The 72,089-nt window shown below is 39.6% G+C and overlaps 1 protein-coding gene and 1 pseudogene across 1 annotated transcript; both read left to right on the forward strand.

The window, feature by feature from the left end:
• The first annotated feature begins 22,867 nt into the window (after nt 1-22,867).
• On the forward strand, nt 22,868-24,590 carry LOC104433788 (anthocyanidin 3-O-glucosyltransferase 2). Its single transcript, XM_010046657.2, has one exon. It carries the CDS (start codon nt 22,975-22,977, stop codon nt 24,394-24,396), a length of 1,422 nt encoding a protein of 473 aa, XP_010044959.2. The 5' UTR covers nt 22,868-22,974; the 3' UTR covers nt 24,397-24,590.
• A 28,506-nt stretch (nt 24,591-53,096) lies between these two features.
• Nucleotides 53,097-54,558, forward strand: LOC120285974 (annotated as a pseudogene).
• Nucleotides 54,559-72,089: the final 17,531 nt, after the last annotated feature.

The following is a 72,089-nucleotide window of genomic DNA, read 5'->3' on the forward strand; positions in this document are numbered from 1 at the left end:
TAACCAAGTCCCCGTACCCATAGTCTCTGGTTCGTAGGAGTAAAGTGAAACTCCCGTTACTTTACTTGGGTTTCTAATCGACCCACCAAAAAATAGATTAGTGGCGACTCCTGATTAAAAAATCAATTGCATGTTAAGAACTTAAACTTAAGTCGCGAATTGGTATGGGCTTGGGAGAGCCCGAATTAAGTCTAGGCTTAATAATCCATTAGCCAAATTTTAGGTGGTTCACCCGAAATTTTGGTCGCGACAGCTTGGCGACTCCGCTGGGACTTGTGTTAAAACACTTAGTGGACTTAGGCCAATTTTCTTCTTTTTGAAAAATGATTTTTGTTTGGCGAAGGGATCCCAGTACGTCCCTAACATTTAAGGTGTTAAATGTTTTTGCAGATGAGGAGATATAAGGGGAGTAGTCTTTGCTAACCCTTGTCTTGTAGGTTGGAGTTGGAAATGAATGTTTTAAATTCAAGTTATTAAAGTGCTGCTTGATATAAACTACAGTGCATGCTTTGCATTTTTCACTACACTTTTGCACATACAACCCGCCGCCGGACCTGGGCCGCACTAGGATACATAGGATGGCATTAAGTTGGATACGACTTCGACCGCGAGGCCGCGTAGTAGAGGTTGCCCAACTCAATCCCGAAAGTTTTCTTGGTGTCAAGAATGTTTACCTTTGCCCGCGAGGCTGCGTCGCATGGGGTATCATTCTTGACGAGCCGGAGTTAGGAGGGCTTGGCTTAGTATGCGAGGCTGCAACTAAATCATCCCACCCTTTTAACTCCATTTTGCTAAGCCATCTAAATAGAAATTGAGCCTCACACTTCATGCGTGTGTCTATGTGACTATCATCCCTTCCCGGTAAAAGTAAGTTGTCCGAATTTTCACTTCACAATTTACTTACTTCATCGCAATTTTTGTCGGTCCCTAACAAGGTTTCGACATTAGTCTTGTTTTACATTAGGGAAAATCGGCGTACTGTTCACTTTTGAGGTTTAAGATGACGTCATATGGTCTCGGAAGAATGGGTCAAGACATTCGAAATCCCACTGAAGCCCCTCAGAGGTCCCATTCTGCTGGACCAAGACATCGTGGGAGTGGTGAAGAAAATTCTGGAGGACAAAGACAAGAAAGGCAAAACTTGTCACCTGACCAAGGGCAAGGGAGGCAAAACCCATTACCCCCAAGCATTCACGAGACATTCCCGATCCTCCAAGAATAATGCAGGATGAAGCGAAGTGATAGACACTGCAGGGCAGCCTAGTGGGAAATTCGATTACTTGGTGAAGTATTCAGCCCCTCTAAGCTTTTTATTGATCCTCGCGAGATAGTCCCGGATGGATGGGGTGGCATGGATGATCTGACACCCCTGGAGACTGATAACCCTGATGATGAGCTAGAAGGAGTTGCAAGCTTATTCGATGACCTCAGCATAGAAGTTATTGATGAAGGCCCCCCTGAAGAGATGGGCTTTGGCCCACAGGAGTAACTTTTTATTTATTTATTGCTTTTGCATATTCCCCTGCATGGGAATTTCTATTATTTTCTTAGAGATGTTTTCAGTGATTAAGTGTTGCATTTTTCCATTCAATAAATGTAATTAATTGATGAATTTCAATGAAATTACAAATTTTATTTTGAGGGCATGATGAGGTATACCAAACTAACCCGGTGATGATATCCGGCCAATAAAACAAAAGGGAAATCTAAGGAGAACTCTGAGGCCTGGGCTTCATCATGTTTTCTTATGTCCAAATGTTTTAAAAAAATGCTTTGGCAAAGCCTTTTCAAAGATTTTTTTTAAAGGTTTTTCAAAAAAAATAAAAAATACAGTTTACCCTGTTTGTCTTTTTTGATTCATCTACTTCATGTTTCAGAGACAATCTTGTAATAGGCAAATGTGTGGAAATGGCCTAATCCAATGCAACAAGTGCTAATAATGATGATCTCGAAGACTTGGTCAAAGACTCCATGGAGGTGCAGTATAGCTGGGAACAACACAAAAAGTCAAGGCTTTTACATCAGAGCAGATCGTCACTATTAATTTAAGTGACACTAAAGAAGCCAAGGAAATGAAGATTGGGGCAAATCTCCCCAAAAATCCTGAGCGCAAGTTCGCACCAAATTACAGTGACCCATATGTGGTGAAGAAAGTGCTCCCTGGAGGTGTCTTGATTCTGGCGGAAATGAATGGTAGTGAGTTTTCTAATCCTATTAACTCTAATGCTATCAAGAAGAATTATCCATGATAGAATTTGCCATGTCATGTTTCAAACTGCAAGCATTTCAATGATGAATAAATTGCTTCAATGAGTTCAATTGTTTAAATTTACAAATCTTGCATTTTTTCTCCCTTTATGAATTATGTGAGATAAATTGAATGTGTCAAATGGGATACTTTTGAATGATGAAAGGCAAGCCTTGTTCCATACACTGTTTCATACACTAACCCCTAGTGAGTTGTGTGAAAAATTCCATGTCCGCAAGGAAGAGGGCTATCTCGCAAAGGGTACGTCAACCAAGGTGATAAGAGGCATTCGTTTCTCTATCCCAAACACTACAGGTGATCCATTGCTTAAACCTTTTAAGCCCATACACTTATGGATATTCTTTTCGAATTACCCCTGTCAAGAATCACCCCACATTAGGGCAAATGGGAGATAAAATGACATCATGAGGTGAGAAAAATGAATTGAAATTTTCTTGCTCTCACTTGCATCAATCTTTAAGTCGTGCTATTGCATTGAATTCATGGGTTAACTTAAGTGCCTTAGGATGACGAAGAGCATTTCTTTCTCTATCCTACATACTTATACCCTTTGCATAGCCCACTTGAGCCTACAATTTTCATTTCTTTAAACCTAATTGGTGATCATCCCCCACACTGGAGCAAGGAAAGAAAAATCAAACCACTCAAATAGCATGATTTACAATGCTAATAAAAATGGAGACTTTGTCCAAAAAAAGAGTGCAAAAAAATGGGGCATGAAAAGCAGTGTGCTTGGTAAAAGCAAGGCCAATGCCCAAAGAAAAAAAATCAAACTCTTGGTATAGCAAATTGTATCCCTAACAAGGTGGTACCAAAAACTCTCAAATGTTGTTGCAATCAATGGAGTTGTGATAAAAAAAATCTTCGACAGTGGAGAAGGAAAGTAGTGGAAATGTCAAGATGATCACCAACTTTGACCCTCCCCTAAACACTTTTTGAGCCTAATGATCCTTTCATTTCTCAACCCATGAACCAAGCCTACGTTACGTCCCTTGCAAAGTCTCTTCTGATTAGGGCACTTGAATTAACCTAGGGATTCACATGTTTTAAGTATCGCTCGAAGAAGTGCGAGCAAGATTATTTCTTTCTCATTTTGCAGGTTCTTGACTTGTAAACCCAGAGATGATTATAGAATATCACTCTTTCTTTCAAAAGCCTTGACTCAAAGAGTCCCTTTTGTTAAGCCGTTGACCAGGCCCACATTACGGTCCTTGTTAAAGACCTCTTAGATTGGTAAGATCGTACCACTTGCGAGATTGCTCAGACCCTAGTTTGGGCATGATGATGGTGAGATAGAGTGATTGACAAAATCATGTATCAAAGGTCAGGATGAAATCGCCATTTTAATGAGGATGAGAGAAAAAGTCCTTTCAGACCAAATGATCCCTCATTTGACACATCCATGACACTCATGTGTTCAGATTGGAATTTTCTTTTGAGATACTTCCCAATGGAAATTAGGTGATGCAAGATTAATGGAAATCATCATAAATCTCCATTATATTGATGCATGTTTATGATTACAAATGCATGTTGCCTCTCCTATGACCATGTTTTGCAAGAGACGTATCTTCGAAGATCGGAGATGTTACCAGGTAAGTATATCTATATCCATACCTTGAATATTTGTCATTGCACAGGTATTCCCTTTTAAGCATACCGACACTCAATTGAGTTGTCCCCCAAAGATTTTTCATCAAGATTCAATCGATTAAGGCGGCGAAGAATGGTTCGGGTCTGGTCGGATGATTTATGTCGCAAGGCCGGGCGACCGAAGAATGGTTCGGGTCCTAGCCAAGCAAAACCTCGCCTAGGCGACCGTAGAATGGTACGGGTCCTAGACAACATTAAAGATTTTTCCTCCAGATTCAATCGATTAAGGCGGCGAAGAATGGTTCGGGTCCTGGTCGGATGATTTACGTCGCAAGGCTGAGCGACCGAAGAATGGTTCGGGTCCTAGCCAAGCAAAACCTCAGTCTAGGCGACCGTAGAATGGTACGGGTCCTAGACAACATTAAAGATTTTTCCTCCAGATTCAATCTGATAAAGGCGACCGAAGAATGGTTCGGGTCCTAGTCGGATGATTTTTGTCGCAAGGCCGGGCGACCGAAGAATGGTTCGGGTCCTAGCCAAGCAAAACCTCGCCTAGGCGACCGTAGAATGGTACGGGTCCTAGACAACATTAAAGATTTTTCCTCCAGATTCAATCTGATTAAGGCGACCGAAGAATGGTTCGGGTCCTGGTCGGATGATTTTTGTCGCAAGGCTGGGCGACCGAAGAATGGTTCGGGTCCTAGCCAAGCAAAACCTCGATCTAGGCGACCGTAGAATGGTACGGGTCCTAGACAACATTAAAGATTTTTCCTCCAGATTCAATCTGATTAAGGCGACCGAAGAATGGTTTGGGTCCTGGTCGGATGATTTTTGTCGCAAGGCTAGGCGACCGAAGAATGGTTCGGGTCCTAGCCAAGCAAAACCTCAGTCTAGGCGACCGTAGAATGGTACGGGTCCTAGACAACATTAAAGATTTTTCCTCCAGATTCAATCTGATTAAGGCGACCGAAGAATGGTTTGGGTCCTGGTTGGATGATTTTTGTCGCAAAGCTGGGTGACCGAAGAATGGTTCGGGTCCTAGCCAAGCAAAACCTCAGTCTAGGCGACCGTAGAATGGTATGAGTCCTAGACAGCATTCAGGCGACCGTAGAATAGTACGGGACCTAGACAACCTCAGTTCAGGCGACCGTAGAATGGTACGGGTCCTAGACAACCTCAGTTCAGGCGACCGTAGAATAGTACGGGTCCTGGAAATCAGATCTCCGTTTAGGCGACCGTAGAATGGTACGGGTCCTAGACAACCTCAGTTCAGGCGACCGTAGAATGGTACGGGTCATCGAAAATCTTTTTTCATTCAGGCGACCGTAGAATGGTACGGGTCCTGGAAAATCATTTTTTTCGTTTAGGCAACCGTAGAATGGTACGGGTCCTAGACACAACCAAACAATGCCATACTAGGTGACCGTAGAATGGTATGGGTCCTGGGAAAGCAATCACTTTGTGAAGCCATGTTACTATTCTGGGCGACCGTAAAATGGTACGGGTCCTGGACATGTAGCACTAATCTATCTTGAGTTACTCTACCATCCCCGAAGGTAAGTAATTCCGGGTAAGTTCCTTTATCATTTGCATTAGCATTTCCATGCATCATATAAATTGCATTTCAAAATGGGATTCATCTTCCCACCAAAAAAAAAAAAAAAAAAAAAGTCACTTAGTACATTTGCATGATTAACATTTAGGTCTCAACTTATCTTTGAAGGCAACCTCTACGAGCTCACCTTCAAAGAGGGGCAGCTGTTGACACCTAATTTTGGAAAAATAAAATTGCATTTTGAACAAATAAAAGGAAGAAAAAATAAAAATGGGGAAGATTTATTTGATTGATTATGTATGGAAGTTTGAAATTCTGATGAGTATTCAGATTTTGATAAATGTAGAAACAATTGAAAAATCGGCAAACAAAGGGCAAGAATTTTGCAAAATGGAAGAAATCTGAGTAGGATCGAGCTGATTGCGAAATCATGCTATGATTTACAGCTTTGATTTAATGCGACAGAAGATGGAGACTTGGAAAATACCATACAAAGTGGCCGTCTGGAATCACTATAAAAGAGAGCTACATTTTTCGTGACTGGGGGAGCGAATTCAGAAAAAATCTTCGGGGGAATTTTTCGAAAAAATTGAGAGTAGAAGTTCCAAAGAGAAGTTCATACCAAAAAAGGTTTTGAGAGAAAAAAAAAGTTAGCTTTTTCCTTCCGTGGAAAAAGCAGAAAAAAACGAGGAGGAGAATAAAAAATTGGAGAAAAAAATTCGTGCGAAAGGGCCCTTCTTCGTTTTTCTCTCAAGTCAAAAAAAATATAGAAGACCAAAGAGGGATTTGACTTCTGCGAGAAAAGGACACCAGCGAGACGGAGAGAAGACGTAGGAAGTGACGTGAGTGTGAGGGTAAAAAGAAGAAAAAAAGAAAAAGAAAAGAGGTTGCTGTTCATCTTCTTCGAAGGGCCACCGGCATTGCTGCGGACCACCTCTACAGTCCCCGTGCCGCCGCGCTTCCGTCCGGCGCAACCCGCAGCAGCCGCCTGCGCGTCCTCTCGCCATCGCTCAGCCCACCTCCACGGTCGCACGCGCCCCGCGACACCAGCAGCCGTGCCCAAGTCCTTCGCGACGCCCCCGCAGCACTCGAGCTTGCATCGGTCGTCATCTCCGTGAGCCTGCACCACCGGTCTCCGAGTAGCACCGCCGCCGTTCGCCTCCGTTCGGTGCCCGACAACCAGCCCCGCGCCCACGCCGCTGTTGCTCGCCTCATCCGCATCTGCATCGGAGCTCGACGCCGTGCCTCAGTCACCTCCGCGTCCCCCCCGCTCCCGACCTCGCCGCTCGCCTCAGCCCAGCACCCGGTGCCTTCGCCGCCCATCTCTGCTCACCAGACGCCGCGACCGCGAGCCCGACGCCGCCGCACCAGCCGCCCGAGGCCTCCTACCGTCCCCGCAGCACCCCACCGTTCGAAGCCCGCGACCCGACGACTTGCGGTCCGCGATCCGCGCTCCGGCCCCAGTCGTCGCCTAGCTTTGCCGGAGCTCCGACCGCGACGCCCTGCCGGACCTCCGATTAGCCACCCTTGGCCGGGTCCCACGGCTGTCAAGCCCATTTTTAAAAAATAAAAGAAGAAAAAAAGAAAAGAAAACACATTAGGTAGTTTCTTTAGTTTACTTTATTGACAGAAGTCGACTGGGAAGTGGAGAAAAGGTTTTTGTTACGTATTGATCCTTTTACAATTACACCGTATACATTTATAATGTAAGAGAGAACGAATGTGAAAAGGAAATAATATACAATGAATAATAAATTTCCTATTTGCTAAATAGATCCCACAAATTACTCTTTCTCCAATTCAATCAATCCTTGATTAGGATTACCGGCAGATCTGGATCTCGGAATCTTCGATACTATCTCCAACACTCCCCCTCAAGCTGGCGGCCCGTATATATCAAGGACACCTAGCTTGTTCAATAAGTATTTGTGTTGTCTTTGACATAGTGATTTAGTGAAGATATCTGCTGGTTGATTCATAGTCCCAATTCCTTTGGTGACAAGAATCCCTTCTCGATCTTATCTCGGGTAAAGTGGCAATCAACTTCTATATGTTTTGTTCTTTCATGAAAAACTGGATTTGCTGCTAATTTGAGTGCAGCATCATTATCACAAAACAAATAAGTTGGTCCACGACCTGTAATCCAAGATCTGAAAGTAATCCTCGTATCCGAGATCACTTCGCACGTAGTCTTTGCCATGGCTCGATACTCGATTCGGCTGATGACAATGACACGGTTGACTGTTTTCTTCGTTTTCCATGAGATTAATGACTCTCCCAATTTAATGCAAAATCCAGTAATAGATCTTCGGTCATTGGGCAAGTAGCATAATCTGTGTCGCAGAAAGCTATCATCTTCATGTTGCAATCACGAGATAGAAATATTCCAAGCCCCTGGACATCCCTTCAAATATTTCACAACCTTCAAAGCCGCATTCATATGTGACTGCTTTGGACTATGCATGAATTGACCGAGTATGTCTTGCATAACATATATCGGGCCTTGTCATGGTAAGGTATATTAATTTTCCAACAAGTCGCTGATATCCGGATGGATCCTTGAGCAAAGAATCTTCAACGAGACGAAGAAGAAGTCAAGTCATATTCACGAGAGGTTAGCTTGGTATTCTGTTCAATTGGTATGACAGCTGGTTTGCATCCAGATAATCCTACTCCAGAAATGATTTCTAGGATAAACTTCCTTTGGCTAAGGTTGATACCTTTCTCGGATCGTGCAATCTCAATACCAAGAAAATATTTGGGAGGTCCCAAATCCTTGATATGAAAAGAAGAATGCAGATATTCCTTGAATTTCGCAACATGAAGGTCGTTGTTTCCCATAACAAGTATATCATCAACATATATCAGCAAATAGATTGATGAATTACCTGAATTCCATGTAAACAGGGCATAGTCGTGCTTGGAATGACGAAATCCCGCACTAGTTAATGCAGCAGTGAATTTAGCATACCATTGCCTAGATGCTGTTTCAATCCATACGGGGACTTGCGTAGACGACACACCCGAGACTCCCCCATGCACGTAATCCTGTGGAAGTTCCATATAAATCTCTTCATCAAGATCACCATGAAGGAAAGCATTATGGACATCCATCTGATGTAGTGACCAGTTTCGAATAGCTGCAATTGAAAAGAATGAACGAACAGTGACTTCTTTAGCGACGGGAGAAAATGTCTCATGATAATCGAAACCTTCTCGTTGGGTGAATCCTTTAGCCACTAGTCGAGCTTTGTAGCGTTCAACCGAACCGTCTGCCTTAAATTTGATCTTATATACCCATTTACATCCGATTGGTTTCCGATGTGGAGGAAGCTGCACAATATCCCAAGTATGATTCTCCATCAATGCCTTGAGTTCTGATTCCATTGCGCGTTGCCATTGGGGATCACGTGACGCTTCATGGAATGAGGATGGTTCCTGCTCTTCTGAGAGACGACTGATGCAGCACATATGTCCCGGTGATAACTTAGTAAAGGAGACATATGAAGAGACAGGATACTGAGTACCTGGATATCGTGATGCAGAACAAATATAGTCCTTGGTCCATGTAGGAGGGCGAGTTTGCCGTCTAGGACGTTGAGATGGCTCAGCCACTATTTCTGTAGGCACTGGGAAAGATTCTGATGTAGTCATAGTGGGAGTCAAGACTGTAGAATCTTCATGTAATTCTGGAGATAATTCTGGTAGCTGTCTTTCAGGAGTTATTGTTTCCCGTGGAATAGTTGCACATGGTTCTGGAACAACAACTAGATATTGTGAAGGCATAGATAAATCTTCTTCACAAAGAAAAGGTCGGTTGCCTTCGATGAAGTCGATGCAGATATCATATTTTTGAATGGAAAGACATCTTCATGAAAGGTGACATCCAGCTTATAAAGAAATGCCTGTAGAAATCTCCATAACTCGATATCCTTTCTGGGCTGTAGGATAGCCCATGAAGACACATTGTGTGGCCCGAGGACCCATTTTATCCAAAGGGCCCACATTTGTTGCATAACATAAACAACCAAACACTCGAAGGTGATTATTCTCTGGTCGCTTCTTGTATAGCATTTCAAAAGGAGTTTTCCCATCTATTATCCGGCTAGGCATGCGGTTAATCAAATAAGCAGCCGTGACAACACAATCTCCCCAAAAAACTTCAGGAATGTAAGCTTGGTATTTTAATGCACGAGCTACTTCCAAAAGATGTCTATGCTTGCGTTCAACAATTCCATTCTGTTGTGGAGTGTATACGCAAGAACTTTCATGAATTATCCCATGAGAAGATAGGAATTCTGTGCAATCAGAAGTGAAAAATTCCCGCCCATTATCTGTACGAATTCGTTGCACAGATCTTTCGAATTGATTCTCAATCAAAGAGATAAACTTGGAAAGATGAGTGAATGTTTGACTTTTGGATTGCATAAGATAAACCCAAGTTCCCCGCGTAAAATCATCAACAATTGTTAGAAAATATTTGGACCCATCACGATGAAGAGTGTGATAAGGACCCCAAATGTCCATATGAAGTAGGGAAAAAGCTCTATGTGCTCGAGATGTACTTGTTGGGAAGGACGTTCGAGACGCTTAGCCGAGGACATATTGGACACTTAGAATGAGGGAAACATGCACTATGACCCAATCTTTGATGGAAAAGGAGATTTTTATTTCAACTAATAGCATTACAAGAAACGCCTTTATTTAATGATTCTAAATCTCCTTGGGAATCAATCCAGAAATACAGTCCTTGTGCAACACTACCCAAGCCCATCAGTTTCCCAGTCAAATGGTCCTGAAAGAGACAATTGTCCGAATTGAATATGGCACGACAAGAATTATCTAAGCAGACTTTGGAGACAGAGATTAGATTGAATTCAAAATTGGGAATGCATAGGACATTTCGAAGAACAAAATTTGGGCTAAGATGCACAGTTCCAATCTTTGTAACATGGGTGACATTTCCGTTTGGAAGTTGCACTGACAAGGGGGATTGTGATCCTTTGTCAATATGAGAAAATAAACGCTCATTGCATATTATATGATCACTAGCCCCTGAGTCGATTATCCATGTATTCACTGGAAAATTATTCTCCTTGTAAAGAAAAGTACCTGAAAATCCTGCACTTTTGTCTTCAATTTTCAGTTGATTCAGAATTTTCACAATATTCTGGTACTGATCCTGAGTAATTGCCTGTTGTGCTCCGTCCATCCTTTGAGCGGATACCCGATAAGCGATGATTCTTTTTCCCTTTTATTTTACTTTATCTTGTGTTTTTTTTAGTATAATTATTCTTTATTATATGATTGGAAATTCCAACATATCACCCGTTTCCGCGCCGGGATTTTTTTATTTCATCTATAAGGCCTTAGATGAAATAATTAATTAAGCGGGAATAAAATTGATATTTTGATCTTTAAGGCTTAAGATCAATTTATCATTTTTATCAGCGAAATGTTATCCCTTGATATGAATGATGTGTGATATCATTGTTTTGACTTGTCATGATCGCTTTGTTCATCTTGAAATGTATTTGGGTTATAATGTTGCATATTTTAGGGTTTACACATTTAGAATAGGAATCTTATTTCGAATTTTAAAATCAAAAATAAAAAAAAATCAAATCAATCAATTTAGGTTGCTAGATTTTTAATTTGGATTGCATGTTTAATTATTTGGCAATTATTAATTTCGAAAATTAATTAAAAAAAAACAATAAAAAATCATCATGCATATGTCATGTAGAATTAATGCATATTTTGTACGTCATTGCATATTAGGGTTAAATTGCACTTAGTTTAATTCTAGATAATATCTTTCTTAATTTATTATGAGTTTAGATATTTTGCATTTTAGGATTATCTAGGTTAAGATAATATTTTAGTTTAAATTAGGATTTGGCTTAATCTAATTCCTAATGCAAATTAAATAGAATCTTAATCTAGTTAAATAAATTTTCACATTTTTCCTAATTCCGAATTTTCATGAAAAAATACAAAAAAATGTCTTAGAATAAATTAGTTCTATTCCCTAGGATAGATTGCATTTTAGGAAAAACAAAAAATATCATTGCGTATCATTAAAAGTAGATTCATGCAATGCATGTCATTTAGATATTGTTATTAGGTCCATTTAATTAGAAATTGCATGACATTAGAATTAGGTCATTTAGTTAATACTGCATTGCATATTGCATGATTTTATTTAAGTAAAAAAAAAAAAAAAAGAAAAAGAAATTGCGTGTTAATTAGAAACCATATCCAGGATTGTTGATGTGGTTTTTAACTTAACATTGCAGATGCTTTCGTTGCTTTGAGGTAAGTTTTTGCAATTTATTTATTGTTTATCTGGGTGTTAAATTGGTGGATTGCGCACCCGCATGATCACCTCACATGTTAGGAAAATAGATTTAAAATCAATTTTAGCTGCCTGCAAAAACATTTTTTGAAAATAAAAGAATGGTACCGAAAGGGCATTAGAGAAATCTAATGTAACCAAGTCCCCGTACCCATAGTCTCTGGTTTGTAGGAGTAAAGTGAAACTCCCATTACTTTACTTGGGTTTCTAATCGACCCACCAAAAAATAGATTAGTGGTGACTCCTGATTAAAAAATCAATTGCATGTTAAGAACTTGAACTTAAGTCGCGAAATGGTATAGGCTTGGGAGAGCCCGAATTAAGTCTAGGCTTAATAATCTATTAGTCAAATTTTAGGTGGTTCACCCGAAATTTTGGTCATGACAGTATTTCCATCCTATGATTTTTTGGCGTGTGTTTCAGCGTATCTGGGACTCCAATCCATCCCGGACTGTTCTAGTGTCTTTTGTGACAATAAACCATGTTGATTCTTGTCGACCCTTTGGCGTGTTTTGAGTGGAACCGTGCAAAGGTAAAAGACAAGTTATAGAAAGTGTTCAAACAAAACAAATTGACCAGCAACCATCCCTCCTTGATCTCCAGGCACAGATGGATTCCATTTTGCTCTTGCTTCCACCTCCAGCGCTATTCTCATTCCTCCTCTTGAAAGTGTAGTGTGAAAAGCATTAGGGAATATAGCAAAATTGACCCTTCACTTGAGGAATGTAAATTTGGCTTGACCCCATATAATACGCCAAAGGATTTTCATTTTTATTTTTATTCTTTGCTTTCTGTTTATTACAAGAGGAAATCGGCGGCCTGCAGATTCATGGACCGAGTAAAAGAATAAGATGAGACAGTTTTGCAAGGAAGGTGCATTTAATGGTTGGTAGCTTGAATCCCATGTAGGCCAAAATATCGTGAGATAAATGGAACGCAATAGCGTTTAAGGAGATGACGTTTAAGAATGCACAAATAATTCAAAGAAACATAATCTCACGTAACATGATAAAGTTCATGCGGATACCAGTAGTTGTCAATTCGCAACCGTCTTATTCACAATATATATATATATATATATATATATATATCAATATTGACATATAAGTTTAATGTATGTAGTGATGTCACGTATTAATAATATTTTTATGCGTCATTCTCAATAGATCTAATTTGCATTTTAGTTAATTGATTTTAAAAATAAATATTGGTTCGTCAATGCGCATGGTGTTGTTTGGACTTTATAAAATGGGGGATAAATACTAGTACTTGGACATCAAGGAGGGATGATTGCGTTGCCGTGTTCAAAGTGGAGGAGTAGTTTTAATATGCTTGTGGCCGGCCAGGATCGGTCGGCAATCCTCGCTGGTCCTATGGGAAGGGGGGAAATTAAAAAGGAAAAGAAAAGAATATACAAATATACAAAAATTTGTGAAATACCGTCAATGCTAGTTGACAAAATTGGTTGGACCGACTAAACTAGCATAAATGGACAAGGTTTTGGGTTGAAGTGGTCAAAAATAAAATTTACTACAGAATTTGCACAATTACATTAAATTTAGAAGTTTTTTTGGTAATTCTCCCATTTATAAATGATGGCAATACATTTGCTCTAACGCCCACAGTAAGATTTTAGGTAATTTATAGAAAAATGAATCTTGGATTATGTGTTACCTCTACGTGGTTAGCCAAATGAAATATCAACTAAGGATTGCTTAGATGGAAAAGATCATAGTGACTATTTTTGTTCATTGAGTGAGAATTTGGACTATTTGTTTTGGAACATATGAAAAGTGGGGGTTAAATTTGTCCATGAACGATATAACTTCATTTCCCAATAACCTATCACTAGGAGTATAACTTGGATCCTTGGTGTCTTGTTACGAGGTAACCTCGTCAAGTTGCAAAGAGTTCGACCTCCCCTGTTGAGGCGGTCCGCTTGCCTAGTAATCCAAGTGGGCTAGCAAGACTGCATTTTTATTTATTTATTTTAACATCCTGTTGCCTACACGCCCAATACCTCCCCAATTGCTCTGCATGTATTTTTCTTCCTAGAGAGGAAGGAATACAGGAGGGTGCAGTGGGGAGTCCCACCCTTGAGAGTTCCTTCTTGTGTCATTTCTTCCTTAAGTCTTTTAAGGATTTGCTCAGGTCCGGGGTAGTCAAATTTTTCCGTGAGAAATATAACTTCATGATATTCTCTTTCGGAGATTTGGCCATTTATTAATACATCCTTTTGTATCAGCATATCTCAACTTAAATTTCCACCTTGTAATATACTTGTAACTATGCATAACTACCGCAATCAACTACCAACTTCAGACTACATTACTGTAACCTTATGCCAGCCTTTGCCCTTGCTCTAGTATTACCAGATCATTTGAAATGGCAAGTTTCACTTAAAACACATGTTGATTGTGAGATTTCTTTATTGAGATATTTTAAAAATATTAGAACCCATTGGGGCTCACTAATCAACAATAGCTCTAATACCATCCATTGAGAACATGCAACAAAAGTCCATTTCATTTCCCTAGTGAGATTGTCAACAGAGAGCCTAAATTTGAGTTTGTCATCATATCTAGGTGGATATACTTTCATTCAAGTTGATGCGTTATGAACCAATCATGATATTTATTGATGAATGCAATTTGTAAGGATTGGTGATCGATTCCATGGACCCACCCAAGAACTAGATCAGACAGGCAGTCCAATTTTTCAATGGATCTATGGAACCAATGGGCAGTTCCCGATTCCCAAAAATTAGAATCGATCTTTAGTGGGTGGTTCCCAATTCTAAAGTGAGAACGACCCACTCGAACCATGCTCACCCCTATGGGCATGGTGTTCTTTTGACTTTATAAAATGGGGAATAAATACTAGTACTTGTACATCAGGGAGGGATGATTGCGTTGCCATGTTCAAAGTGGAAGAGTAGTTTTAATATGCCTATGGCTGGCAAGGATCGAACGACATCCTCCCTGGCCCTAAGGGAAGGGGGAAAATTAAAGAAAAAAATGAATATACAAATATATACAAATTTATGAAATGCCGTCAACATTGCTGGCCAAAATTGGTAAGATGGACTAAATTGATACACATGCAAATTGTTTAAAATTGAATTAGTAAAAAAGAAGTTTATGATTGAACTAGAACAATAGGAATAGGTTTATAATTTTTTTTTTTTTGGGTAATTCTCTCATCTGTATAGGATGGCAATGCATTTGCTATAATGCCCACAGTAAGTTTTCTTGGTAATTTAGAGAAAAATGAATCTTGGATTATGGTGACTATTTTTGTTCATTGAGTGAGAGTTTATACTATTTTCTTTGGAACATACAAAAAGTTGGGGCAAAATTTGTTCACGAGAGATATAAATTCGTTTCCTGATAACTTGTAACTAGGAGTATAGCTCGGATCCTTGATTTTTGGTTACAGGGTAACCTCATTAAGTTGCGGAGAGTTCGATCTCCCAGGCGGAGGCCATTTTGCCTGCTTGGTAACTCAAGTGGACCAATAGAAGTGCATTTCTTATCTTAACATCTTGTTGCCCGCATGTCCCACACCTCTCTAATTGCTCTCCATATATTTTTCTTCCCAGGGAGGAGGGAATATGGGAGTGTGCAGTGGGGAGTACCACCCATCGGGGACTCTTCCCTTTGTCATTTCTCCTTTAAGCTTTTTAAAGATGCGCTCAGGTCCAAGGAGGTCAAATTTGTCCGTGGAAAATATAACTTCATGATACTCTCTTTTGGGGATTTGGCCCTTTATCTATGCATCCTTCTGTATCAGCATATCTTAACTGAAATTTTCATGTAGTATTGTACCCGTAACTATGCACAGCTACCACGATTAACGCGTTCCAAATGGTGGTGGAGCTTGGCCTCGCGGCAGAGATCAAGATGGATTATCGGAGAGATCTCGTCAGAGGTAGTGACGGCATCATGACGGCGGACGAGATAGAGGGAGGGATAAGAAGGGTAATGGAGGGCAAGTAGGCCAAGGAGAGGAGGAACGAGGTGAACGAGGTGAAGGAGGTGAGCGAGAAAAGCGGGAAGGCTTTCATGGAGGGTGTCTCTTCCTACCTGTCTTTGGGTCGATTCATCAAGGATGTATAGAGTCAGTGAGCGTCCATTTAGCTTTCATCAAGGATGTCTGGAGTCAGTGAGCGTCCATTTAGCTTAGGAGGCTATTGGTATTTCCATCCTATGATTTTTTGGCGTGTGTTTCAGCGTATCTGGGACTCCAATCCATCCCGGACTGTTCTAGTGTCTTTTGTGACAATAAACCATGTTGATTCTTGTCGACCCTTTGGTGTGTTTTGAGTGGAACCGTGCAAAGGGAAAAGACAAGTTATAGAAAGTGTTCAAACAAAACAAATTGACCGGCAACCATCCCTCCTTGATCTCCAGGCATAGATGGATTCCATTTTGCTCTTGCTTCCACCTCCAGCGCCATTCTCATTCCTGCTCTTGAAAGTGTAGTGTGAAAATCATTAGGGAATATAGCAAAATTGACCCTTCACTTGAGGAATGTAAATTTGGCTTGACCCCATATAATACGCCAAAGGATTTTCATTTTTATTTTTATTCTTTGCTTTCTGTTTATTACAAGAGGAAATCGGCGGCCTGCAGATTCATGGACCGAGTAAAAGAATAAGATGAGACAGTTTTGCAAGGAAGGTGCATTTAATGGTTGGTAGCTTGAATCCCATGTAGGCCAAAATATAGTGAGATAAATGGAACGCAATAGCGTTTAAGGAGAGGACGTTTAAGAATGCACAAATAATTCAAAGAAACATAATCTCACGTAACATGATAAAGTTCATGCGGATACCAGTAGTTGTTAATTCGCAACCGTCTTATTCACAATATATATATATATATCAATATTGACATATAAGTTTAATGTATGTAGTGATGTCACGTTTTAATAATATTTTTATGCGTCATTCTCAATAGATCTAATTTGCATTTTAGTTAATTGATTTTAAAAATAAATATTGGTTCGTCAATGCGCATGGTGTTGTTTGGACTTTATAAAATGGGGGATAAATACTAGTACTTGGACATCAAGGAGGGATGATTGCGTTGCCGTGTTCAAAGTGGAGGAGTAGTTTTAATATGCTTGTGGCCGGCCAGGATCGGTCGGCAATCCTCGCTGGTCCTTTGGGAAGGGGGAAAATTAAAAGGAAAAGAAAATAATATAAAAATATATAAAAATTTGTGAAATTCCATCAATGCTAGTTGACCAAATTGGTTGGACCGACTAAACTGGCATAAATGGACAAGGTTTTGGGTTGAAGTGGTCAAAAATAAACTTTACTACTGAATTGGCACAATTACATTAAATTTAGAACTTTTTTTTTTTTTTTTTGGTATTTCTACCATTTATAAATGATGGTAATACATTTGCTCTAACGCCCACCGTAAGATTTTAGGTAATTTATAGAAAAATGAATCTTGGATTATGTGTACCTCTACGTGGTTAGCCAAATGAAATATCAACTAAGGATTGCTTAGATGGAAAAGATCATAGTGACTATTTTTGTTCATTGAGTGAGAATTTGGACTATTTGCTTTGGAACATATGAAAAGTGGGGGTTAAATTTGTCCATGAAAGATATAACTTCATTTCCCGATAACCTATCACTAGGAGTATAGCTTGTATCCTTGGTGTCTTGTTATGAGGTAACCTCGTCAGGTTGCAAAGAGTTTGACCTCCCCTGTTGAGGCCGTCCGCTTGCCTAGTAATCCAAGTGGGCTAACAAGACTGTGTTTTTTTATTTTAACATCCTGTTGCCTACATGCCCAATACCTCCCCAATTGCTCTCCATGTATTTTTCTTGCTAGAGAGGAAGGAATACAGGAGTGTGCAGTGGGGAGTCCCACCCCTCGAGAGTTCCTTTTCGTGTCATTTCTTCCTTAAGTCTTTTAAGGATTTGCTCAGGCCAGGGTAGTCAAATTTGTCTGTGAAAAATATAACTTCATGATATTCTCTTTTGGAGATTTGGCCATTTATTAATACATCCTTTTGTATCAGCATATCTCAACTTAAATTTCCACCTTGTAATATACTTGTAACTATGCATAACTACCGCAATCAACTACCAACTTTAAACTACATTACTGTAACCTTATGCCAGCCTTTGCGCTTGCTCTAGTATCACCAGATGATTCGAAATGGCAATTTTCACTTAAAACACATGTTGATTGTGAGATTTCTTTATTGAGATATTTTAAAAATATTGGAACCCATTGGGGCTCACTAACCAACAATAGCTCTAATACTATCCATTGAGAACGTGCAGCAAAAGTCCAATTCATTTCCCTAGTGAGATTGTCAAGAGAGAGCCTAAATTTGAGTTTGTCATCATATCTAGGTGGATATACTTTCATTCAAGTTGATGCATGATGAACCGATCATGACATACCAACAACTCCAAATCACATCAAATCTCTCATATATAATTTCTCTTAACAAAATTCACACATGCTCCTACCGTGACCCTCTTGAAGTGAACTCCAAGGAAGTTTGATGGATTGCTAAGAGAGTGCAAAAACCTTCTTATGAGGTGGTGCTTACACTTCGCACAAACTCTCTGAAACTCTACCGATCACGGCTTGATTTTTCATTAATTATTTCATTTCATTTTTAATCAGATGTCGCCTCTTTCCTAATCTAAGACTGGTTAGGAGTCAAGTAAGATGCAGGAGACAACCCACTTTACTTTTGCAAGCCAAAGGTGAAAAATATCCTCTAAGATCCGGCTAAATAAAGACAAAGATCAAGAGGACTTGATTAAGGTAGATTTGTCTAATGCTTCTTGTTAATACCTTTTTCTCTTTTGTGAAAAAACAATTCATGTCATATTTCCAGTTTTATTCCCTAATATTCATCTAACAATCCATGCATAAATGCTCCAGTATTATAAATTAAGTCAATCAGTAATAATAACAGGTAAAGGGCCAGAAAATACCGGAGCCATTTCGGGTACCATTATGCATCGTCTTATTCTAGGACAGGACACCGTGAGATATAAATGAAAATAAACATGCATCAAATATATATTTCTTAATCTAAATGATGATGATGCATTCTAAAATTGACAAAAATGAAACTAATAATATAAAAAAGAAAACTAAAGCAATCCTGCTGTCCAGACTGAGACAACGGACGTTCAGCCCGTTCTTGTGCTCTAAAACGGGCCTAAACCATGCTACAAAAACCACAATAATCCTAGAACGTTTCTACATCAATTATGAAAGCGAGTACGAGTGAAAAATCATGTAAACCAATTCAAATTACAAAAGAAATGATGAACTAAATATCAACATTGAAATAAATTTAAACAGTGCGTGATGTGACATCAATTGCTAGATATTCATGAGAAAACATCAGACTAAGATCAAAGGCAATGAGAATTTGTTCAAATTAAACCATATTCAAGATAAGTTGCTCTGTGTTTTCGATTTGGATTGTGAGCACATCGAGGGATCAACACTCAGATCAAACCAAAGTAAAACATTAGTCGGCTCACACAATCAAATTAGTCGTAAGATGGAAACGGAAGTTTGGGGTCTTAACACGATAAACACCACGGATGCCAACCTGTTTCCATCAAATGCTCCGACGAACTCTAGCAAATGATGCGGCAATAAGAGTTTGTCGCTAGTCGTACACAAATGAACAAAGTGTGTGTGTGTGTGTGTGTGTGTGTGTGTGTGTGTGTGTGTGTGTGTGTTTGCCCTGGCCTATCATGCCTCAAATGGAATCTGATGTATCTGGCCCCAGCACATCCACACCTCACAGGAAGAGAGTCGAAGTCGCCAAAGAAAATTTGGAAAAGATCCAGCTTGCTTTTCTACAGCTAAAAAGGGCAAGACCTGTAGTGCTCTCTCGGGAACACAATGATGAAGATTTCACCTCATCATAAAGTAATATTGTGAATCTATAGTATAAGAAAGTTTAGGAGGGGAGTTTACCCCATGTCAATCCTAGGGCATACCAATGCTATTTGAACCTAGACATGATGGGTGCAGAGTTTGAATCTCGCCAGTTGAACCAACCAATCTTCGGTAACAAAAAATATTTTTCTATCGTTCGTGAAAATAATCAGACATAAATTATTGCCAATAATGAAAGCATTTCTTGTGAACTAATTATTTGAATTGATATAAATGATATTTTTAAAAAATTATTAATTTTTCGTGAAATAAAAGCAACATCAAACAAAGTCCAAATTCCACCGTTTCTTTAGTTCGGTGTACTTTTGTTTGCCCCTTGCTTGACAGATTCTTTTGCTTTTATTTTTTATTCTGTCTTGAGCGTGCGGCCTTTCCTTGCTCCATGCTTGCTTGTGTTTTATACTGCGAGTTCACCGTATTCTTCTTTGTTTTTTCTTCTGTTTTGTCTTCCTCAGGCCCGATGTATGCCCCTCGTAGTCAACCTTGAATATATCCCATATACCCAAGAATATCTTGCCGAATTTAACCGTGAAAAGCCACGTTCAAATCGAGAATCCTAGTCAAGTTTTTCCTCCGTTCCTTTCTGTTTTGGCCAGATTCGCATTTCCTGTATGGTACTAGCGCTAAATATTCTTATCTTGCCGTCGTTTTCTTTCCGAAATGTAACCAACCCCACATATGCATCGCACACGTACTCATCCGGCCAAGCAAGAATTTTGGATAGAGATCGAGCTCAACCGGGCTCGGTCCTGAAAATTTAAATGACCTCAAGGCCCCCTTCTTCTAAATTCCAGCTGATTTCGCATGTCAGGCCAATTTGAATACAATTTACAGTCGGATGCAGACATGTTATCCATAAGCAAAATGACTCTAGTATCTAAAATCTGGAAAAATGCAGTATAGAACATGACCTCAAAATTCTGCCATGTCAATCTTTTTTTAGGATATGTGCACTAAAAGTCTTAAAACTTGTCATGAAGTGTGCAATTAAATCATAAAACTTGTCAAATTGACAATCAAATCCTTATGTTAACTTTGTTCAATTTAGCTAACGAAAAATGCTGACGTATCTTATTTTATTACTTTCTTAGACACATGGCAATGACATGGTGCCCTCTAAGCACCACATCAGAAAAATTTAAAGAAATACAAACAAAAATAGATTAAAAAAATAAAAAGATGATAATAATAAATAAATAAATAAATAAACTCACCCACAGCTTGGTGAAGCCCTCACCAGTTGCCGCTACCATAGCCGTTGGAAAGGGCTGGCGGTGGTCGTCTAGGCCTTTCCAAAGTTCAGTGACCCTCATGGGCCCCGGGCGAGGGCCAATGGCCCTTGCTTAGATCTACAGGAAGGGTTGTACGCTCCCCAAACCTAGGCTAGCAGGCCCTTGTTGGGGGTTGCCAAAGGCTTGCTCAAGGAGGGTCGCCGAGCGATCTCCGTTGGCCCTTCCCGATGACGGTGGTGGCAGCCATCGACAAGGGCTTAGCCAAGCTATGGATGAGTTTGGTTTTTTTTTTTTTTTTTTTTTTTTTTTTTTTTTTAATTAGTTTTTTATTTGTTAATCTATTTTTTTTGTATTTTTTAATTTTTTTGGATGTGGTGTTTAGTGGGCACCATATATCTTAAGAAAGTAATAAAATAATATACGTCAATATTTTTCGTTAATTAAACTGGACGGAGTTAACATAATGACTCGATTGAATTAATTTGACAAATTTTGGGACTCAATTACACTTTTTATAAGTTCTTAGACACTTTTACGAGAGATCCTTAGGCGATAATTACAGGTCAACAGCTTCTGGCTGTCCTCAAACCTTTCCCACCTTTTCGAATTCGCAGTAAGTTTGCCCACATGAATGTACGAGCCCTTGTTCGGAATCTTAGAGATCACATCTTCAAGTAAAAAAATGTAGGATAAAGGCTATCTTTCCTACTCTATCCGCCAATCCTTACTGCCTTTATCTTATCCTATCTTCGTTTTACTATCAATATTGGTCTAAATAATCTAAAGATTATATAATAACTTCTTGATCTATCGTGATGAGCCGTTATATAAATCACTCTATTTTCAACGTGAAAATAGCTTCTCGAATGCATAAGATACATATGAGCTTAATACACTTCATCCTTTAAATCTTGTTTGTCTCACATTCAACCCACTAACATTATTTATGTTAAATTAATATCTCAAGTTTGAAATGTGCACAAGACACAACCTGATTGGATGATGTAAACTAGTCCATGTTAGATGAGTTGTCAATGAAAGAGTCCTAATTGGACTTTGATTTTTTTATTTATTTTTCCTTTCTTTGAAATAATAGTCTTGATTACTTGGGTAGTGAATTCAAATAAAGAAGTAACTTAAATAAGGAAAGATGTCGCCTACTTGTAGAGCAAGGGTTTGACCGATCAACGATTGACATCCTTCGTACAGTAAAAGAATATATACACACACAAACATACATAGAATGCTATGGTCAGAGGGCATGTGAGGTAAGAGAAAAATAAAAGGACGTGGATTTTGCTTTTATTTTCTCCTCCAGCGACAGCCGCACAGCTGACGCACAACGGGGGACTTCCTTGAGCCACCAAGCTCCGAACAGCGATTTTTGCAAAGTATTCTACACTCGAATTGTGACGTTTTCTTTGTAGAAACATAAATGTTTTGCTCAGTGAGGTAATTCTCTGAGTCTAAACACTGTGGATTTGGCCGTAATCTATATGTAAGTGATTATAACTCTAAAATTCTCTAATTAATTAGTGGAGTACTTGTCGTTCGTTCTACCCATGGAGTAAGTATCGATATTTGGATCAAACTAAGTAAATCTCAAATGTTCTTTAATTATTTTTCATTTATTTTTTAGCAATTTTCGCATTGACTTAATTGGATGCATCGGTTGACGTGAGCCGGGGTGGTTTTAGAATTTCTCGTGGAGTAAACCAACACCAAGCAATATCCAAACTTAAAATCCAACAAACGCAAGTCAAACTAGAGGGCGATTTCGACCAAGGAAAAGTGAACCAGGCAGTGACGCAGACCTCAACCAGCACGACGTCGTCACCTCTTCCTATAAATCAATCCCCATCTCCTTGGCTGCTTCCTTCATTCCCCCTAACTGAAGACTCACAAATTGAGATCTATAAGAGCCTCCACCTCGTTATCATCTTCGCAACCGAGTGAACTCAGTTAGGAAAAGAAGAATTTTCGAAGGCATTGACGTCATCATGAGTGCTAAATCCGAGCTCGTGTTCATCCCATTTGCGGGCCCTGGCCACCTGGTGTCGATGGTGGAGATGGCCAAGCTCCTCGTCGACCGTGATGATCGGCTCTCCATCACCGTCCTCATCATGAAGTTCCCCTTCGAATCGGAGATTGATTCCTACATCGAGTCGCTCACTGCCTCCGTGGCTGCCCACATCCGCTTCGTCCTCCTCCCTAGGCGAAGCCACTCCCTGAGAACGTCTCCCGTGGCCTTCATCTATCACTTTATGGAGAGCTACAAAGCCGACGTTCGAGAAGCCGTCGCTGAGCTCTCTGCCTGCGGCTCGCCACAGCTTGCTGGGCTTGTCCTCGACATGTTTTGCACCTCAATGATTGATGTGGCTGTTGAGTTCGGCGTCCCTTCCTACATTTTCTTCCCATCAGGCGCGGCGATCCTTGGAGTCATGTTGCACTTCCAGTCTCTCCAAGGCGAGCAACACATGGACCCGACCAGGCTCAAGGGCTCTGATGCCGAGCTGGACTTTCCGTGCTTAGCTAACCCGCTGCCTGCCGCCAAGTTCTTGCCCTTGGCAGTGTTTATGGAAGAAGACTGCCGGATATTCTTGGAGCTCCCCCTGAGGTATAGGGAAACCAAGGGAATTTTGGTAAATACGTTCGCTGAGCTCGAACCGCACGCTATGGAAGTCCTGGCCAGCCTAGGAGCACCCGTGGTGTACTCCGTGGGCCCCATACTAAACATCAAGGTTGAGAGCAAAAAGGGTTTCGAGATCCTGGACTGGCTCGACCAGCAGCCAGATGCGTCAGTGGTGTTCCTGTGCTTCGGGAGCGGGGGGTACTTCGACTTGCACCAGACAAAAGAGATTGCCCACGCGTTGGAGCGGAGCAGGTACCGCTTCCTGTGGTCCCTACGACAGCCTCCGGCGAAGGGCAAGCTGGAAGCCCTCCGGGACTACGCAGATCCCGCAAAGGTCCTGCCCGAGGGTTTTCTTAATAGGACAGCGGGGGTTGGGAGAGTGATCGGGTGGGCCCCACAGGTCGCAATCTTGGCCCACCCAGCCATCGGAGGGTTTGTGTCTCACTGCGGGTGGAACTCCGCCCTAGAAAGCATATGGTTTGGCATGCCGGTCGCCGCATGGCCCCAATATGCGGAGCAACATTTCAACGCATTCCACTTGGTGGTGGAGCTCGGTCTCGCGGCGGAGATCAAGATGGATTATCGAAGAGATCTGGTCAAAGGTAGTGACGATGTCGTGATGGCAAATGAAATAGAGAGAGGTATAAGGAAGTTAATGGAGGGCGAGGAGGCTAGGGAGAGGAGGAAGAAGGTGAAGGAAGTGAGCGAGAAGAGTAGGAAGGCTTTGATGGAGGGTGGCTCTTCTTACTTGTCTTTGGCTCGCTTCATCGAGGATGTTTGCAGTCAATGAGCCTTCATTTAGCTAGGAGAGAGGGTTGGCTGGTAGGTTGAAAATCATTAAATGTGTGGAAATCTTTGGTGAAAATCATGTTTTAAATTAAACAAGCCCTTAGGGCTCTACCTTAGAATCTTAATTGTTCTAAGAGACAAATGCCCTTGATTGCGTAATATTGATACATTAATTCTGGCCTTTTTTTTAGTCTAGTTAGGGGTAGCATTTATCTTTTCTTTAATGTTAAGTATTTCATATCCCATGCAATCTATTTAATGCTTTCTTTTGATGGATGATAATTATGTTAATGATTATGCACCTACATAATCGCCTCACATGTTAATTAATAGATATAAAATAAATCTAAACTTCCTAACAAAAAAAAGAAGGATCTCTTTCTTTAAATTGAACAAGTTTAGGTATCGAAAGGACACTAACTTGTTAATTAGTGTAATCAAGTCATTGATCCTAGATTTTCTAGTTGTATAGGAAGTGAGGTACACTCCCATACCTTACTTAATTTCTAGTCGATCTTAAAAAGTTAGTGGCGACTCATTTTTTATAAAATTTTCATACTCTCAATTTGAATATCCAAAATGGGCTTGGGAGAGCCTGTGCCTAATTATTGGCCAGAGACTTGTCCTTTAAGCAATACTCCTAAACCTATTCCCTTCCCCAAGGGTAGGTAGCGACATAATCCGTGTTGATTTTCATCAACCCTTGACGTGTTTTATGTTGAATCAGTCAATTTGGGTTTGGCCCATGAGCTATAATCACCTAAGGTAACGACGAATATAGAATGTGTTCATCATTGTTAAAATCCCATATGGTAGATTTTCGTGTCTCTTCCTGCCTGTGTTTGGGTCAATTCATTGAGGATGTCTGGAGTCAGTGAGTGTCCAATTAGCTTAGGAGGCTGTTGGTATTTTGATTCTATGATTACTTGGCGCGTGTTTCAGCGTATCTGGGACTCCAATCCATCCGGACTGTTCCAGTGTCTTTTGTGACTATAAACCATGTTGATTCTTGTCGACCCTTTGGCGTGTCTTGTGTGGGAACGGTGCAGAGTTAAAAGACAAGTTATAGAAACCGGCAACCATCCCTCCTTGATCTCCAAGTAAAGATGGATTCCACTTTGTTCTTGCTGTCACATCCAATGCTATTATCATTCCTGCTTTTGAAAGTCTAGTATGAAAATCATTAGGGAATATAGCAAAATTGAACCTTCACTTGAGGAATGTAAATTTTGTTTGACCTCATACGGAACGCCAAAGGATTTTCAATTTTTTTAAATTTGCTTTCTGTTTATTACAAGAGGAAACCGGCGACCTGCAGATTCATGAACCGAGTAAAATAATAAGATGAGACAGTTTTGCAAGGAGCGCTGCATTTAATGGTTGGTAGCTCGAATCCCATGTGGCCCAACATCTCGTGAGATAAATAGAATGCAATAGAGTTTAAGGAGATGACGTTTAAGACTGCACAAATAATTCATAGAACATAATCTCACGTAACATGATACAATTAAAGCGGATGCCAGTAGTTATTGCTTCTCGACCATCTTATTCACAAAAAATAAAAAATAAATAAATCAATATTGACATATAAGTTCAATGTATGTCGTGATGTGGCATATTAATAATATTTTTATGCATCATTCTCAATAGATCTAATTTTGTATTTTAGTAAATTCTTTTTAAAAATAAATATTGGTCCGTCAATGTACATGGTGTTTTTTTTTTACTTTATAAAACGGAGGATACATAATACCGGTACTTGGACATCAAGGAGGGACGGTTGCGTTGGGGTGTTCAAAGAGGAGTAGTTTTGAATGTTCCTGTGGCTAACAAGGATCAGCCGACAATCCCCACTAGCCCTATGGGAAGGGTGAAAATTAAAAAAAAGAAAAGAAAAATATATTAAAAATGTAATAAAAAATTGTGAAATGCCGTCAATGCTAGCTAGCCAAAATTAGCCGAATAAACTAAACTAGCATAAGTACAAAAGGTTTAAGATTGAAATGGTTAAAAAAATTATGACATAATTAGCACAATTATAATATATTTATAATTTTTTTTTTGTAATTCTCCCATTTATATACGATGGCAATACATTTGCTATAACTCCCACAATAAGATTTCTAGTAATTTAGAGAAAAATTAATCTTGGATAATGTGTCACCTCTATGTGGTTAGCCATATCGAATGTCACCTAAGGATTGATTAGATGGAAAAGATCACGGTGACTATTTTTGTTCATTGAGTGAGAGTTTGTACTATTTTCTTTGGAACATATGAAAAGTGGGGGTCAATTTTGTCCATCAGAGATATAACTTCATTTCCCGATAACCTATAACCAAGATTACAACTCAGATCCTTGATTTTTGATTACAAGGTAACCTCATCAAGTTGTAGAGAGTTTGACCTCCCATGTCGAGGTGGCCTTGCTTGCTTGATAATCCAAGTGGGTTAACAGGACTGCCTTCCTTATATTATCGTCTTGTTGCCCACATTCCCACCACCTATCCAATTGCTCTTAATATATTTTTCTTCTTGGAGAAGAGCGAATACGGGAGTGTGCAGCGGTCTCACCCTTGGGGGTTCTTGATATTGCTAGTATGAGTACCTAGAGGGGGGTGAATATGTATATAAAATATTTTTCTTCAATGATTGCACAATACTAGACAGTAGAAGGAAACGTTAATCAAAGTAAGACTGAGAGAAGAGAAAATTGAACACGCGGTTTATAGTGGTTCGGCTTATATCAAGCCTACGTCCACTCTTCTTCACTGACAGCCTATTGGTTGGATTCCACTATGAACAAAAGAGAAGTTACAGCACAGCTTTGCCTTGATTCCACAGTGTAGATGTTCTACCACACCTCCTCAAGATTTCTCACAAATATAGACTCTCTTTTGTATACAAGTATTCGCTCAAATGATTTGTCTAAACAAAAAGGAGCTTCAGACTTTGGAATTCTTCTATCGTGCACGCCTTGAACAACTAAGACAGTCTTCCTTATATACTCCTTTATGCCATCATACCCGTTGGCACTTACCAAAGGAATTCCTCCAATCTACCCATTGGACGGAATCAATTAGGAAGATTATTCAAGCTATTAAAGGAACGTATTGATAGCCCATCAATCCTGTTCGCCCATACAATCGGGATCTCGGTTTCCATAGCGAGAACCTTCCAATAATATTTAGGCAATCACCGGATCTTCAATTATCAAGTCAATCTTCGATCAATCAAAGGACTCTGTTATGTCTTCTCCAGCCACGAGATCTTCTCCAGTTGATAAGGTTAAATCCTTAACGAAACATCCAGTTCTGGATAACCTTTCTTCAATGGATTAGAGACTGTCAATGAGGATAGACTTTGAGTCTTGAGTCTGGCTGTCCGGAGGTCTTCAGACTTTAAACAGCAGAGTCTGCAAGTCTTCAGACTAGACTGATAGAAACGTTTTGTCAACTTCAAAACACTTTAAGAAGATTTCTCCAACAGTTCTTTCCCCTGTTATTTCTTTCTTAAGCCTTTTAAGGACTTGCTCATGTCCAAGGAGGTAAAATTTGTCTATGAGAGATATAACTTCATGATATTCTCTTTTGGGGATTTGGCCCTTTATCTATGCATCTTTTTATATCAACATATCTCAACTTAAATTTTCATGTTGTAATGTAATCGTAACTATGCACAACTACCGCGATCAACGCATTCCAACTGGTGGTGGAGCTAGGTCTCTCGGCAAAGATCGAGATGTATTAACGGAGAGATCTTGTCAAAGTAGTGACGCATTATATCTGGAGTCAACGCAGAGTTCAACACGTTCCAACTAATGGTGGAGGTTGGCCTCTCGGTAGAGATCAAGATGGATTGTTAAAGAGATCTCGTCAAAGGTAGTGATGGCATCATGAAGGCAGATGAGATAGAGGAAGGGATAAGAAGGTTAATGGAGGGCAAGGAGGCCGGGGAGAGGAGGAAGAAGGTGAAAGAGGTGAGCTAGAAGAGCGGTAAGGCTTTGATGGAGGGTGGCTCTTGCTACCTATCTTTGGGTCGTATCGCTGAGGATGTCTGGAGTTAGTGAGCATCCATTTAGCTTAGGAGGCTGTTGGTATTTTGATTATGTGATTACTTGGCATGTGTGTTTCAGCATATCTGGGACTACAATCCATCCGGACTGTTCTAGTATCTTTCGTGACTGTAAACCATGTTGATTCTTGTCGACCCTTTGGCGTGTTTTGTGTGGAACCGTGCAAAGGTAAAAGACAAGTTATAGGAAGTGTTCACACAAAATAAATTGACCAGCAACCATCCGTCCTTGATCTCCAAGTATAGATGGATTCCATTTTGCTCTTGCTTTCACCTCCAGTGCTATTCTCATTCCTGCTTTTGAAAGTCCAGTGTGAAAAGCATTAAGGAATATAGCAAGATTGAACCTTCACTTGAGGAATGTAAATTTGGTTTTACCCATATGGAACGCCAAAGGATTTTCAATTTTTCTTTTCATATTTTTGCTTTATGTTTATTACAAGAAGAAACCGGCGGCCTGCAGATTCATGGACCGAGTAAAATAATAAGATGAGACGGTTTTGCAAGGAAGATTCATTTAAAGGTTGGTAGCTCAATTACCCTGTGGGCCAACATCTCGTCAGATAAATGGAATGCAATAGAGTTTAAGGAGATGACGCTTAAGACTGCACAAATAATTCAAAGACCATAATCTCACGTAACAGGATACAACTCATGCGGATGCCACTGGTTGTTACTTCCTGACCGTCTTATTCACAAAATAAAATATCGATATCAACATATAAATTTAATGTATGTAGTGATGTGATATATTAATAATATTTTTATGCGTCATTCTCAATGGATCTAATTTTGTATTTCAGTAAATTCCTTTTAAAAATAAATGTTGGTTCGTCAATGTGCATGGTGCTCTTTTGACTTTATAAAATGGGGGATAGATACTAGTACTTGGACATCAAATTGGGATGATTGCGTTGCCGCATTCAAAGTGGAGGAGTAGTTTTAATACGCCTATGGCCGGCAAAGATCGGCTGACAATCCTCACTAGCCCTAAGGGAAAGGGGGAATTTAAAGAAACAAAAGAATTTTTAAAAGAAAAAATGCGAAATGCCATTGACGCTAGCAAATCAAAATTGGCTGAATCAGCACAAATGCAAAAAGTTTAGGATTAAATTTGGTCAAAAAAATGTTTATGACTGAATTGGCACAATTGTAATGATTTTAGAACTTTTTCCGTAATTGTCTCATTTACATACAATGGCATTGTATTTGGTATAACTCCCATAGTAAGATATTCTGGTAATTTAGAGAAAAATGAATCTTGGATTATGTGTTACCTCTACGTGGTTAGCCACATCAAATATCACCTAAGGATTGCTTAGATGGAAAAGATCACGGTGACTATTTTTGTTCATTGAGCGAGACTTTATATAATTTTCTTTGAAAAACATGATACGTGGGGGTTAAATTTGTTCATGAGAGATAAAACTTCATTTCCTGATAACTTGTAACTGGAAGTACAGCTTGGATCTTTAGTGTTTGGTTATAGGATAACCTCATAAAGTTGCAAAGAGTTTACCTCTTATGTTGAGGACACCCTGCCTAACTAGTAATCCAAGTAGGCTAACAAGACTACATTTCTTATTTTAACGTCCTATTACCCACACGTCCAACAACTCCCCAATTGCTCTCCATATATTTTTCTTCACAAAGAGGATGGAATATTGGAGTGTGTAGCAGGGAGTCCCACTCCTCGAGGGTTCTTCCCCTTGTCATTTCTCCCTTAAGCCTTATAAGGACTTGCTCAAGTCCAAGGAGATCAAATTTTTTCCATGAGAGACGACTTCATGATATTCTTTTTTGGGGATTTGGCCCTTTATCTATACATCCTTTCGTAGTAGCATATCTCAACTTAAATTTACACGTTATAATGTACCCATAACTATGCACAGCTACCACAATCAATTGCCAACTTCAAACTATGTTGCTATAACTAGGGGTGACCATGGTCCGGGTTGGGCTAGTCCACCCCCTAACCCTATGAGCAACTTGCTGATTCTTGATTTTTGGGACAGAAGACCGACCCTATTGAGCTTGAGACCGAGGACTGGACCCACCCAGTGGGTTCGATCTGGTTCCAAGGTCAACCTGGGACCAATTTGTACTTCTTAAAAAAAAACGATTGAGGATCGAACCGACCAAATGGGTTCGGTCTCTGTTTCAAGGTCAACCCGAGATCAATCAATAATTTTTTATTTCATTTTTTGTACTCCTTAAAAGGGCAATTGAGGACCGGATTGACCTAATGGGTTCGATGATGAGCGAGGTCAGCTAAGAAAGGCAAGCGGTGAGGGTTGAGTGGGGTCAGCATCGAATAGAGTAAGCATCGAGTGTCGAGCAAGGAGCAAGCCAAGTGAACATCAAGCAGTGAGTGGCAAGAGTAACCCAAAGTGAGCAAGGCGAGTGTTGAATGGCGAGTAGAGAAGTTGTTTATTTTGATTTTGGCAAATTGAAGACTAAGAGGGCAAATAAGATAGAAGAGAATGAGTACTAAGGAAGGATGCAATAAGGAGCTGTTTATGCCCTTTTGGATGCCATGAGGATTCCTCACAAAAACATTTTCCCCCTTCGTAAATTATGACTGTTAACACAATAAAAGATATTAAAAATCTAAGTTATTAAAGAGCAATGTAAAATTACTTAAACTCCTCACTAAAGAGTTGTTTAATGTTGTTGACACCATTTATTTTAAGGTTTTCTCTATATAAAAAAATTATAAATAATATATTAGATATAATATATATAAAATCAGGTTGATCTGTGTTGGACTGACCCTGAACTCCTAAGACTGATGACCAATCCGCACAATACTGGTCCAAAAATTCTAGGATCAAGGATCGACCCAATCTCCTTAGGAACCAGACCAAGACCGGCAGGGTTGGGCCAGTCCAGGGTCAGTCCAGGGTTGACCTAGACCGATGCTCACCCCTAGCCTATAATCTTATGCAAGCCTTTGCCCTTGGTCTAGTATTGCCAGATCATTCGAAATGGCAATTTTCACTTAAAACATGCATTGATCATGAGATTTCTTTATTGAGATATTCTAAAAATATTAGAACCCATTGGGGCTCACTAATCAATGTTAGCTCTAATACAATTTTGTTGAGAATGTATAGCAACAGTCCAATACCTTTTTCATGGTGAGATTGTCAAGAGAGAGTCTAAATCCGAGTTCACCATCATATTCAAGTGGATACACTTTCATTCAAGTTAATGCACTAAGAAACAACTATGATATATCAACAACTCGAAACCACAACAAATCTCTTATATATAATTTCTCTAACAAAATTCACACATGCTCCTATAGCGACCCTCTTGAAGTGAACTCCAAGGAAGTTTGATGGATTGCTAAGAGGGCACGAAAACCATTTTATGAGATGGTACTTACACTTCGCACAAATTCTCTAAAACTCTACCGATCATGGCTTGATTTTTCATTAATTATTTCAATTCATTTTTAATCAGATGTCGTCCCTCTCCTAATCTAAGATTGGTTAGGAGTCAAGTAAGATGCGGGAGCCAACCCACCTTACCTTTGCAAGCCAAAGGTGAAAAGTATCCTCTAAGATCGGGCTAAATAAAGAAAAAGGCCGATCCTCTTGAGGACTTGATTAAGGTAGATCTGTCTAATGCTTCTTGTTAATACCTTTTTCCCTTTTGTAAAAGAACAATTCATCTAATATTTCCAATTTAATTATTTAGTATTCATCTATTAATCCATGCATAAATGCTCCAATATTATATAAAAAGTCGATCAATAATAATAACAGATAAAGGACGAGAAAATACTAGTGCCATGTCGGGTACCATTATACATCGTCTTATTCTAAAACAGGACACCGTGAGGCATAAACGGAAATAAACGTGCATCAAATATAAATTTCTTAATTCAAGTGATGATGATACATTCTAAAATTGACAAAAATGAAACTAATAATATTAAAAAGAAGACTAAACTAATCCTGCTGTCCAGACTGAGACAACGGACGTTCGGCCCGTTCTTGTGCTCTAAAACGGGCCTAAACCATGCTACAGCAACCACGATAATTTTTCTACATCAATTATGAAAGCGAGTACGAATGAAAATCATGTAAACCAATCCAAATTACGAAAGAAATTATGAACTAACTATCAACAATGAAATAAATTTAAATGGCGCGTGTTATCACATTAATTGCTAGATATTCGTGAGAAAATATCAAACTAAAACCAAAGGCAATTAGAATTTGTTCAAACTAAACCAGATTGAAGACAAGTTGCTTCATGTTTCCGATTCGGATTGTGAGCACATCGAGGGATCAACACTCAGATGAAACCGAAGTAAAACATTAGTCGGCTCACTCAATCAAATTAGTCGAAAGATGGAAACGGAGGTTTGGGCTCTTAGCAAGATAAACACCACGGACGCCAACTGGTTACCATCGAATGCTCCAACGAACTCTAGCAAATGATGCGGCAATAAGAGTTTGTCGCTAGTCATACAAAAAATGAACAAACGATGTATATATGTGCGCGTGTTTGGCCCTGGCCCATCAGGCCTCAAATAAAATCCGATGTACCTGGCCCCTGCACATCCAGACCTCACAGGAAGAGAGTGGAAGTCACCGAAGAAAACTTGGAAAAGATCCAGCTTGTTTTACACCTAAAAAGAGCAAGACGTGTAATGCTCTCTCAGGAACACAATGATGAATATATCACCTCATCATAAAGTGATATTGTGAATCTAGTTTAGGAGGAGGGGAGGTAACCCATACCAATGCCGGGCATACCACTGTTGCTAGCGGGATTTGAACCTAGACATGATGTGTGGGGAGTTCGAATCATACCAGTTGAGCCAATCCATTTTGACAATAAAAAAAAAAATTTATCGTTCATGAAAATAATGAGACATAAATTATCGTCAATAATGAAAAAAAAAATTCGTGGACTAATTATTTGAATCAATATAAATGATCTTTTTTAAAATTATTATTTTTCGTTAAATAAAAGCAACCTCAAACAAAGTCCAAATTCCACCATTTCCTTAGTTTGGTGAACTTTTGTTTGACCTTGCTTGACCAAATTCTTTTGCTTTTATTTTTTATTCTATCTTGAGCGTGTTGCCTTCCCATGCTCCATGCTTGTGTCACGGGTTGACAGTTTCCTTGGCCGTGGAAGAGCCCGTGCGGCACCTGACGAACGGAATTTGCCAGGCCAGCCTTTCTTATATAGCTGTTCCATGAACAATACGGTGAATGCTTTTTCGTGCGAGATTCTACCACGCCTAACTTTGCTCGGGCGTCTAGTCCATCGAGTGAAACAGCATATCTCTTTAGGCTCATCAACTAGTTTTGGCCTGCCATGGCCTTGTCAGGAGAGCAGCATCAGCTCCCGACCAGTTTGTGCATAGGAGGCCAACCCCACCTTCAGAGCTCTTAAGTGATATAATCATTTTATCTTAGAAATCCTAGCACCAACCATCCTGACGCCACTCCCACGGACTAGTTGTGCTCATCCTTTTTGCCTCCTCACTCTTCACTCGATAACCCCAAGCACTACTGACAAGTGTCACGAGTACGCGAGTATTCACAGACTGTGACATTCTCCCCCACTCAAATTCGCAATGCCCTCATTGTGATTTGTTCTGTCACTTCCTTGTGTCCCTTAACCATTGATGCGCCACTTTTTAGGATTTCACATCGAATGGTCACACTCACCCAACAAAACAGGTTTTGCTCTATCAGTAGCCTCTTTTGATCTTAGCTGCTCGGCCATTCTCGGTCACCTACGCTTTCTTTGGCAAGTGTGGCATTCTTCGCCAACTGCTTAAACAACTTCTTTGACCCAAGCAGACCACATGGAGGTTATTTCCTTGTTGAAAACATGGCAGTAGACCTCTCATTCGAATTCACCGATCGATCCAGGAACGTTATCCCTATTTAGCAAGGGTTCGGTTCTTCTCCAACTCTCTATCAGCTCGGCAAGGAACTGACTCGTCCTAGTACCATTGCCATCCTAGGAGCTGAGAGCCCAGCTTCGTTTGAGCATCTTTTGCCTTGGCCATTTAGGCACTATTTGGTAACCATCCAAACAATGCCTAATTCTAATTTTTTGTTTTCAGAATCAGTTTGAGAACATAATCGCGTTTGGTAAAATTTTTGTTCTTCGAAACAAATTTGTTCTTGGGAACAGTTTTGGACAAGAATTGAGAAAAAAAAATGTGATTCTCAGTCTGGGAATCAAAAAAATCAAAACAAAGAAAGTCTCATTCTTCCCTTCGCCATTCTCGCGACACCCGTCCACCATCGCCCCGTTGTCCGCCGTCGCCTACCACCGTTTGCCGTTGGTCCGACGAGCTCACCAAAGGCTTGCCAGGCCAGGGCGAGGCTCGCCTAGCCCTGGCGAGGCCGGCTTGGCCATCGACGAGGGCTGGCGACACTTTGGTGAGGTTGCCGACCCTCATCTGGCCGGTCGCCGGTCTGGCGACCGGCCACAAGTAGAAGAAGAAGAATAGGAGCGAAAGGAAAAAAAGAAAAAGGAAAAAAGAAAAGTAAAAAAATATATTTAAAAATTAAAAAAAATTGATTTTTAATGGAATTAATAAGCATAGTACCGAACGCAATTCTATTCCAAAATCAGAAATTTTGGACAGTTACTAAACGCGCTCTTTTACTTAGAATCAGTTCCCGGAAACAGATAAAAAATAATAATTTATGGTCAAAATCTGTTCCTGGGAACAGAATCGTTACCAAACGCGCCCTCACTCTCCGCTCACTAGGACTGGATCGGGCACTTATTAGTTTGACCCGCACTAAAGCGAGAAGTTTGATTCTCCAACTCACCCACTTACTAGAGGGATTCCTGCTCTGATACCACTTGTCACAAGCTGATCGATTACTCTCAATCACTCGTAGGCTGACCTGTGCAGCCTTAGGATTTTATCCCTAAGCAGCCATTCAACACTTGACTCACAATGATCTTAGAGAGAGAAACTTTTAGAGAGAGAACCTCTGGTTTTGTATTTCACTTGTGAATGAGATGGATTACAATGAGGGGAGGAGACTCCTTTATATACAAATACAAGACAAACCGTATACGTAGATCTCTTCTTAATCTAACAGTGGAGATTGTATCTCCCTAATTACCAACTACCCGCATTTAATACATAACGGTATAATTACCATATCGCCCATCCCCAGGAGTATTCTAGAAAACTCAAGAAAACCCTAGCAGACAAGATACAAGCCGAGAGTCAGAAGTGTCTCGCCTGTCCCATAAAAGCCTCTTGGATGGGCTTTCTTTCGGGTCGTGACATGTTCATCACCGATGTCCAAGGATCGGTCAATAACTTGACCCAGATCGTGGACAAAGTTGACGCCGGAAAGGAGGAGCTCGTTGCTGAGGTGCAAGAGCTCAAAACCGGCATGGGAGAGCTCCGACACGAGTTGCTGGGGACCCTACGGGAAGAACTCGCGCAATGGTACGAACCCTTAGAGGCCACGGTGGCGGCCATGCGCGCGGAGATAATAGAGCTTAAGAGCAAGCTCACTAAATCGGAAGCCGCATGCATGAACGGGGTGATCACCGTGCAAGGACCATGAGTGGACACACCGAAGCCAAAGGAGTTCCAGGGCTCGTGGGTGGCCAAGGACGTAGACAACTTCCTGTGGTACATGGAGTAGTACTTTCAGGCCATGGGGATCAACGACGACCAAACACGAGTAGACACTGCATCGATGTATTTAGCTGATAGTGCATTGTTGTGGTGGCGTCGTCGGTCAGATGATAGGTTTGGGAATCCTATCACGACCTAGGGTAGATTTGTTGAGGAGTTTTGACGGAACTACTTTCCTGCTTATGCAAAGGAGGAAGCTTATGATGAGCTGAAGCGTCTCGAGCAAAAGGGTGGTGTACGCGAATACATCAAGCGGTTTTCAAAGTTGCTACTCCAAATCCCCTCGATGAATGAAGTTGAGGCGTATCACCAGTTCATGAGTGATCTCAAGCCATGGACCAAGCAAGAGCTGAAGTAGTTCAACGTGGGAGATCTCACGACGGCCATGATGGTAGTCGAATCGCTTGTGGAATACAAGGCCCCTTCCACATCCCGATCGGACTCGCGTTTGAGGGATAAAGCCACTGGTGGGGGAAATCGGGGGAGATACAACTGCCCAATCGGAGGTAAACCGCCGGCTAATCCTCACAAAGCTCATGCTGAGTCAAGTGGAGGAGGACAAAGGAAGGTACGATCTTATAAATGCTTCTTTTGTGATGGTCCACACATGGCGTGGGATTGCCCGAAAAGGCCAAGCTGGCCGCCCAGTGTAAGGAGGATGAGCCTAAGGAAGAATCGCAGTTGGGTTTGCTGCGACTCTTTAGCACCATCAAGTCCAAGAAGGCGAAGGAGCCTAAAGGCTTGATGTTCGCGGACTTGAAAATCATAGAGTCCACAATGAGTGCGCTCATGGACACGGGAGCATCCGACATCTTCATATTGGAGGAAGCCGCGAAGAAACTTAATCTACGAGTTGAGAAAGGAGCCGGGTGGCATAAGATGGTGAACTCAAAGGAAGTCCCTGCAATCGGTGTCGTGAGGGACGTGGAGCTACAACTCAGGGCATGGAAGAGTAAGGAGACTCTCGAGGTAATTCCCCTTGATGATTACGATATTGTCATTGGAATAAAATTCCTAGGTAGAATCCATGCGGTTGTAGTCCCATTTGCGGAGTGTATATGCGTGTTGGATAAGCATTGCTAATGCGTGATGATGGTCCATCGTGAATCGGACCGTGATCGGAAGATGATCTCGGCTATGCAACTCACCAAGGGAGCAAGGAATAGTGAGGTGACAATCCTTGCAGCCTTAAAGGTGGAGGACCAGAAGGGTGAAGGGGGTGAAACCCCGATGGAGGTGACCCATGTCCTCAACACGTTCAAGGACATGATGCCTTCGGAGTTGTTGAAGAAATTACCACCCAAGAGAGAGGTGGATCATCAAATCAAGTTGGTGCCTAACACTCAACCGCCTTCCATGGCGCCATACCGCATGGCACCCCCGAAATTGGAAGAACTAAGGAAGCAGCTGAAAGAGTTGCTCGACGCAGGTTACATTCGGCTATCCAAGGCTCCGTTCAGTGCGCCGGTCCTATTTCGAAAGAAGCACGATTGGTCACTCCGAACGTACATTGACTACCGAGTGCTGAACAAATTGACGGTGAAGAACAAGTACCTAATCCCGCTCATCACAGATCTCTTCAATCAACTTGGTGGAGCTCAGTGGTTTACCAAGTTGGATCTCCGATCGGGCTATTACCAAGTTCGGATCGCCGAAGGGGACGAACCAAAGATAGCCTGTGTGACGCGGTATGGATCCTATGAGTTTCTCGTCATGCCATTCGGCCTAACCAATGCTCCGGCTACATTCTGCACGCTAATGAACAAGATACTCCACCCATTCTTATATCGATTTGTTGTGGTTTACCTAGACGATATTGTGGTATATAGTTGGATGCTCGAGGAGCATGTCAAGCACTTAAGGCAGGTCTTCTAAGTCTTGCGTGAGAATGAGTTATATGTTAAGCGCAAGAAGTGTGCCTTCACCTAAGAGGAAGTTCCGTTCCTAGAGCACATTGTTGGGGGTGGACGAATACGGATGGACAAGGCAAAGATCCAGTTGGTCGTCGAATGTGAGTTGCCAATGAAAGTGATAGAGTTGAGGTTGTTCCTTGGCCTCACCAACTACTATTGGCGCTTCATTCGAAGCTACTTGAGCATCACCATGCTGCTCACAGACTTCTTGAAGAAGGAGAAGTCGTGGGAGTGGACGGATCGATGCCAAAGAGCATTCGATTGATTGAAGAAAGCCATGACGGAAGAGCCGATGTTGGTGTTGCCCGACCACACCAAACCTTATGAGTTAAAGACTGACGCATTGGATTTTGCTATTGGCGGCATCCTTATGCAGGCAGGACATCTGGTGGCATACGAGTCGCAAAAGTTGAAGGATACTGAGTGTTGGTACACCATTCAAGAGAAGGAGATGACCGCGGTGGTCCACTGCCTTTGGACGTGAAGGCATTATCTCTTGGGGTCCAAGTTCGTTGTGAGGACGGACAACATGGCCACAAGTTATTTCCAAACTCAAAAGAAGCCGAGTCTGAAGCAAGCTTGGTGGCAGGATTTTCTGGTGGAATTTAACTATGTGCTAGAGCACATGCTGGGGAAGGCCAACTCCGTGGTGGATGCATTGAGTCTGAGAATGGAGCTTGCAAACACGGTGAATCGACCGAGTTATTCTTGGGTCGACTGCATCAAGAAGTGGTTGAAGCATGATCTAAGAGCACAAGCCCTCATTAGATATGCAAAGGAAGGCAAGACCCGACAATTCTGGTGTGAGGACAAGCTCCTTTACACCAAGGGAAGGCGACTATACGTGCCCTTCCATGGGAAGCTAAGGAATGAGATCTTGCGCGAATGCCATGACTCGAAGTGGGCGAGTCATCCAGGGATCCACTGCATCTTGGCCCTCGTTGAAGATTGGTACTATTGGTCGCAAATGCGGGACTATGTGGAGGCTTATTTGAAGACTTGTTTGGTATACCAACAAGACAAGCTGGAGCAACATTCGTCGCTAGGCCTATTGGAGCCGCTTCCCGTTCCAACTTGTCCATGGGAGAGTATCTCCATGGACTTTATTGTCAACTTGCTAAAGTCCGAAGGGCGTCGGACTCTCATGGTCATGGTGGACAAGTTCTCCAAGTATGCGACCTTTGTACCTGCAACGAAGGATTGTTCGGCCGAGGAGCCAGCCAAGCTGTTCATGAAGCACGTGGTCAAGTACTGGAGTGTGCCGCAAATGATCGTGAGTGATCGTGATCCTCATTTCACGGGGCGTTTTTGGTATGAATTATTCAAGTTGTTGGGGTCAGAGCTAAATATGTCCAGGAGTTTGCATCCTCAAACCGACGGTCAGACGGAGCGGGTCAATGCACTCTTGGAGATTTACCTCCAACACTATGTGAGTACAACGCAAGTGAATTGGGCGAAGTTAATTGATGTAGCCCAGTTCTCTTACAATCTGTAGTGGAGTGAGTCAACCGGCCAGAGCCCGTTCGAGATTGTGACCAAGCAGCAACCAAATACCCCGAGTGCGATTGCATCGGGTTATTAGGGGATTAGTCTACCCGCTTACAAGTTCGCCAAGGATTTGCGAGAGCAGGCCGACTTGACAAGGGCGTGTCTACACAAGGCCTCCAAGCGCATGAAGAAGTGGGCCGACGAGAAGCAACGGCACGTGGAGTTCCAGGTCAGGGACCAAGTGTTGTCCAAGCTACACATGGTGCTTCGATACAAGGACGTGTACAAGGGGTTGATCCGTCAACTACAACGGGTCGGGAAGGTTGCATTCAAGCTGGAGTTACCACCAAAACTCAAGGTACATCCGATTTTCCAAGTTGGTGAGGAAGATTCGGATCGAGGAGTCTTAATAGGTGCCACTCGGGGCAAAAATCTCATATGATCGAGAAGTCGAGAGCATCATGGCGGATCGAGTCATATGGAAGCGGTATTGCGCGCTTAAGCAAGAATATTTTATCCGATGGAAGGGTCTTCTGGAGAGTGAAGCAAGTTGAGAGCCCGCGGAAAGTCTTTGGCAATTCAAGAAGGAGATCAAAGCCTTTCATGCCGGAGACGCGACGAGGGCATTGCCTGATTAGGTGGGGGAGAATGTCACGGCCCGAAAGAAAGCCCATCCAAGAGGTTCCTATGGGACGAGCATGACACTTCTGACCCTCGGCTTGTATCTCGTCTGCTAGGGTTTTCTTGAGTCTTCTAAAATACTCTTGGGGATGGGCAATATAGTAATTGTACCGTTATGTAATATATGCGGGTAGTTGGTAGTTGGGGAGATACAATTGTTGGAGAAATCTTCTTGAAGTGTTTTGAAGTTGACAAAACGTTTCCATCAGTCTAGTCGAAGGCTTGCGGACTCTGCTCTTTAAAGTCCCAAGACCTCCTGGACAGCCAGACTCAAGACTCAAAGTCTATCCTCATTGACATTCTCTAATCCGTTGAAGAAAGGTTATCCAGAACTGGATGTTTCGTTAATGATTTAACCTTATCAACTGGAGAAGATCTCGTGACTGGAAAAGACATAACGGAGTCCTTTGATTGATCGAAGATTGACTCGATAATTGAAGATCCGGTGATTGCTTAAATATTATTGGAAGGTTCTACTTATGGAAACCGAGATCCTGATTGTATGGGCGAACAAGATTGATGGGCTATCGACACGTTCCTTTAATAGCTTGAACAATCTTCCTAATTGATTCCCTCCAATGGGTAGATTGGAGGAATTCTTTTGGTAAGTGCCAACGGGTATGATGGCATAAAGGAGTATATAAGGAAGACGGTCTTAGTTGTTCAAGGTGTGCGCGATAGAAGAATTCCAAAGTCTGAAGCTCCTTTTTGTTTAGACAATTACTCTGAGCGAATACTTGTATACAAAAGAGAGTTTATATTTGTGAGAAATCTTGAGGAGGTGTGGTAGAACATCTACACTATGGAATCAAGGCAAAGCCGTGCTGTAACTTCTCTTTTGTTCATAGTGGAATCCAGCCAATAGGCTGTCGGTGAAGAAGAGTGGACGTAGGCTTGATATAAGCCGAACCACTATTAACCGCGTGTTCAATTCTCTCTTCTCTCGCCTTACTTTGATTATCGTTTGTCTCAAATCCATCAACCTGCCTAGTATTGTGCAATTATCGAAGAAAAATCTTTTATATACCTATTCACCCCCTCTAGGTACTTATACTAGCAATATCAATTGGTATCGAGCCTCATGTATTTACTTTATTTGAAGTGTTTTACTTCGTAGTAAAAGATCCATGGCTAGTATGCTAGCACCGGGGGCTGATGGAAGGGCAAAGCAATACTAGACCACCCTACTTTGATGGAAATGATTACAACATCTCGGAAGAACAAGATGAAAGCTTTCTTACGATCAAAGGATCCTCTCGGAATGGGACGTTGTAGAAAAAGGAATTACTCCTACCACTGCATCGCCTCGAAAGAGGGAAAGAAACTGTTGAGACCAGCGGAATGACTCGGAAGAGATAATCAAGAGACAAGCACTCGATGCAAAAGCAATTTACTCCTTATATTGTGCTTTGTCACCAACTGAATATAATAGAATATCTTCTTGTGTTACAGCGAAAGAAGTTTGGGACAGATTGCATATCACCTATGAAGGAATAGATCGAGTGAAGGAAACAAGAATCAACATTCTTCTTGGTCAATACGAAGCCTTCAGAATGAAACCAGGAGAATCTATAACTGACATGTTTAGTCGCTTTACAGATATCGTGAATGGTCTTGAAAATCAAGGTCAACTAATTTCTGATCCCATGAAGGTAAACAAGCTACTGAGTGGACTCTCCAAGGATTGGAATCACATAAAGACTTCGATAAGAGAGACACAAAGAATTATGCCACTATCTGTCGACGAGTTGATTGGAACTCTTCAGTCTTATGAAGTGGAACGGATCAATGAAGATGAAGATCCAAAAGGTAAGAAATCCATTGCATTAAAATCAAATGATGATTCGATGATACAGATTCTCAAGATGATATGGACGATGAGGAGCTTGCTCTCATGATAAGAAGATTCAAAAACTGAATAGAAAAGGAAGAAGGTTCAACTCAAAGAAACAAAGCTTTCAAAGACAGCAGACCAAGTCTCGTTGATGATGAGGAACCAAACAAAGATGTAGTCTGAATGTAAGAAAAAGGGACACATCAGACCCAACTGTCCTCTTCTAAGGAAGAAGAAAGGAAAATCTGAAAGATATCGAAAAGCTCTCAAAGCTGAAACCTGGAGTGATACAGAGTGTGAAGATAGTGATGATGATTATGCCAATCTATGTCTGATGGCACAATCAGACTCGGACTGGATCGAGACTCGAACAGTGAATTTGAGGCAAGTAATTTTAAAATTCCTCAAAGTTTCTAAATACATTGATGAACTGTGTTTTAGTCTTAAGACTTCTCTCAAAAGAATTTCCGAACTGAAAAAGAAAACTCAGCCCTAAAACAAAAGGAAAATGTTTTAGTAGAAAGAGTTAAAAGTCTAGACTTGATTGTTTCCACTTTTAAAGAAAATGAAGATAATATTTTAAAAGAAAATGTTTTTTTAAAAACTGACTTATCAAATATTTCAAAGAAATTTTCAATAGGGTCTGAAAAACTTGAAAAAATTCTTTTAGCTCAAAGACCTTACTTCAATAAGTCCGGTCTAGGTATGACAAAGAGAAACAATTCCCTTGATTGATTTTCCTAAAGTAAAAGAAAGAATGAAGAAAAGACTCTCGAGAGAGGCTTACAAAAATCATTTCAAGAAAGTTTTTATAAAATCTGTAGGAAGAAATGCTCTCAGATGTTCAAAGTGCAACAGTCCGGATCACTTTGAAAAAGAGTGTCCTATGGTTTGGAAACCTGTTAAGAAAATATGGGCTAATACTGCTTATGTTACTAACACCAAAGGACCCAAGAAAGTTTGGGTACCAAAGAAAGCTTGAGACTTTATTTTAAATGCAGGTCATTGTCAAGAAAAAGGTAAAGTGGTATCTTGACAGCGGATGCTCAAGACACATGACAGGAGACTCAAATTGTTTTATAAAGCTTGCTCAAGTAAATGGTGGAAAAGTTTCATTTGGAGGAAACAACAAAGAAAGTATTGTGGGATTTGGAATTGTGAAAATTGGAAATCTCTCAATAAGTAATGTTTCCTTAGTGGAAGGACTCAATTACAATCTTCTCAAAGATTAGTCAATTGTGTGATATTGGTTTCAAGATCTTCTTTCAAGAAGGAATATGTTCGGAATCGGTAAAGACTCTACTCGCCTTTCATGGGTCGAAGACATGGAAACATCTATCTTCTGGATGTGAAACCAAATGAATCGCAATGTTTTATCTCAATTCAAGACGAAGCAAGCTTATGGCACGAAAGCTTGGTCATGTCAACATGAAGCAATTAGCCAAAATCTCATCAAAGCAGCTTGTTCGAGGACTACCCAAATTACCTTATCAAAAGACTGATCCATGCACTCCATGTATTCTGGGAAAGCAGTTGCTGCATATGGATCTCTTCGGACCAACTAGAACACAGAGTATTGGAGGTAAGAAATATTGCCTAGTAATTGTGGACGATTACTCCCGTTTTACTTGGGTATATTTCCTTGCAAGTAAGTCCGAAACCTTCTCGTATTTTGAAAAATTTGCTAAAAAGGTTCAAAATGAAAAAAAGGATGTGTTATCTCAAGTATAAGAACAGATCATGGAGGTGAATTTGAAAATCAAGATTTTACAAAATTTTGTGATGAATCTGGCTTTAAGCATGTGTTCTCCTCTCCATATACTCCTCAGCAAAATGGAGTTGTGGAAAGAAAGAACAGATCTCTTCAAGAAATGGCTAGAACTCTTTTAATTGAAAGTAAGATTTCTTCATGATTTTGGGCTGAAGCTGTTTCAATAGCATGCTATATCATCAATAGAGTCTTCTTAAGACCTATTCTAGAGAAAACCCCTTATGAGTTATTCAAAGATAAGAAGCCTATTATTTCATACTTTCATGTATTCGGTTGCAAATGTTTTATATTGAAAAATGCAAAAGATCGAGTTGGTAAGTTTGAAGAAAGATCAGATGAAGGTATCTTCCTTGGATATTCTACATCAAGCAAAACCTACGAGTCTATAACAAGAAGAGCTATCAGTGGAGGAGTCAATGAATGTCAAATTTCAAGACTCAACGCAAGATGAATCAAGCCAGACTCATCAAGAAGAGTCTGAACCTGTTCCAGACCCTCCAAAGCTTACAACTCAAGAAGCATATCAAACTCTGGAAGACCAAAGATCCGGTTGTTCATGAAGATCCAAATAAAGAGAGAGATCATCAACCAGACAAATCAACAAGTAACTGGAAGCATAAGTCCAGTCATCCCAAATATCTTATTATCGGCGAAATTAATGAAGGAATTCGCACCAGATTCAAAAGGCGAGAAGAGTCTAGTGCTGTGGCTCTCGTTTATGAAATTGAACCAAAGAGCATAGAAGAAGCTTTATCTGATGAAAGCTGGATTGAAGCTATGCAAGAAGAGCTCAGACAGTTCAACATTAATGATGTCTGGGAATTGACATCCAAACCAAAAGGTAAAACCTATTGGAGCTAAATGGGTGTTCAGAACAAGATGAATGAGAAAGGAAAATTCGCACGAAACAAAGCAAGACTCGTGGCCAAGGGATATACGCAAGAAGAAGGAATAGACTATGATGAGACTTACGCACCGCAGCAAGGTTAGAAGCTATTCGACTATTACTTGCGTTTGCTTGTTATAAGAATTTCAGTTATTCCAAATGGACGTCAAAAGTGCCTTCCTAAATGGATTTATCCATGAGGAAGTTTATGTGGAACAACCACCAGGGTTTGAAGACCCAAAGAAGCCGGACTCGCCTTTAGACCGAAAAGCCTTTGTATGGTTTAAAGCAAGCACCTCGAGCTTGGTACGACAGATTAAGTAAGTTTTTAATACAAAATGGTTTTGTCAAAGGTAAAGTAGATACGACTTTATTTATCAAAAAGGAAAACAAAAGTTTCTTACTTGTTCAATTATATGTGGATGACATTATTTTCGGATCCTCTAATGAAAATCTGTGCAAGAAATTTTCTAAGTCTATGCGATGAGTTTGAAATGAGTATGATGGGAGAGTTAACATTCTTTCTTGGTCTTCAAGTAAAACAATTGAAGGAAGGAACTTTTATTTATCAAGAAAAATATGTTAATGATCTTGTCAAAAGATTTGGACTGAAAAGTGCAAAAAGACCAACATACCGATGTCAAGTTCTTTGAAGATAGACAAAGATGAAGAAGGGAAGAAAGTTGATCAAAAGCTATACAAGAGCATCATTGGTTCACTTCTTTATCTTACTACTTATAGACCCGACATTTTGTTGAGTGTTTGCATCTCGTGCTAGGTTTCAATCGATCCTAGAGAATCCCATCTCGTGCTGCGAAACGTATCATTAAATATGTTGCTTCATCATCAAGCATCGGTCTTTGGTATCCTAAGAAAGGAGACTTTAATCTTCCGGGATATTCGGACGCAGATCGGCGGTTGCGAGTTGATAGAAAGAGCACTTCGGGAACTTGCCGCTTGCTTGGAAGCGATGATGCTGTCTTGGTTTTCAAGGAAACAAAGCACTGTGTCTCTTTCAACAACAGAAGTAGAGTATGTAGCCCTTGGAAGTTGCTGTTCGCAAATTCTATGGATAAAACAACAGCTAAGAGACTTTGAAATTGAAGACTCATGCACAGAGATTAATTGCGACAACACCAGCGCTATCAACCTCACCAAAAATCCAATTCTCCACTCAAGAGCAAAGCATATAGAGATTCGACATCACTTTATTAGAGACCATGTTCAAAATGGAGATGTTTCAATTCAATTTGTTGACTCAAAGAACCAACTAGCGGATATATTCACAAAGCCTTTGGAGAAATATCAATTTGAATCTATCCGTTCCGGACTCAACATTTTGAGGTATGAAGATATCAAAGTCTAAAGACTTTCGTGACTCAGACTTACAAGACTTTATCTATAAGATAGTCTTGGTACGACCGTCAGACTGTAAGTCTTTCTCTCTTTAATCTCATCTTGAAAAGGTACGATCGTCAGACCGTGTTTAAATTGTTGCTATATTTTAATCGACGTAATTATTGCATCGTTTCATTTTCAAAAGGAAGTTATTTTTGAAATGACTATTTTTGCGGAAAAAGACAGTTATTTTGAAAAGGCATATTTTTATTTCCTTTGTGACGGTTCGTTTATCTCTCCTTTTAACCGATCATGCACCGTCGATTCCTCTTCACTTTACTCTAAAAAACCCTAGAAAGCATCGATCCTCCATTCCCGTTTGTCTTCTTTGTTTAATCTTCAAAAAGTTGTCATTTTCTTGGGAAAGTCAAGCAAGGAATCTTCCAAAAATTGAGAAAGATGTCATCTTCAAGAAAATCTTCGAGAATCGCAAGGTGGGACCACGGCGAATGAGTGAGGGGCCGGCCTACACACTTCGATCTTACCAAGAAGAAGTGTCTCCTGCACAAAGAACCGAGCCCACAACATTCTCGCGCGTCATTCTCCTCCATCTAGTCCTCAAGGCGTTGATCATCAACATCAAGAAGAAATCATCGAGGATGCACTCGTAAGAGTTCAAAAGCTCGCTTATATTTACCAGCTATATCGTGCTTTAAAAGGAATTCGTACTCCTTTGAACTATGTTGATGATTTTCTTAAAGACAAAGGACATGGGAACGAATATATCTTTCTCGCGAAAAATGGAAAGTTTGGGAATTGCTCATAAATGGGTGGTCGAGAAACCCTTGCGAATATCCCAAGTGATCCTCGTGATTGGGGGCCGAATCCTAGATGGGAATGATGATGACAAATTGTACAGTCAATTTCAACCGAAAATGGGTGTTGCGATTGAAAATCAAGGAAAAAGGGAGATTTGTTCGATTGAAGGAACAAAAGGATCTGTACTCGAAATTGCTGAAGCGTGGGGTAATAAACCCTAGGAGTGTGGATTTTGATTTTCTGGATGCTGTGAATGTGAACTTGAGGGAAAAGTTCAGTTATCTTCAACTTGAAAAGTTCTACTCTAACACTACAGAGGCCTATGCTGAATTAACTGCATATTTCTATTCAAATCTTAGCTTTTTGGATGCGAATAGATTCTCTTTCAGCGTTAAAGACCAAGACTATGTTGTGGATATGAATATGCTGGCAGATGTGTTAGGAGTTGAAAGAGGAAGATATCAACCAATCAAAGTTTCCATTGCTCGGGCCACACTGAACCGTGAAGGGCGGGAGAACAGATGAAAAGATCACCTACTTAAGGATGAGTGCATTCAACATCTTGCTTCACAAGATTGTGATTAATTGCCTCCGACCGAAATCAACTTCCAAGACTGATGTTTCAAGTTCAGAGGCCAAGCTGATGTATGCCATCCTCTTTGGGAAAAGGTTTTCTCTCCCTCACACTGTTATGTTTCACATGTATAGAGCAATGATGAAGGACAGAGGTCAACTCCTTATCCAAGCCTTGTTACAAAGTTATTCGGACATCTGAATATTCAGCCTCCGCAAATCTTTTGTGTTCGACCATGCGATCATATGGTGGTAGGACTGAAAATGGTGACCAAAATGCGTCCGAAGGAGCCGAGCAAGGAGTTGGAGAAATTCAAGGAGAAGACTCCCCCAAAACTCATCAAATCTCTTCTGCAGCTAAAAGAAAAGGGAAGGAGCCCATGGTTGCTCCATCCAAGAGAAGAAGAGCTCTTCTCGTTGAAGATGAAGATGATGAGGAAGACATCACCATATCTGTATTGGCTTTGAAGAATTTAAGTCGTCCTGTTCCACATAAAGAATCGGAACAAATGACGAAAGAAGCAGAGGAGAAGGAAGAAGAAGAAAGAGAAGCTGAAAAAGAAGCAGAGGAGGAAAGACCTGAAGAAGAAAGAAGAGAAGAAGGAGAACCTGAGGAACACTCTTCTCCACCTGTAGGCATGGAAACATGGGGAGATTAGGAGAAAGGAGTGAAGTCTTCATATCCTGATGCAAGTGAAGGAGTCAGTCGCTCACCCGCACCCAGCAGGATGTTTATGCCGCTCGCCTTCCGAGAGGAAGGTCATGAAGTATCATCGCCAAACCTGCGAGATTATGCGGATCTACCATCGTCTCGTATTTACTCCATCGATAAGGTCAAGCAAGTACTCAGACTGATAATACAACAGATTTTCGCAGAATCATGGATATTCTCTTGGAAATGCGAGGTCAAATTTATGCCTTGGGATGCGAGGTTCAAAGCTTGAACAATGAAGGTCAAGCTTCTTCCTGTTCATTGAATGATAAGATACAAGCCCTCTCTGTTCATGATCAGGCCAATGCCAAGAGTGAGGAGATTGCACAACTGAAGGAAGACTTTAAAAGGCTGGAAGGCATCGTTCAGTCTATGGAAAATTTCCAGCTTGTCCGCATTCCCAAGCAATCTTGACTTCATCTCAACCTTTTTAATGCTGACAAAAAGGGGGAGAGATGCAAGATTTGTTCAAACTTTCAATTGTTAAACTTTTTGTTGGATTGTTTTGTTGTTTGAACTCTGTTTGACTTTGTTTTGTGTCTGGATGAGAACTGAACTAGACTTGGACTTGACTGCTTCTATTAACTAGTATTGATATCTTATGGATGGCTTTATCATATACTAGACTTTATCATATATTAGACTAACCTATTTTCTGTGGTTGCAGATTCTAGTGTTATTCATTTAGCCATTTATCTCTATAAGATATGCATATGTGTTTAAGAAATGTTTTGCAGGTCAAAGTTATCCAAATCTGCAGGAAAGTTTTGTCACCATAAAAAGGGGGAGATTGTTGGAGAAATCTTCTTGAAGTGTTTTGAAGTTGACAAAACGTTTCCATCAGTCTAGTCTGAAGGCTTGCGTACTCTTTTTTAAAGTATGAAGACCTCTGGACAGCCGACTCAAGACTCAAAGTCTATCCTCATTGACAAATGCTCTAATCCGTTGAAGAAAGGTTATCCAGAACGGATGTTTCGTTAAGGATTTAACCTTATCAACTGGAGAAGATCTCGTGACTGGAAAAGACATAACAGAGTCCTTTGATTGATCGAAGATTGACTCGATAATTGAAGATCCGGTGATTACTTAAATATTATTGGAAGGTTCTACTTATGGAAACCGAGATCCTGATTGTATGGGTGAACATGATTGATGGGCTATCGACACGTTCCTTTAATAGCTTGAACAATCTTCCTAATTGATTCCGTCCAACGGGTAGATTGGAGGAATTCTTTTGGTAAGTGCCAACGGGTATGATGGCATAAAGGAGTATATAAGGAAGACGGTCTTAGTTGTTCAAGGTGTGCGCGATAGAAGAATTCCAAAGTCTCGAAGCTCCTTTTTGTTTAGACAATTACTCGAGCGAATACTTGTATACAAAAGAGAGTTTATATTTGTGAGAAATCTTGAGGAGGTGTGGTAGAACATCTACACCGTGGAATCAAGGCAAAGCTGTGCTGTAACTTCTTTGTTCATAGTGGAATCCAGCCAATAGGCTATCGGTGAAGAAGAGTGAACGTAGGCTTGATATAAGCCGAACCACTATAAACCGCGTGTTCAATTTTCTCTTCTCTCGCTTACTTTGATTATCGTTTGTCTCAAATCCATCAACTGCCTAGTATTGTGCAATTATCGAAGAAAAATCTTTTATATACCTATTCACCCCCCTCTAGGTACTTATACTAGCAATATCAACAATCTCTACCGTTAGATCGAGGAGAGATTTACGAATATAGTTTGTCTTGTATTTGTATATAAAGGGGTCTCCTCCCCTCATTGTAATCCATCTCATTCACAAGTGAAATACAAAACCAGAGCTTCTCTCTCTAGAAGTTTCTCTCTCTAAGATCTTTGTGAGTCGAGTGTTGAAAGGCTGCTTAGGAATAAAATCCTAAGGCCGCACGGGTCAGCCTACGAGTGATCGAGAGTAATTGATCGTCCCGTGACACTTGCTTGTGTTTTATACTGCGAGTTCACAATATTCTTCTTTGTTTTTTCTCCTGTTTTGTCATCCTCAGGCCCCATATATGCCCCTTGTAGTCAACCTTGAATATATCCCATATAGCCAAGAATATCTTGCCCAATTCAACCATGAAAATCCATGTTCCAATCGAGAATACTAGTCTAGTTTTTCCTCTGCTCCTTTCTGTTTTGGCCAGATTCACATTTCCTGTATGGTACTAGCGCTAAATATTCTTACCTTGCCGTCAATTTCTTTCCGAAATGTAACCAACCCCACATATGCATCGCACACGTACTCATCTGGCCAAGCAAGAATTTCGGATAAAGGTCGACCTCAAGCATCTCAGTCTTGAAAATTTAAGCGACCTTAAGGCCCCCGTCTTCTAAAGTCCAGCTGATTTTGCGTGTCAGGCCAATTTGAATACAGTTTACAATTGAACTTCTATGTTATTTGATGCAGACCTGTTATCCATAAGCAAAATGACTATAGTATCTAAAATCTGAAAGAAATAGTACGAACTCGACCTCAAAATTCTACCATGTTAATATGTTTTAGGATATGTGCACAGGAAGTTTTAAAATTTGTCATGAAATGTGCAATTAAGTCGTAAAATTTATGAAATTGGTTTAATCAAATCCTTATGTTAACTCGTTCAATTTAGCCAATGGAAAATGCTTACGTATCTTATTTTGTTACTTTCTTAAGATGCATGGCAAGGACATGGCACCCACAAGCGCCACATTAGAAAAATTTAAAAAAATACGAACATAATTATATTAAAAATAAAAGGATAAAAGTAGAAAATAAAAAGGAAAAAATCACCCACGGCTTGGCCAAGCCCTCAACGCTGCTGCCATAGTTGTTGGAAAGGGCTGATGGTGGTCGTTTGGACCTACAAAGCTTGGCAAGCCTCATCGGCCACAGGCAAAGGCCGATGACCATCGCTGCTTTTGCGGTGAGGGTTGCGCGCTCCCAAATCTAAGCTAGCAAGCCCTCATTAGGGGCCGCCAATGGCTTGCTTGGGGAGAGTCACTAGGCAACCTTTGCTGGCCCTTCTCAACAATTATGGTGGCGACCATCGACGAGGGCTTAGCCAAATTGTGGGTGAGTTTGTTTTTTACTTTTTTTTTAATTTTTTGTTTTTTATTTGTTAATCAAAATTTTTTTGTTATTTTTAATTTTTTTTTTTTTGGATTTGGCACCTAGTGGGTGCCACATATCTTAAAAAAGTAATAAAATAATATACATTAGTATTTTCCGTTAGTTAAATTGGACGGAATTGACAAAATGACTTGATTGAATCAATTTGATAAGTTTTAAAACTAGATTATATTTAAAAAAAAAATTCAGAACTCAATTGTACTTTTGTAAAATGACTTATCTAATATATATTTTTTTCTCTTGTTAACAATAAGAGACCTTTAGGCGATAATTACGGGTCGAAAGCTTCTTGATGTCCTCAAACCTTTCCCACCTTTTTAAATTCGCAATAAATTTGTCCACACGAAATATGCGAGCCCTTGTTCAGAATCTTAGGGCGCGCTTGGCAAAATTTCTATTTCTTGATTTCTCTATTTCTCTGTTCCCCGGAACGATTTGGAACAAAAATCCATTTGAGTAACGTAATTGATTTCTCTATTTTTGAAATGATTTCTATTTTAAAATGAAATCAAAAAAATCAACCTAATTTTTAACTTCTCGCTTCGATATTAAAATCAGAAACTGAAATCAAACAATATAAAAGAATCTCGTGCTTTCTTGCTAACTTAATTCACTCATAACAACTTCACAAATTATTGCTAATTTTTTTTTCTTATTTTGCTCGTGTTTTTTTTTCAAAATTTTTTTTTTTGATAACTTCCTCATTAGGATGAAAGACAATCAAATGGGTCCTCAATTTTCAAAAACAACCAAAGTTCTTAAATGCTTACTTAAAAACAATGGGCTCTTTCCTCCTAGAAAGGGCATGCGTACAGTTGAATAAAAAGTTCTTACGCAATGATAGATTTAATAAAAAACGTGCCTAGAAATTTAACCTTGTTTCTTTACAGATTCAAAATTCTTGCAAAATCAAAATAATTAGATTATTACACAATCTTGAATTTTAATTCAAAGACAAAAGATTCAAGAGAATCTCTCTTTTTGCTATGCAAGGGCCATTAACATTGAGCAACAATAAAAAAATTAGGGATGAGCAACTAGAATGATTCAATTCGAGAATCAAAATAAACTGACCTTCCTCGATTGGTTCCTAACCATAAACGTTACTTCAAGGTATAATTCTCATATATTCCTTTACACCATCAATTTTATTTTGTTGATAATCTTGTATAATATTAGTCTTTGATAAAATGACAAGGCTATATAGGTGCCATTGATGGCACCCATATTCATGCTTTCATAATACTTGTCTGAACCTATGCAGGATGAGCTTGCAAATGATATATTGATCGGGAGAAAACCAAATAAATACGCTTAGGAAACCATTACTAATAAAATGACAAGGATAATAATATTCCAAAAATTCCATGAAATTGTATTTTCAACTTTTGTAATGTATTAGATTATTTCGACTATTATTTTGTATTTGAAGATTTTCTATATTGTTATCTAATCAATTTCTATTCCTATAAATAGAAATTTTATTCTCATATCAAATGGATTTTTCCAAAAAAAAAATTTTTGAGTCGTTATCAAACAGGCTTTTCGTCAAAAACTCGTTTGCAATAAATAGAAATTGAGAAATCAATTTTTCGCCAAAAATCAATTTTTAGAATATAAATTTTGTCATGGACGGCCTTAGAGATCCCATCTTCAAGTGAAAAGAAATAGGATGAAGGCTATCTTTTGTATTCTATCCGCCCATCCTTAGGGCCTTTATCTTATTCTATCCATCCGCCAATCCTGACTGCCTTTATCTTATCCTATCTTCATTTTGCTTTTATTTTCTCCTCCAGCGACAACCGCACAGCTGACGCACAGCGAGGAACTTAGCTAGGAAAAGAAGAATTTTTTGAGGCATCATCGTCTTTATGAGTGCTAAAATCGAGCTCGTGTTCATCCCGTGTCCGGGCTCCGGCCACCTGGTGTCGATGGTGGAGATGGCCAAGCTCCTCGTCAACCGTGACGGTTGGCTCTCCGTCACCGTCCTCATCATGAAGTTCCCCTTCAACTCGGAGATTGATTCCCACATCGGGTCGCTCACCGCCTCCGTGGCTGACCGCATCCGCTTCGTCCTCCTCCCTAAGCGAAGCCACTCCCCGAGGACGTCTTTCTTCGCCTTCGTCTATCACTTCATGGAGAGCTACAAAGCCGACCTCCGAGAAGCTGTCGCTGAGCTCTCTGCCCAAGGGTCGCCACGGCTCGCTGGGCTTGTCCTTGACGTGTTTTGCACCTCAATGATTGACGTGGCTGTCGAGTTCGGCGTCCCTTCCTACATTTTCTTCCCATCAGGTGCGGCGTTCCTCGGAGTCACGCTGGACCTCCAGTCTCTCTGAGACGAGCAACACATGGACCCAACCAGGCTCAAGGGCTCTGACGCCGTGCTGGACTTACCGTGCTTAGCTAACCCGCTGCCTGCCGCCAAGTTCTTGCCCTTGGAAGTGTTTTTGGAAGAAGACTGCCAGATATTCTTGGACATCCCCCTGAGGTATAGGGAAACCAAGGGAATTTTGGTAAATACGTTCGCTGAGCTCGAACCGCACGCTGTGGAAGCCCTGGCCAGCCCTGGAGCATCTACGGTGTACTCCGTGGGCCCCATACTAAACATCAACGTTGAGAGCAAAAAGGGTTTCGAGATCGTGGACTGTTTCGACCAGCAGCCAGATGCGTCAGTGGTGTTCCTGTGCTTCGGGAGTGGGGGCTGCTTCGACGAGCACCAGGCAAAAGAGATTGCCTACGCATTAGAGCGGAGCAGGTACCGCTTCCTGTGGTCCTTACGACAGCCTCCGGCGAAGGGCAAGCTAGAAGCCCCCCAAGACTACGCAAATCTTGCAGAGGTCCTGCCCGAGGGTTTTCTTAATAGGACAGCAGGGGTTGGGAGAGTGATCGGGTGGGCCCCACAGGTCACAATCTTGGCCCACCTAGCCATCGGAGGGTTTGTGTCTCACTGCGGGTGGAACTCCACCCTAGAAAGCATATGGTTTGGCATGCCGGTCGCCGCTTGGCCCCAGTATGTGGAGCAACATTTCAACGCATTCCACTTGGTGGTGGAGCTCGGTCTCGCGGCGGAGATCAAGATGGATTATCGAAGAGATCTGGTCACATGTAGTGACGATGTCGTGATGGCAAATGAAATAGAGAGAGGGATAAGGAAGTTAATGGAGGGCGAGGAGGCTAGGGAGAAGAGGAAGAAGGTGAAGGAAGTGAGCGAGAAGAGTAGGAAAGCTTTGATGGAGGGTGGCTCTTCTTACTTGTCTTTGTCTCGCTTCATCGAGGATGTTTGCAATCAATGAGCCTTCATTTAGCTAGAAGAGAGGGTTGGCTGGTAGGTTGAAAATCATTAAATGTGTGAAAATCCTTGGTGAAAATCATGTTTTAAATTAAACAAGCCCTTCGGCTCTACCTTAGAATTTTAATTGTTCTAAGAGACAATTGCCCTTGATTGTGCAATATTGATACATTGATTATGGCTTTTTTTTAGTGTAATTAGGGTTAGCATTTATCTTTTCTTTAATGTTAAGTATTTGAATCTATTAATTTTTTTCTTTTGATGGCAGATAATTATGTTAATGATTGTGCACCTATATAATTACCTCACATATTAATAAGGTATAAAATAAATCTAAACTACCTAACAAAAAAAATCTTTTTTTTTAAATGAACAAGTTTAGGTATCGAAATGGCACTATTAAATCATCGATCCTAAATTCTGTAGTTGTATAGGAAGTAAGGTACACTCCTATGTATTACTTGATTTCTAGTCGACCTTAATAAGTTAGTGGCAACTCATTTTTTATAAAATCTTCATACTCTCAATTTGAACATCCAAAATGGGCTTGGGAAAGCCAGTGGCTGATTATGGGCCGGAGGCTCGTCCTTTAGGCAATACTCTTAAACCTATTCCCTTCCCCAAGGATAGGCAGCGACATAACCCATGTTGATTTTCGTCGACCCTTGCCATGTTTTATGTTGAATCAGTCAATTTGGGTTTGGCCCACGAGCTGTAATCACCAAAGGTAATGACGAAAATAGAATGTGTTCATCATTGTTAAAATCCCATATGGTAGATTTTCATGTCTCTTCCTACCTGTGTTTGGGTCAATTCATTGAGGATGTATGGAGTCAGTGAGTGTCCATTTGGCTTAGGAGGCTGTTGGTATTTTGATTCTATGATTACTTGGCACGTGTGTTTCAGCGTATCTGGGACTCCAATCCATCCGGACTGTTCCAGTGTCTTTTGTGACTATAAACCATGTTGATTCCTGTCGACCCTTTGGCGTGTCTTTTGTGGGAACGGTGCAGAGTTAAAAGACAAGTTATAGAAAGTGTTCAAACAAAATAAATTGACCAGCAACCATCCCTCCTTGATCTCCAAGTAAAGATGGATTCCATTTTGTTCTTGCTGTCACATCCAGTGCTATTCTAACTCCTGCTATTGAAAGTCTAGTATGAAAAGCATTAGGGAATATAGCAAAATTGAACCTTCACTTGAGGAATGTAAATTTGGTTTGACCCCATATGGAACGCCAAAGGATTTTTTAGTTTTATTTTTTTTTTTAATTTTGCTTTCTGTTTATTACAAGAGGAAACCGGCGACCTGCAGATTCATGAACCGAGTAAAATAACAAGATGAGATAGTTTTGCAAGGAAGGCCGCATTTAATGGTTGGTAGCTCGAATCCCATGTGGCCCAACATCTCGTGAGATAAATAGAATGCAATAGAGTTTAAAGATGACGTTTAAGACTGCACAAATAATTCATAGAACATAATCTCACTTAACATGGTACAATTAATGCGGATGCCATTAGTTGTTGCTTCCCGACCATCTTATTCACCCAAAAAAAAAAAAAATCAATATTGACATATAAATTCAATGTATGTCGTGATGTGACATATTAATAATATTTATATGTGTCATTCTCAATAGATCTAATTTTTTTATTTTAGTTAATTCTTTTTAAAAATAAATATTGGTCCGTCAATGTACATGGTGTTTTTTTTTTTTTTTTTTTTTTTACTTTATAAGACGGAGGATACACAATACGAGTACTTGGACATCAAGGAGAGATGGTTGCGTTGGGGTGTTCAAAGAGGAGTAGTTTTAATATGCCTGTGGCTAACAAGGATCACCGACAATCCCCGCTAGCCCTATGGGAAGGGTGAAAATAATAAATAAAAATATATATTAAAAATATAATAAAAATTGTGAAATGCCGTCAACGCTAGCCAGCCAATATTAGCCGATAGACTGAACTAGAATTAATACAAAAGGGTTTAGGGTTAAATTGGTCAAAAAAAAATTATGACTGAATTAGCACAATTATAATATATTTAATTTTTTTTTGTAATTCTCCCATTTATATACGATGGCACCGCATTTGCTATAACTCCCACCGTAAGATTTTCTAGTAATTTAGAGAAAATGAATCTTGAATTATGTGTCACCTCTACATGGTTAGCCATATCGAATGTTGTCGCGACATAAATTTTGGATGCACCATCTAAAATTAGGCTAATGGACTACTAAGTCTAACTTAGCCTGGGCTCTCCCAAGCCCATACAAATTCGCGATTTAGGTTCAAATATCTAGCATGCAAAAGGGAGTCGCCACTAATCGGTTTTCGGTAGGTCGATTAAACACCTAAGTAAAATAATTTGAGAATTATTTTACTCCTACAAACCAAAGATTTTGGGTACAGGAACTTGGCTACACTAGACTTTTCTAATGCCCTTTCGGTACCTTTCTCTTTTTATTTCAAAAAAATATTTTGCAGACAACTTGAATTAATTTTAATTCACTTCCCTAACACATGATGTATTCATATGGGTGCACAAACCATCAATTTAACACCCAGATAAAGTAGTGAATAAATTGCAGGACTTACCTCTTAATAACGAAAGCATTTGCAATGTTAATTCAAAATTCAAATAAAAAGCCCTAGGTTTTTTAAAGTAACACACAATCACTCAACTTTTTTAAAGAATTTCTCTTGTTTAATAAAATCTAATCTATATGCAATGCAATATAACCAAATGACCTAATTCTAATGACGAGAAATTTTTAACTAAATGGATCTAGAGACAATCATTAAATGACGTGCATTTCATGAACCTAATTCTAGATGACGTACACATAATATTTTTTTTGTGTTTTCTTAATAAGTATGCAATCTATCCTAGAGATTGAATTTATTTATTCTAAGATGATTTTTTTTTGGCATTTTTCATGAAATTCAAAATTAGAATATTGCTAAAAAAAAGTCTATCAAGATTGTGATATCATCCAATTTATATTAGGAATTAGGTTAAACCAAACCCTAATTTAAACTAGAATGTTATCATAATTTAGAAATCTCTAGTGCAATCTACCTAAAAATATCTAAACCTATAGTAAATTAGAAATAATATCTAGAATTAAACTACGTGCAATTTTATCCTAATATGTAATGACGCGCAAAGAATACCCTAATTCTAAATTTTTTTTTATATAAAATTCGAAATTAAAATTGCAAATTAAATTAATGAAACGGCAATCTAACATCCTAAATTTATGTTTTTGGTATTTTTTATTTCAAAAATTCAGAATAAATACAATGCTTAGTCTAAATATGCAAATTACCCTAAAGCATGCGATATTCTAATATGAACCTAATCTAATTCAAACATATTTCAGGATAAATAAAGCAATCAAGACGAAGCAAGCACCAAGCCATTCAAAATCATCAAAGATATCATACATCGTTCAGATCAAGGAATAATATTTAAATCAAACTTGATTTTCTCGCTAATAAAATCGATAAATTGATCTTAAGCCTTAAATATTAAAATATCAATTTTATTCCCGCTTGATTAATTATTCTATCTAAAGCCTTATAGATAAAGTAAAAAAATCAGAGTGCGGTTGTGAATTAGGCAAATAACCCTAATTGGGAATACGCCAACAATTCAAATATGCACGTAAGATATTGAAAAGCATGCATTAAACAATAAAATATCCAAATAAATTTAGATAGAATAATTACCTAATTTCGCAAATAATGTTACTAAATTTGAACCAAACGGAATCCGCTCAATGGGTGATGGCGGTGCGTGGTAGTGCTCGGCTAGATGCGGGGACTGGTAGCCATGGGTGGAGGACAGCAGCTACGAAGTTAGCGGTTGAGCTGCAGTAACATCATCGGTGAAGGAGCTACGGTGATGTCGAGGGATGCTCAAAGAGGACAACCTTCTCTCTCCTTCTGTTGACTTATTGACCGGTGGGCCCATACCACTTTTTTCCACTCTCATCTCCTCTATATGATGGCTCTCCTCCAATGGTGGCCATGTGTGGTGGGGGTGAACTAGCAAAACAAAAACTTGATAGACAACGCAACAATACTCGCAAACCATGTTCTTCGTTGAAAATTCAGCAAAATGTTAGTTAATACATATAATTCTTTGATGCGAAAATTTAAAAGAAAACAGTGATCTTTAATCTTCATGATTTTCACAAATAGATGAAAACGTACATTTATCCATAGTGTTACCCTTGATGACAATCGTTGTGGAAAATCAAAGAATTTGAACCAAATGAAGAAATCCGATTTCTTTCCCATAATCCACTATTATTTAATGTATTCTATCGATGGATGAGAGAATACCAAGTTCTTTTTGGTTATTATTGTTCATATAGGTGAAGAGAGGATCAGACTCTATTTATACGTTCTATCAATAGGTGCCTTCCATCAAAGCGCCTTTTAACTTCCATAAAAGTCGCACCTCTTCGGAAAAGCAGTAACTTTCCTTGAGGATTATACCATTTCGTTTTATTAAAGTTGCAACTTCTTATAACCAATATTTATTTTTATAGTATTTCAACAATTATTAAACTATATAATAAATCATATCATGTGGGCCACAATAATTCTTACATTCTCCCACTTGGCTCATATTATTTTCCTTTCATGATTTAATAAAGACCGTAATGTGCACAATAAGATTATGCTATAAAATTTTCATTAAATTGACAATTACATAATAATCATAATTAAGTAAAGAAAACTAATGCGAGTCATAGCGGTTGTATAGTCCCTTCTATGCACTACAACTATAGCACTTTACTTAACATGATCCATAAATGAGAAGTATAGTAATAGTCCAACTATAATGTCTTTTTAGAAACTATCCTATTTAACATTAATCTATTTTCATAATGTATACTAAATAGAAAAAAGGAAATATTAAAAGCATCTAAATGAGCTCAAAGTGTCAAATGCATAAAATTAATACAATCATAATACAAACATTAATGACGTCTAATAATGCCCATCTTTTCAACATGTTCATTAAATGTTTTGGGCGGCAATTCTTTTGTTAAGGGATCTGTTATCATAAGATTGGTGCTAATGTGCTCAATTGACACTCTTCATTTCTAAACTTCTTCTTTAACAGACAAGTATTTGATCTACATATGCTTAGCACCCTCACAATAAATTTTCAGCGGTTTGGCAATACTGTCGACAATCACGAGCCCTAAAATAAAATTCCACAGCCATAATCCATGAATAGTGGCCTCAAAGCATACCACAAATTCAGCTTCCATAGTGGATGCAGCAATAACTGACTGCTTCGCACTCTTCCATAAAATTGCCCCTCCAACCAGAAGAAACAAGCAACCAAACGTTGATTTTCTTGTATCGACACATCCGGCTAAGTCTGAATCTGAATACCCAATCACCTTGAGATGATCGAATCTTTTATAAGTGAACATATGATTATTCGTTCCTTACAAGTATCCAAGAACTTTCTTTGCAGCTTTCCAATGATCCATTCCAAGATTATTTTAATACTTGCCCCACATTCCGATAGGAAAAATTATATCTGGTCTGGTGCAAATTTGTGCATACATTAAGCTCCCCACAATAGATGCATAAGGAATATTTTTCATTTATTCTAGTTCCAATTCACTTTTCAGACATTGCATAAGGCTAAATTTGTTACATTTCTGAATTGGAACTATTACTGCTTAACATTTATTCATTAAATCTCTATAAAATTTTCTCAATGTAGGCTTTCTGAGACAATTCTAATAATCATTGTGATCTATCACGAAATATTTCTATTCCTATCACATATGTTGCCTCTTCCATATCCTTCATTTCAAAATTCTTAGAGAGAAACTTCTTTGTTTCATGTAACAAACTAAGATCATTAGCAGTAAGGAAAATATCATCAATATACAGAATTAGAAAAATAAACTTGCTCCCACTAATCTTCATATATATACATCGATCAATGGCGTTTTCCTTAAATCCAAATGAAGTTATGGTATCATTAAACTTAAGATACTATTGTCGGGAAGCTTGTTTAAGTCCATATGCTGACTTCTTTAATTTACATACCATGTATTCCTTTCCTTTAACTGAAAAGCCTTCAGGTTGATCCATATAAACATATTCTTCTAAATTCCCATTAAGAAAAGCGGTTTTTACATCAATTTGGTGTAACTCCAAGTCATAATGAGCCACCAAAGCCATAATGATTCTAAGTGAGTCATTCTTAGAGACTAGTGAAAATGTCTCTTTATAGTCAATGCATTCTTTCTGCGTGAAACCCTTTGCAACAAGTCTAGTTTTATGTCGTTCAATATTGCCTTCTGAGTCATGCTTGGTCTTAAAGACCCATTTACACCCAACATTTTTACATCCTTTAGGCAATTCAACAAGATCCCAAACTTGATTTTGATTCATGGATTTTAACTCTTATTCCATGGTATTAAACCATTCATTAGAATTTTCACATTCCATGGCTTGGGAAAATGAACCCAGATCATTTCCAATTCCTAAGCCAATTTATAACTCTTGTAGATAAACCATATAGTCATCAGAAATAGCCAACCTCATTTCTTTTTGAGATCTTCTTAATGCTATTTCATGTGACTCAGCTATTGGAGGTTCAATATTGACATCTCCATTATGAAGTGTTTGTTCATTAATTTGTTGTTCTTGATTATTGTTATGTTGTACTATAATATCAGTAACAACAACTTTAAAAGCTTTGGATATAGAAACTTTTACCCTTACTTCTTGAATGCAAGCATCACGCACTCTTTCACTTCCACTAATGTCACCATTCTCAATGAACCTAGCATTTCCAGATTCAACAATTCCTGTACTATGATTAGGAAAATAAAATTTATACCCTTTGGATTTCTCTGCATAACCAATGAAATAACCACCGGTCGTTCTTGAATCGAATTTCCTTTCATGTGAATTGTAAATTCTTACTTCTGCTAAACAACCCCAAACATGCAGGTGTCATAAACTAGGTTTCATTCCTGTCCATAGTTCAAAGAGAGTATTTAGAACTGCCTTGCTAGGAACCCTATTTAATAAATACATAGAAGTCTTTAAAGCATACATCCACAAAGACAAGGGTAAAGATGAATTACTCATCATACTCTTAATAATTTCTATTAAAGTACGATTACGTCTTTTTGCTACACCATTTTGTCGTGGTTGGTATTGTGTATTGAGCACAAATGCCATCTCTTTCAAGGAATTTAACAAATTGACGTGGACATTGTCCCGATTCATCATACTTTCCATAATATTTACCGCATCTATCCGATCTTACTATTTTCACATTTCTATCTAATTACCTCTCAACATCTTTAATATACACTTCAAGTACATTCAATGATTGAGACTTATCATGCAATAGATAAATGTAACTATAACGTGAAAAATCATTAATAAATGTGATGAAATAGTTTTCCTTACCAAAAAAATGGAACATCGAAGGGACCATATATGTAAAAGTATGTATAATTTCAAGAAGCTCTGTGCTTCTTGTGGCACATTTCTCAGCGTGCTTTGTTTGTTTACCTTTAATACAATCAATACACACTCCAAGGTCAGTAAAATCTAAATTTAGAAGAATTTCATTCTTCACTAATCTTTGCATTCTTTCCTTGGATATATGACCCAAACGTTTATGCCACAAGTAAGCAGAATTTCCATTCACCGAACTTCATTTAGTGCCAACATTATGATGCAAGGTCATTAATGTCTTAACAAAAGTATTATCAAATCTAAATTTGTAAAAACCATCACATAAAGTTTCAATTCCAATAAGAGTATCACTCTTAAATAAACTAAAAGATTCATAACCAAACTTACAATAAAATCCTGCTACATCAAGTCTTGACAAAGAAACTAAATTGCGAGAAAATGTAGGTACATAAAGGGTTCGAAACAAATCCAAATAATGCTCAGTATCTAAGATCAAACGGTAAGTGCCAATGCCTTCAATTAGAGCTTTGTTTATGTTCCCCATAATCACATAACTTTCATTTGGCTTTATGGTTTGGATCGTAAGAAATCCCTGTATTGTATTTGATACATGAGTGGTGGTACCAGAATCAATTCACCAAGTATTATGAGGAACTTTAGTAAAGTTTGATTCAAAACATACTAAAACACAAGACTTACCTTTCTTTTAAAACCAAGCTTTACGTTTCAGACACTTAATAAAATTGTGTTCCTTCTTGTGGATTTGAGAAGCCTTTGAAGAGTCATTTAGGATGTGTAATACTTTCTTCTTGCTCCTTCCACCTTTCCTTTTGAAATTCTTTTTGAACTTCTTGATGACTTGAGAGATGAACATAATGAGCCTTTTGATTCTTTATCCTTGTTTCCTCTTGAATTAGCATACTAGTCAATTCATTCACATTTCACTTATCCTTTATAGTATTGTAATTTATTTGAAATGACCCATATTACTCACGAGACAAGAAATTAAGTATAAACTGTATTAAAAAGTACTCATCCACGTTCATTCTTAAAATTCTTAACTTTGCTATTAAATTTGTCATCTCAAGTATATGCTTATGCATGGTATGTGAACCATCATATTTCATGGCGGTTAGTGTGCTCATCAATGTACCAGCAAGTGACTTATCAGTAGTTTGAGAACTTTCTTGCACAAATTTCATAAATTTCTTAGCATTGTCAGTCTTGGGAATAGAAGTTTTTAAGTTGTTTGCAACTGTCATTCACATGAACATTAAGCTTAGTCTGTTTGATCTTTCCCAAGTTTTATGGAAAAACTTTTTATTACCGCTACTTTCATTAGTAATAGTAGTTGGTTTCTCAACTTGAAGCGCTAAATTAATATTCAGGACACTTAAGTGAAACTGGACTTGTTCACTCCAATCAGGAAAATTCATCCCATTGAATAAAGGAACTGACGAAGCATGTGAATGAAGTGAAACATGTACAGATACTGCAAATATGCAAGAAAATACTCATACATTAATGCCTTGAGAATATCACCTAATCAAATTCAAACTAAACTACACATGTACATCATAGTTCTCATTTGGGTGATCCTATGATATACAAATATATATGAACCATAATGATTCTAATAACTTTTATTTGGTAATTGTAAATATATCTTATTAAAATTTACTTGCTATCTTTGGATATACAAACAAATTTAATAAGGCCATCACAAGACAATCAGCGCTGGCTTCGCGCTCTCACCCTCATCCGGGAGGGGGGAGTTCGAATTCCACCACTGTCGTTAGGGGTTCTTAAGTGTGGCGCCCTGGTGGTGGGTCCTGGGCTAGCGCTGCCTAGTTTTACCTCCGGGCTGCCACTGTACGGGGTTCCAAGGTCATCAAATAAAAAAATTTAGCAAGTCATATTAATTATCAACTATCATGTTCATGAATTATAAGAAAATAATTAACCTTTGGGTTAATTCCTAAGTTCTTATAATAAATGAACTTTAATATATCCATAACACCAATAATGATATGAAACATATCAATTTTATATATAGCATCAATTAATCATAGGTAATTGAATAAAATAATTTACAATATCAAAAATTCAAAAGACTTCAAGGTTTGGCCACTTTGGTGACTAATAAACCATTCATAATATGAATTTTTAATATTGTAAAATACAAATATTTACCAAATTGCACACAAGGACACAAACGTAATCAAAGCATAAAGGCAAACCATAAATTTAAAATCCAAGGGCAAAATGGTAAATAATTAGTAAGGGCAGAATTGTAATTATAAATAAACAGGGCATAACAGTAAATAAATAGCGCAGTGACAAAGCTGTAATTTTCCTTTTTAAAGCGGCAAGGGGCATAACTATAAATAATCATCAAAGAGGAGGGCAAAACTATAATTTTAAAATGGCATAGGGGCAAAGAAGTAAAAAGGCACACTGCAGCACGTCAGGTGTGTGCAGAGCACTTGCCGTCCGCCACACAGGTGCGTGGCCTACATGCGTGCCATTCGCCACGCACCTAGCAACTGCCAAGGCAGTTCCGCGCGCGTGGGCCCCATGCACCAGCAATTGGTGTGCGTGTGGCCGCACGTGGCGCGTGGGTTTCACGTGCCTACAACTGCAGCACCCACGTGAGGCCCATGCGCCTCTTCCTCGCGCCTAGATTGAATTTCTTCGCCATTTTTCACTGTTCCGCTGCGATTTCGCTGGCCATTTCTTCTTCGGTAGCCCATCTCTAGCCATTTTCGTCCTTTTCTTCATAAAAGTGTTCCATCATTCGGGTTTTCTTCGATAGAACCCTCCGAAAACATTTAAACAACAACAAATAATACGAACAGGATCGTTCAACGAATCATCATACATAAATCATAATATTTCTACAAACGGAAAAATCATGAGATCATAAACCATGCTCTGATACCAATTGATAGATGATACATATAATTCTTTGATGCAAAAATTTAAAAGAAAACAGTGATATTTGATCTTCATGATTTTCACAAATAGATGACGACGTACATTTATCCATAGTATTACCCTTGATGATAATCGTTGTGGAAAACCGAAGAACTTGAATCAAATGAAGAAATCCGATTTCTTTCCCATAATCCACTATTCTTTAATGTATTCTATCGATGGAGGAGAGAATACCAAGTTCTTTTCAGTTATTATTGTTCATATAGGTGGAGAGAGGACCAGACTCTATTTATACGTTCTATCAATAGGTGCCTTCCATCAAAGCGCCTTTTAACTTTCATAAAAGTCGCACCTCTTCGGAAAAATAGTAACTTCCCTTGGGGATTATATCATTTCGTTTTATTAGAGTCGCAACTTCTCACAACCAATCTTTACCAAAAAAAAAAAACTTCTCATAACAAATATTTATTTTTTTATAGCATTTCAACAATTATTAAACCATATAATAAATCATATCATATGGGCCACAATAATTCATAAACAAAAACCCATGCAATACAAGGAGGACCTGCCAAGAACAAAACACTAGAATGTACATGTGGCATCCCAAAATTCAAAGCCCAGCCATAAGGTGTGTTAAAGTTCCTAATTAGGTGATAAAAATTTCCATGGCTTATGCTTTAGCCATTAGTCTTTAATTAGATGATTTGTGCATATGATTGTGAAAATTTAAATTTGATAGATTAATAATTTATGCTTGGCCATGTACCTTATAAATTAAATTTCAATAAACAAGATGCCCCAAGACTTTGGCCAAGATGAAAATTGAAATTTAAAAATATTTATAGAAGAATTCAAAAAAAAAAAGGAAAAAGAGGGTAAAATTGGGCCATAAGCCCAAGAGTGGAACTTTAATGGGCCAAGTTGGCTGCCCATTGAAGCCCACAAGTGGGCTGCCATCGAGCAAGGGGGTGGGGCCAAGAGTGGCCGGATGGCCCAAGCCCAAGAAGCCCAAACCCAATTCAAAATTCAATAAGACAAGTGGCAAAGGAGAAGGCCATGCATTGGCCATGGTTAAGGCAAGTAATGATGAGCTCTAGGGGGTATAAGAAGGAAGAGAGAGAGGGTGGCCGGCCATTTGCTTGCCCAAGGAGAGAGAGAGAGAGAGAGACTTGTGCAAGAGAGAGATTTCGAGAGAGAGGAGGAGCGGCCGAGAGAGAAAGGAGGAGGGAACCGCCGTCCATCCGCCGTGTGCTGCCGTGTTCGCCGCCCTACGCCGTCGACCGACAGGTCTAGAGGCAAGTGGGAGTCCTCTAGCTTCTCTTGCATGCTTGTATGTTGTTTGCATGTTGAATCTTTGAGTGTTTAAGTGAGAAAAACCGAAGCATGGATGAGTTGTGTGTGAATGGTGTGACTATTTGTGTTCGGATCGTGTGAGTCAGTAACTTGTTTGAGCTTGCATGTGTGTTTGAGTCCGATTTTGGCTTCTGATTTCTTCATGAGATTTGTAGCTAACATCTTGAACTAAAACATACTGAAATTTAGTGGAAAATGATGGAGATTTGAGGGGTTAAAGTTTCATCCTACGGAGACCTCAGATCTGGAGAGTTTTTACTGACCTCTTTGCTGGATTCGTGGTTGCATGTTGGTTTTTGTTGAGAATCTCACTTGATTTCTTCATGAAAGTTGTAGGAGACATATTAAACTAAAACATACTCAAATTTTAAGTGAAATTAACAAGTATAGCCTAATAAATTAACTAGATCTTGAAGACGATGATTCTGGTGATGTTTTACGAGATACCCGAGACTTCAAGGACATAGATGATGACTATACTCTGGTTATTTGACTTATATCTCTTCATGAAACTTGTATATGATATCTTGATGTATAACATATCCAAAGTTCAGAGAAAACGAAAGAGAATAGGTAGGTGAAATCTCAATATTTCGGTGATATGTGCACTGGACGATGCGGTAATGGGTCCAGAAGCTTCGTGAGGTTGTATAAAATAATTTTAAAATAATCTGGGTTGGATTTCTTCATAAAATTTGTACGAAAATGTCTTAGTTATAAATCAGTAAAATTTCGTAATTTTTGGAGACCGTATGGATATTTTAATCGAATTTTCTTCGGAAACTGTGCATTCTGGTTTTATCCGAATATTATGCGCTGTTTTGTGGAAATTGTGAAATTGTGTGAAATTCAATTTGGCCATGAATTTTGCATGAATTTGTCATCCCATTGGTTTGTTTAATGATTGCTTGAATTTTTATAATTTGGGGATTTATAGATATTGAATTTAATATTTATTTATAAAAATAATAATAAATAATAAATACAAAAAATAAAATGGATTATTTTATTGGCCATAAATTCCATTGAATTTATTAATAAATAATTATGCATTGTTGCATGTATGATGAGATATTGGTGTATGTATGGCATTGAATTGTGATGCATGTGTGAATCCTATGCCAAGTATGACTTGTTTGATGTCACGCCATATGCCATGTTAAATTGAGATCAAAATAATGGTAAATGTGGGATAATGATAAGTGAGGAAGTGGTTGTGGTGGAGGATGAGGCCGGAATGTATAGAGATGCATTGCCGGATTTCCCGAGATTCAGATGCCCGAATGTGGGGGCCTAAGCCTGGCTTCTGAGGTTTTTGCCCGGGGGAATGCCTCGCGATGCTAGGATTGGGGTGCGGGATGCCCGGCCAGGGAGTGTAAATGCCGAAGCCCCGCGGGAGGTTTCGCCCGAAGGGAATGCCTCGTGATACTAGTTGAGATGTGAGATGCCCTAATGTGGGGACGGATGCCCTGGTGGTCGGGAGGCCGGATGCCGGAAGCCTCGGAGGTCTTTGCCCGAGGGGATGATGAAATTGATGATTTGAGGAATAGGTGATGTGGTGATCAAATTGAAAGCTAAAAGTGGAAATTAAACCATGATATGATATGCATGATGATGATGATGATGATGATGATGATGATGATGATGATGATGATGATATGTGATGTGAAATAATGATGATCACCCATGATATGATATGCATGATGATATGCATGATGATGATGATGATGATGATGATATGTGATGTGAAATAATGATGATCACCCATGATATGATATGCATGATGATGATGATGATGATATGTGATGTGAAATAATGATGATCACCCATGATATGATATGCATGATGATGATGATGATGATATGTGATGTGAAATAATGATGATCACCCATGATATGATATGCATGATGATATGCACGATGATGATGATGATGATGATGATATATGATATGGCACGCTGACATGTGTAATGTGATGATGTCATGATATATGATATGGCACGATGACATGTGTAATGTGATGATGTCATGATGATGATGACATGTATGACACGATGATGATACACATGTATGTGTTATAAATTGATATGATGATGCATGATAGTATGCGCATGGCTTCAAGGTAACGCCGCAACGCCCGTAATGCATGTATGATTTGCCCGATGCATTGAGTTGTTATTGATTCATTATCTCATTGAAATATTGCAGACTCACCCTCTTTGTACCCACATTTCAGACAGCAGCATGCCGTCTCCCGCCGTCACACATGTATGTATTTTACGATTTACCATCCGATGTAGAGGTGTGCCGAGACATGACTGTCCTCTCTTTCCTAGACTAACTTTTATTTGAGTACATTGCCTAGTGATGTACGAAGGGGTCCGTCCCACGGGGCCCTATCATCCAGAATTCATATCCATACATGTTCGTCTTGGATGGAGCGATGCGAGGGATGTTGCCACCGCCCGCCCGATGCACCGGGTTGGGTGTGAGACCCGTAGCGCGACGAGTAGGAGCTGGGATCCTTTTTGGGGATAGTTAGCCGACACTTATGATGGGGGTCAGGCACATGTGATGTGGAGGGTCAAGGGTTCTTTGAGGTTTTAGGCTGGACATGGCTGAGTTCTAGCTTTTCCTTTTGATGTACCGACCCAAAAGAAGTCCCATCTTGAAAATATATATGTAAATAAAGTGTCATGGCTTGTTTATAAAATTATGGTGATTAGTGGTGTGTATTTGTATCATGGTTGGCAGGGGAGACGGTGATGTTTTAATTTGCTTCCGCTAATGAGAAGCGCTGGACCGTTTTGTTTTAAAAAAAAATGTGTCTGCGAATTATGACACTTCTTCAAAGTAGAAAGGTAATAAGGTGTATCATTGGCGCTGGTGACGACCTGCGAAGGGTTCGGGGTGTCACAGTACAGCAAGAGTTACTTCTTGCTGAGATCAAGAGCAAGTATTTAGATTAATGCCAGTGCTTGCTCAGCATCAGAGAGAACTTGGACGACCACAAGCAAGTGTAGGAGTCCCAAGAACTTGTTCCTTCTTGTATGGTTGGAGATAGGCTTGCGATTGCAGTGGCAAGACTGTAAGATCACTGCTATGATGGCACTTGGGAAGCTGCTAGTGAATTGAGGCGAAGATCGACGTCACGAGGATCACCGAAAATGGTCTTCTTCTCTATTCATGGATGTCGTGTTGCTTGCCCCAACCGAAGTCCCCACTTTCCACGTTCCTTGCGGTTGTCTATTATCTTGTTGACACCTAAATTTTGGCAACCCGTTTATTTATTTATCGTACTAAAAAATTAGGGATTAATTTTAACCCCAAAAAAAATATTAGTTAATTAATTAATTGCATAACATATAGATCTAGGTGCATTTGCATTTTTTGCATTTATTGGACCAGTGGTGGATGGGTTTGAATTAGTGGTTCTGAGCTTTAAATTCATAGGTCGGACTAAGTCCACGAAGCGAGCAAATTGGCCCAAGCCCCCTTTTTTTATTGGAAATTATATTGTGAAAATAAGAATTTGAAATTTTCCAAGATATGATGAATTTTTCAGATAGAGCAAGAGGAAAAATGAATATTGCGTTCGGCAAAACAAATCTTTGTGGATACCAATTTGGAAAGATTAAAAATCCTAATTCAGGACCTATAAATAGATTAAAACATATAGGGTTCAAGGGGGGCCACACAATAGAAATACACGGCCACACAAAGGGGGGTTTTTGGTTTTCGAAGAAGGGGTTTCCTTTGGTTCTTTGAGAGAAAGAGAAGAAAAAGCTTGGAGAAAAGTCAAGAGAGCAGAGGGAGAGGACGTGAGAGTGACGGGGAAGAGAGAGAAAATAATTAAAAAGAAGAAGAAGAATGTTGTTTTCTTCCCTAGCAGATTCGTCTATCACGCTTGCCTGCACACCGCTCTTCACCCGTTGGAAGCTGCCGCAATACTGCACCTCCGCCAACGCCAGCCATCGCCACTCTTCCTACTTCGCCACTGCTCGATCTGCTGCTGCCTTGTCGACGCCTTCACTCACCCTTTCGTGAGCCCTGCTCTACACCTCTACCCGATCCACAGGAGCTCGCGCCGCTACTCTGCCACTCCGCTGGACACCGCATTGCCGCTCCGCAACCACTTGAGTTTCCCTTGATGACGCCTGCTAAAGCTGCACTTGGATCTACAACCGAACCGAAGCCCACCGCACCTGTACCAGCACCTGCACTCGACGCCTTCAGCCGCTCGTCCCCCCTCGACGTTGTTGTGCCTCCGAGTGCCAGTGTCTCCCTCTATCGGCCACCGTCACTCCGACCACCCTTCCACAACGCCCAAGCCGCTCCACCCTCTGTTGCATCACCATCGAGCCAAAATGCCCCTGCCTTTTGTCTATGACTGTAGTACCACGAATCCCGAGCCCCCTCTGTCGACGCCATCGCCCTATTTGCCGCACCGGAAGCCGTAGCCCGCTCCGCTTGCTCGCGACCCGACGCCATTAGATCGGTCCCGCACTACCACGAGCACACCACCGCAATAGCTCGCTTGAGCCGGTCACCGAGCCCTCGCCGCGCTACCAAGACCCTTGTTGCCGGGAGCCCGCCACCGGCTCCCCCTACGCGAGCTTTCTCCGCCGCACGGACCGCCACCACCGATCCACCCGCCGGTCCCGCCCGAGCTCCGAACGCCAAGTGACCCGCCACACTTGGTGACCCGTCATCCTTGGTGATCCGCCACGAGCACAAAGCTTAGAAGGGAAAAGAGAGGAAAAATACATTAGGTAGTTTTTCTTTATTTTGTTATTATTATTTTTATGTCTTTTATAGTTTTTTTTAATGGAATTATTCATTAATGTATGATTGGGATTCTGACATGAAATTGTCTATGAAATTAGGGATTGATAGTCCGATTTTCGCGCCTGAAATCGACTCACACGCTGGAAAATCGCCAATCCGATCTCCCGCCCGAGATTCAATTAGATTTATTTAAAAATTGACTAACCCGATCTCATGCGCGAGATATGGTTCGTCAATTTATGGATATCAATCTTATTTGGTCTAATATGTCGTTGTGTTGGTTGAACCAATTTATTTTCATAAAAGAAAAAAATCCAAAAATATTTGAGCTAGATTAGGTTTGTTTTATAATATTTCTTGTTTTAGGTTATGTTGCATATTTAGAATAGAGATTTTATTTCGAATTTTTAAAAATAATTCCAAAAAATGCATTCATTTAGGATGTTAGTTTTAAATTTGAATTACATGTTTACTTATTTGGCAATTTTAATTTCGAATTTCATAAAAAAAAAAAATAGAATTAGGGCATTCTTTGCACGTCATTGCATATTATGATAGATTGCATGCTTATTAGGAAAATAAAAATCATGTGCACGTCATATAAAATTAGGTTCATACAATGCTCATTTTTAGTGATTTTTGTTAGGTTCATTTAATTAGAAATTGCCAGTCATTAGAATTAAGTCATTAGCCAATTTAGATTGTATATTTAATTATTGCATTTTTTTAGAAATTATTTTACTCATGTCATATAGCTTAGGTCATATTGCCATGCCATATCATCTTAGATTAGTAGCATGCATGCATGACTCTCATTAAATAAATAAAAACAAAAAAAAGAAGTTGCGTGTTAAATAGAAATCATATCTAGGACTGTTGATGTGAATTTTGATCTAACACTGTAGATACTTTCATTACCATGAGGTAAGTTCTGCAATTTATTCACTGCTTTAGTTGGATGTTGAATTGGT

Source organism: Eucalyptus grandis, chromosome 1, assembly GCF_016545825.1.
Source record: "Eucalyptus grandis isolate ANBG69807.140 chromosome 1, ASM1654582v1, whole genome shotgun sequence".
Lineage (NCBI taxonomy): Eukaryota > Viridiplantae > Streptophyta > Magnoliopsida > Myrtales > Myrtaceae > Eucalyptus > Eucalyptus grandis.

What these genes read in the sequence shown, in the direction of transcription:
- LOC104433788 (XM_010046657.2), top strand. Translation starts at nt 22,975, where the DNA reads ATGAGTGCTAAATCCGAGCTCGTGTTCATCCCATTTGCGGGCCCTGGC.